Below are 72,089 nucleotides of genomic sequence, written 5' to 3' on the forward strand. Positions count from 1 at the left end.
GACCATCGCGGCAGGCCGCAGGATCGCTGGTGGGTACGGGCTCCGGGAGTGTCGGCAGCTGTGGGGGACGGTGTGCCGGGCCATGTACCGGCAGTCTCGGGTCCGGCGCACTTACAGCCAGGCCACGCACCGGTGGTCCGATATCCTGGACCGTGAACACGACCTGCTCGACCTGCTAGGCGTCGAGATCCCCGTGCTTGGTTAGTAGTAGTAGCTATTTATTCACTACTCTGTTTTCTACTGCTCTATGTTATCATATTGCAAATGTTTGTTTTTTCCAAAGACCAATAATGCTGCCGATTACATTGTAGGTAAATTATGTTTCAAAATCTTCTGTGATTGTATTGCAGGTGCACTGCTCGCCTGCTCACTGGCGGTGCTACTATGCTTACTTGTTTTCGATTTTGTGCTCATTTCATTGGACTGAGTGATTATGTATGAGTAGCGGGGATGCGCCAGTAATTGTGCACCACGCCTCCACCACCCATGGTGCACCGCATTTACAATGCGGCGCACCATGGGGTAAAAACAACACAGATGCGTCACGCATCTGTTCCGTAAAGGCGGCGCATTGCTGGAGTTGCGTCCCAAGCACGACGCAGCTCCAGCAATGGTCTGGGGTGCCCTATCTCCCCAATGCTGTATCAAGCCGTACGTCTGCTTCAAGCAGGCGCAGGGTTTTGACACAGCATTGGCCTAAAAGTGACTGAGTGAAATCTTGTAGACTTCACTCAGCCACTTTTAGGAGGCGCCCTCCCTTGTGCCGGAACGCCCCCTGATGGCGCAGGGCTTTACAACGTGATGCATCTCCCAGATGCGTCACGTTGTTAATATACCCCTCACCATGGCGCCTCTTTTGCGCTGCCGCTGCGTCACAAAAGTAACGCAACGGCGGAGCAAAAGAGCCGCAAGGGGCTTGTAAATTTGCCCATAGAGACTCAAGTCCATTCCTTCCTTTGTACTCCTGCCACTAAGAAGAGATAGTGGCGGTGGTTTGAAAGTTTGAGTATATTATGAATGTTATTTAGTAGGAAACTTTTTAGTGTTCTCACTGGTCTGCAATCACGATGGACTGTGTCTGTCACTCCGCATGCTGCGGAGTGCTGCCTGCCAGTCCTAGTCGAACCTTTTTGTAGTAGACGATCCGCGAATCCAGCAATACTAATATCCTAGTAGACCACATCAGATAGGTCAATAAATTTAGTGCAATTGTTGTCGATTTCCCCGAAATAATTTGTTATTGTTTTTTTGAAATGTTTGATTTGGTTGACAACAATCATCCATGTTTGTGTCTTTCTTTCATGTTGTACATCAGCACCCCCCACGGGCAAGGGGACACAGGAGGAGGAAGTGGCGCCGGCGGAGAAGGGACAAGATCGGGAAGGCCAGGATCGGTCCGGCGAGGGCTCCTCTGCTGGCCCCAGTATGTTTTCCTGTTATTATTAATAATTATACTTCCCTATCTTTTACAGCACCTATTTTTTCCTAACGTTCCTCTTTCTATTTTTTCTAAATTGTCTTTGATCTTCTTGTAGACTGTTTCTAAATTCTTATCCTGCCTCTACTATGACTCCCTGTGGTACTTCTAGATTATTATTAGTCTGTCTGTGTAGCTATCTAAGCTTGCACAGTTGGCAAAAGGTGTTAACCAAAACTCCCATTCTATTCAGCAATAGCTCTATGCACTGAGTGCAGTCCTCTGGGTTGTCCATAATGTCTTTGGAAGTCTTCTAAATGTTTATGCTTTGACAATTCCCAACAATAAAATGTCAATGGCCACCAAGAAAGAATAACATAGTAGATACTAGTTTACTTTTTGATTGGATAGGAGGACAATCCATACTACTACTGTTGCAGGGACTATTCTGCACAAACAGAACTATGGACACAAAATAGTGCATTGCTTATCAATTATAATAGGCGCAGTTAGACTTTCCACATACCTCAGTCATAACAGAATTTAAACCCCCAATCTCCTTACTGACTAGCTAGTGTGTCAGAGTCATTTAGCTCCCGAATGCATCGATGATTGATCCCCAATGATTATACAACCCAGGACATAAGAGTACGGAGTCAGAGTCCCGACCTCTCAGAGCCACGGCCTCATGCTTGCAAATTGCAAACCGTTTCGCTCACTGACTCATGACCAAAAACCACAGAGTCTATGTAAGTTTTAAAGCTTTATTAAAAGTAAAAATATTTATTAAAATCAAGTTCATCATACAACATAAACGGTGGATTGAAAAATGAAAAGTGCTTAGTGATTTCACACATTAATTGTGGGCGAGCCCTCACCAGGTTGGAACTTCAAGTCTTCTTTGTGGTGCTGAATCGTTGCTGACTCCGTCCAAGTGATGAGGATCTGATCTTGCTCTTCTTCTTAGAGGGGAAGCTTCTGTCTGTTATGAGAAAAATGGTGCCTGTTAAATTAGCAAGCGTTCATCAGTTGAGCCAAAAAGTGTAGCAAGACATGTTATGGGTAAGCATAACTAAAAAACACCCTTCCCTGAAAAAAGGGCAATTTGTAGTTTAGACTAGAGAGTCACAAATTATTAAATTTGTTTGTGTCGTCGTATTAAATTTTTTTCATTCCTATACAAATACTAGGGAGTTGTGTATATGGCATCTAAGAATCTGAAATGTATTTTCTAGGCGGAACATCGGCACAGCCATCCACCGGTGCTGGGGCCAGCGCTGAGGTGGGCACTCCTGGGGCAGAGGCGGTGGAACAGCCATCCAGAACTGCTGTGGGGGATGCCAGGGTAGTAGCGGGCAGTGGTAAGCTATTATATTCCTTACTTATTGAGATTGCAGACTTCAGAGTGTACTCTCTGCACGGGTGTATATGTTGTTCAGTACAAGTATACTTTACTGTTAAGAAGACTTACAAATTTAGAACTAAGTTTTTATCAACCAGGTACTAGCCTCCTCTAAATTGATTTAAACTCAGCTGTGAAAGTTTTATCGAGAAGCCAAGTCAGATCAGAGATAAACTTGATGGATGGGATGAACGAAAAGGGAAAGAAGGGTGGAAGTAAGTGTGGAAGAACGAGCGAGTTACAAGTAATGATGATTGGCAAAGAATGATACGTGTTTTTGAATGCTGCCCGAGGTGGCTGGGAATATGATGCATGGCCGGTTGAAGGATGAAGCAAGGATGGGTGGAAGGAGAAAGGGAAGAGGACTGCCTGGGTGGGTGAAACAGAAAATGTATGTGTGTGCAATATATCCTTTGGTTCAAATTAAGTCAAGCATGGGTGCATGGCTTGCGGTTTCCAAAATAAAATGAAAATGTTGTTTTTCCGTGAGAAAAACTAAGGTTAGTCCAGTTGAGACATTAAGAAGAATGATTGACACTTTCTTTGAATGGATGGATGCCTGGATCATGGTATTATCTGACTCATAGATACCATATGTGGATGTAGACAGAGTAGACGGTCACTGGATGAAGTAAGTGTTACTTTGAAGAGCATGTAACACCGCACCCGCACGTCCGTTCCAGTGTAGCAAAGGCAAGGAAAAGAAGATCTAATTTTTCCGAATCCTACCATGAATAGTAGCAGTAGTTTGTATTGCAAGCACAGCATATATCGGGCGATTACGGGGGCCACTCACTACCTCTGGTAATAATTTTAGTACTACTCTGTCATTCATGTGTGGCCTATCAGTGTTCACTCAATAAAAAACAAAGTACCTAAAGGACTCCCATATGTAAGCAAATATCCTGTGAAGGGATAAATAATCATATTATTTATCTTCGTCATTTTCCTTTTCTAGTAGTCATTGGCACTGTAGGGTGATAGTTAAATTCATTAAGCAGTAGCCCTTGTAACAGAGTATTCTCAGTGCCACCCGTAACAGAAAAGTAAGAGCTTCACCACCTGCATGTACTGGACTGGTACAGTAACGCAAGTCTGTGTCATCATGGCTTGCGTCGGTTTTTCTCTGGTGCAAGTTGACTGCGCTGGAATTATGCCGGCCTCCAGAAGTTTACCTACCAATTTCGCTAAACAAGAGAGAAGAAGAAGAAGAATAAGACTGGTGTACTGTCATAGTCAAATCTAGTGAGTCCATATAGTGCTCGTAGAATTGATTCCTGAAACTCCCACTAATGTTAGAGCAGAGGCTGACAAAGTGGGAGGTTAGATAGATACAGGCCACAAATGTTATGTACTGTGCTTGCAAGTTGCTAGTTCTACTGTGACACAACTTTCTACTGAAGTATTTTGTGTTAATCTTAAAGAGCATTGGTTACAGTATGTTTTTCTTTCTTCATATAGATGCTCCTTCCAAACTGACTCAGAAAGAGCTGGCTAGACGGGCCCGGCAAAGGAAGCTGGAGGCGATTGTCGCCGAATATCGGCGGCTGGTGGCCCAGGAGGAGGAGGACACGCAGTTGCAGTCCACAACAACATCCACCACAACAGCTGCATCCTCCTCCGCGCTCCCTGGGTCAGCCGGTCAGTGCAAGCCTCCAGTGGTACGGAGCCGTGGTACCACAGCCACCTGCCACCGCCAAGCAGCCAAAAAATCAGCTGCCCCCCACAGCAGGTGCAAGGCCCGCATCCACCGCTTAACCCTCAGGGTGTCCAACCTTGAGCAGGAGATGGAGAGAATGAAGAGCCTGCTCAAGAACCTCCGCAGGGAGCAATGGGCCAACCTGGCCAAAGGACACCGCCGGCGGCAGTAGAGGAGGAGAGACTGTCCCTTGCCCCTTTTTTAAAGACTTTTGGGGGGGTGGGAATTGGGAGTTGGGTTTTTTCTTGGACTATGGGAACTATTTCACGGACATTCTTTGGGGTTAGGGAGGGGGGTGGGTCGGGTCTTGCGGGATAGTTTATTTTTGTTATGGATTTAAATAATTATTTACTTGCAACTTAAACATTGCATACGCATTTTTACTGTTTTGCAGGGGAGCTGGGGGGTTACCTGTTTGTTTGTTTTCCTGAAACTTAACTGGCTGCTTCATTCAAATTGTCTAATTAATCGGCCAAATGTTTACACAAGTAAGTGCCACTCACAGAGTTAGTGAATTCAATTGTCCTACTAATTTAGTAGTGCTACCGTCAGTCTCTCCTCTCTCCTAATACTCCACTATTCTTCCTCCCGCCAAACGCTTATCTTACCTGTGATTCGTGTTTGAGAATAGGGCTAGGCACAGGGCTGGCTGCATGGCAACTGCGATGAAGGTTGGCAATCCTGGGCGGATGAAAGGGTATTGTTGTGGTGGTAGTAGTGGTGGTACACAGTGGCAGTACTTAGCAGCATATGAAAAAAAAGAAAATGCAACCATGAGTGGCCTGAGCGGATCATTACAACAGTACGATACATAGCATAGTACACAAGAACAGTGCCATAATTTAGCCTAACAAATGCTAGTTTCCTAAGTATACTAGTTGCGTGGAATTTGGCTTTGGCTACTACAAGAAATAGTACTGAAGGTGAAGGACACAGCAGCGTAATCATTCGCCACGTGTAGGAGGAGGATGTTCTTGATGATCAATACAGTTGATGGCGGCCATGAAAATCACATTTGATTTTCAAATAGTCCTGGGTCTGTGTAAAGCTGAGTAAGAATATCTCCTCGGATTCCCTCAACCAGATTTTCTGTTGCTTTGACCTTATCCTCCCCAGCAAGTGTGTGGAATTATTGTTGTAATTTACTCACACCTCAATGAAAACCACACAGCCCGGGGGAAGAGGTTTAGGGTTTGAAACTTGGATGGGAATGGGGTTTGTGGGGAAAGTTTTGTGGAGAGAGGAAAAAAACCCACAGCATGGACAAACAACAAATGAAGATAAACAAATATTTGGATACGAAGCTATTCATAAATCTTTTAAGGGACATAAAAGAAGTGCATGCACTACTGTATGCATGAAGTTGTTTGCTAAATGGATAGGTTACTGTAAAGTAAGTAGTACTTTCTACAATGTACTATGAAGAAACAACAATGTGACAGTACAGGGCTGCAGTAATTACGCAATTTCACTTGCCTATCTGCCCTCAGAGAGAAGAACCACTTAGTACTTTAAATTAGTTTAAAAAATAGCAAAGAAAAAAGTATACAATGGCTGGAGGGATGAATTGAAGCAGAGAGCAAACAAATGCACAGTGTCACACTCACAGAAGTTCACAGCAATAACATTACTTAAAAGACAAGTTGAAATGAAGATAGATACTGTACCTGTATGTGTTGTTGTAGTTGTCCTGTTGAATTTGGGAAGTTGCATGCATCCAGCCATTCCTCTTTCGCGGTACTCCTGCATTCCATCTGACGCCACGCCGATCAATGTTGGGGACCAGAAGACACCTTGTCCACTACCTGCCTGGCGGATGCCGAATTGCGGGTCGCTAAGCCTGAGGTCATCCTTTTTGTCATTGCACAGGGTAAAAGCCGGCCTGTTGATGGAAAAACAGAAAGTTATATTAAAACACCACGGAGAAAAAAATATAGGGTACGCTGTGTAGTGCAAACATAACACTTTCAGTTTCAGAGTCGACAGTATTACAAAACATACAAGCATCATTTCGAAAGTGCATACTCTGAGTCTCCTTTTTCAAGGATAAATAAGTGTGGGCGAAATTTTTGGATCTTTCCCCTCAAGCTATGTGTAAAGTGTAAACAGCGATTTCAGAACCCTAACCCTAACCCTAACTCTAACCCTAGGCCCTAACCCCCCTTTTTACCATGGATTTTGTCCAAACCACTTGATTCCGATATTAGACCTTCCCAGCAATGCCCCAAGAGCCACCAACCCACCCGCAAAAAGCAGAACCCCACCCCAAACAGGCAAAAATGCAAAATCTCATACTTAGCAAAATGTAGACCTAGTTCCCAAATCACTCCATGCGCGGTATGCAGCTAGGCTCTAACTCCCCTTTCCAACCATGGATTTTCGTCAAACCACTTGCAACCAACATTGGGCATGCCCAGCATTGCTCAAAGACCCCCCAACCCCCCAAACACCAGGAACCCCCCCAAACAGGCCCCCGAAAATAGGCAACTGAGCAAAAACGGAAAAACTTTTTCACCATGGATTTTGTCCAAACCACTTGATTCCGATATTAGACCTTCCCAGCAATGCCCCAAGAGTCGCCAACCCACCCGCAAAAAAGTAGAACCCCCCCAAACAGGCAAAAAGCAAAAATGTAAAATCTCATACTTAGCAAAATGTAGGCCTAGTTCCCAAATCACTCCATGCGCGGTAGGCAGCTAGGCCCTAACTCCCCTTTCCAACCATGGATTTTCTTCAAACCACTTGCAACCAAAATTGGGCATGCCCAGCATTGCTCAAAGACCCCCCAACAGCCCCCCCCAAACACCGGGAACCCCCCCAAACAGCCCCACGAAAACAGGCAAGTGAGCAAAAACGGAAAAACTTTTTCACGATGGATTTTGTCCAAACCACTTGATTCCGATATTGGACCTTCCCAGCAATGCCCCGAGACCCGCCAACCCACACGCAAAAAAGTAGAACCCCCCCCCCCCAAACAGGCAAAAGGCAAAAATGCAAAATCTCACACTTAAAATATTTTCGGCCTTCCTTCGATTCAGTCCAAACGTGGATTGCAGCTAGGCCATAACTCCCCTTTTCCAGCATGGATTTCCTTAAAAACAAATGCAATCAAAATTAGACAGTGCCAGCAGTGCTCCCAGATCCCAAAACCCACCCCCAAAAACCTAGAACCCCCCCAAACAGCCCCCCGAAAACAGGCAAGTGAGCAAAAACAGAAAAACTTTTTCACCATGGATTTTGTCCATACCACTTGATTCCGATATTAGACCTACCCAGCAATGCCCCAAGATCCGCCAACCCACCCGCAAAAAAGTAGAACCCCCCCAAACAGGCAAAAAGCAAAAATGTAAAATCTCATACTTAGCAAAATGTAGGCCTAGTTCCCAAATCACTCCATGCACGGTATGCAGCTAGGCCCTAACTCCCCTTTCCAACCATGGATTTTCGTCAAACCACTTGCAACCAAAATTGGGCATGCCCAGCATTGCTCAAAGACCCCCCAAACAACGGGAACCCCCCCAAACAGCCCCCCGAAAACAGGCAAGTGAGCAAAAACGGAAATTACTTTTTCACCATGGATTTTGTCCACACCACTTGATTCCGATATTAGACCTTCCCAGCAATGCCCCAAGAGCCGCCAACCCACCCGCAAAAAAGCAGAACCCCCCAAACAGGCCAAAAGCAAAAATGCAAAATCTCATACTTTGCAATATGTAGGCCTAGTTCCCAAATCACTCCATGCGCGCTCTGCAGCTAGGCCCTAACTCCCCTTTCCAACCATGGATTTTCTTCAAACCACTTGCCACCAAAATTAGGCATGCCCAGCATTGCTCAAAGACCCCCCCAACACCCCCCAAACACCAGGAACCCCCTAAACAGCCCCTGAAAACAGGCAAGCAAAACCGGAAAAAACTTTTTCACCATGGATTTTCTCCAAACCACTTGCGCCCGATATTAGACCTTCCCAGCAATGCCCCCAGACCCGTCAACCCACCCGCAAAAAAGTAGAACACCCCCAAACAGGCAAAAAGCTAAAATGGAAAATGTGACACTTAGAAAATTTTCGGCCTACCAGTCAACATCACTCTAAATGCACTCTGCAGCTAGGCCCTAACTCCCCTTTCCCACCATGGATTTTCTTCAAACCACTTGCAATCTAAATTAGACTATCCCAGCAGTGCTCCAAGACCCCCGACCCAGCACCGCAAATCTAGAACACCCCCAAAGAAACCCCCAAATACCTGCAATTTTGGTATATTCAAAACATGGCAAATTGCGCTGTTCACAAAAAACATAAAAAACAAACAGCAATTGGTTTCAACAGAGACAGACAGCCATTGCTGTCCACTGCATGCCATCTTCTCATTATTCATTACCTGTTCTACTTTTTGTCCGCATCTTCTTCAGAAAGTGAGGGCCCACAGGGCAGCCTCTCCTGTCAATTTCAGAAGTAAGTCTGTCAACAATCAGCAAGCATGTAGTCAGTCAGTAATTTCAGTCCCACTTGAGGGAACTCGTCTACGAAGACAAAGTTTCTTTATTTTCCATAATCCATCCATCTGCCTTGAGGGAAATGGATAGGGGGAGTCTGGAGGAGGAGGATAGAGAAGCATGATTGAGTTGTGAACTTGTGAACATCAGGAATGCAGACTGCGGCACCTTCAAATCAATAAGGAAAATAAGATGAAGACAGTGCTGATGATGGACTTGTTGTGATTAGGTGATTAGAGTTTTGTTGTGGTAAAAATTGCAAAACAAAGAAAGACACACAGGAATAAAAGTGAATAAGGACGAAAAAAAGGAAGTAATTTTCAGGCCTCGGTGTCAGGGAAGTAGAGCTCGTCCTCAAAGTCTATGAATTGAGACGGGAGTAGGTCAGGTAACAGAGAAGAACTTTAGTCGGCGTCACCTAAGTCGGTGTCCTCTTCTTCCTGCGTGCATTCACGTATTTTGTAATCGGGTGGTATAAAGTGCTGATTCACCTTGATTATTGTTAACCTCTCCACATTTTTGGGCGAGAGGCGGGTCCTTTTTGAATTTACAATGGCACCAGCAGCACCGAAAACACGTTCAGAAGACACACTTGCGAGTGGGCAAGACAAATAATTTAGAGCCAGGTTGGTGATCAGTCGCCATACAGGCCTTTTCCTATACCAATACAGCAATGGGTTCTCATTAAGACAGACCTCTGTTGGGTCATCCAGATAGGCCTGCACCATCGACTCAAGGTTCTCCAGGTTTGTTCCACTTTGCGTATTATCTGTGGCCTTTGCAGCAGTGGACCGAGCAAACCCTTGCTGAGTTAGCCAATCTGCTTCCGACAATATATTTTTTTGGCCTGGTGCAGGTGAGAATGATGACACGGTTGCTGGTGTCATTAACGGCTGTGAGGGAAAGTGACTCCCTTCGGCCACGGATTCAGAAGTGGAACTTGACGCCGGATGGCCTGCTGATTCAGTTGTACTTGTGCTGCCTCATTTTTCGAACCGAGTGGCTGACACAGCGAGCCAATGTTTGTACTTTGAAACATCAGCTTCATCAAAAGGAATAAATGCTTTGCTGGCCACTGCCTTTTTGTACTGTGGATCCAGAATAGTGGCACAAATGTAATGTTGTTCTGTATGTATGTTTGTAAGCCTTTCATTGTGAAGTAGGCGCCTTAATAACTTCTCCGCCAAATCATATGCTTCTCGCTTTTCAGCATCATCTCTGAACGTTCAAGACACCTCCTTCAGTTGGTGCTCTAGCATGACCAACAATGGGATAGCTTTGCCCAAAGAACAGTCCTCCCTGCTGACTTCACGCGTGAAGATCTCAAAAGGAGGAAGCATGTCTGTCAGGCTTGCAATTAGCTTCCATTCCTCCAACTTTAGCCTCATGTCTTCCTGAGTAGAACCCAGTTTATAGACATACTCATTTATTACCCCCCACTGCTCAGACAGACGCACAAGCATGTAAAAGGTTGAGTTCCAACGTGTTGCCACCTCCTGGATTACGTTCATGTTGAATGCTCCTCAGCTGCTTCCGGGCCCTAAAAGAATGGCTGAAATGTGTGCAGATTCTTCGGCAGATGGTCAGTAATTTTATGACGGTGTCTTCTTTTTTCAAGAATTCTTGCACCACGATGTTAATACTGTGCGCCAAACACGGTACTCTGAAATATTCACCATCAGTCATGGCCCTAACTATATTACTGCCATTATCCGTGGAAACATAACCAACTATGCTATTTCTTGGATGCAGCCATTCATTGACCTTCCTGTTAAACTCCTGCAAAAGGTTAGCTGCATTGTGAGATTTCTCCATGGCAAACATGCCTACTGTTGCATGTTTGCGAGTTGCTTGAAAAACTGTGTCCGTGTCAACACCTGCTTGTTTTAACTGTTGTTTGACCCCTGCAAAAGAGACCCAGTGTGCAGTGATGCACATGTAATCAAGGGCTTGGCAACTGGTCCACAAGCTGGTCCACATGTCTGTTGTCATGTGGATAGTGTGAACAGCACTCTTCAGAATAGCTGCGCCAATCACCTCCAGCACATCTTGATGTAGTGCTGGAACAGCAACCCTGGCAAAATAGGACCGGCTAGGAACCTTCCATTTAGGGCAGACTGTTGCCACAAATTCAAGAAAACCCACCCCTTCCACGAAAGAGAAAGGGAGAAGTTCCAGCGCTAGCATTTTAGCCAGCTTTGCGTTATACAGACGTACCGTTTGGTGGTTGCGTTCAAATGGCGCATCCAACCAAAACAGGCTGCTAATGGTGGGCTGGACCGTTTTACGTGATGATGATGGTGCAGACTTCACACCAGTTAGGCTCATTGATTTAGTTTTTTGCATTGGTGTCTGTCCCAGACTCTTAGTGTGCCTCATACATGTTGCAGGGGTAGAGGGTGTGGGCGCTACCACTGCAGTGCTGCTGCCAGGGGTACTGGGTGTACCAGAAAAAATGTCGGTCGGTTCTTGACTTCCCCCCTGCACAATCGTCAGCATCAGATGCAATGTGATTGGATACATTTGGATCAGTTCTAATTTGGACTTCCTGGATGTTACTTAGGTGCGCATACCACTGGATAGGGTGGTGTTTTTTGAGATAACCTCTCTGGCCTCCGGTACCATAGTTGGTACCAAGCTTACCCCGACTAACTGATACTTTACAAATCGAACAAACGACCATGTTTTCCGCCCTTTGGCTAACAGTAAAGAAGTCCCAAACTGGGGACTGGAAATGTCTGCTGGTGGTGGAGGTGCTACTTTGACTTTCAATGCCAGATGAAGTGGAGGATGGGTGTGGCTGAATTCGTTTCTGTTGTTCACTTACAGCACCACTACTTGAGGTAATGGAGGTCGAGCTGGATCGAGGTCCTTGCCGGCCCTTCTGACGAGAAAATATGGAAGCTGTAGGTCGTGGTGGCGTTGTAGTTTACTGCGTTGGGGGTGGTACTAGTGCCACGCCGCCCACATCCTGCTCAGCAGCCATTTGGGATAGGGTGAAAATGTCTGTCTGCTGCATGCCCGCTGGGGCTGGAGTGGCGTCTCTGATGACTGGGTCGTCGTCAGACTGTTCATCAGCAGCAGAAGACACCACTTCTTGTTTGTCGTCATCACACATAAGTCGAAGCCTTGCGGGAACCTTCCTTTAAGGCTTAGCTACCTTTGTCGGCTCATGGCGTGCCTCACTCTCAGACTGCATTTGTGGGTTCCAATCAGGATCAAGGTCATCAGAATGAAGGGGGCTTGAAGAACAACTTGTAGTAGTAGTAGCCCTCCTTGACCTTTTTCTTGCTGGGGATCTGGAAGACAATGGATCATCCTCAGTAGGAGTGGCTTCCTCGTATGATACCTCCACTTGAATATCAATTTCCTGATGTGCCCCTACTTCTGGAGGAACAAGCGTTGTAGGCATTTGTGCTGCTCCATGAACCTCTAGTTGCACCTCTCCATGCACCTCTCCATGCGCCTCTCCATGCGCCTCTCCTTGCGCCTCTCCTTGCGCCTCTCCCTGCCTATGAACTTCCGCTTGTACTAGTTGCACCTGTGGTTGTCGTTGCGGCTGTGGTTGTTGAACACTCGTCAGCTGAGTTACACCCGGTGTTGATTGGATGGTACTTTCTTGTGATGAGCCAACATCACTGGTCGATGGTGATTGAACAACCAAAGTGGCTGCCGCAGCAGCACTCATGGTCTTGGACCTAACTTGGCGTGGTGGCACTGAGCCCAATGAAGCGGAGGTGCTGCTTCCAGCTTGGTCCCCGGCGGACACCTCTGCTGCTGCAGGCGTAGTTTTTTTCCCCAAAAAAGGTGTCGGTGAGCACACCAGTCTCCTTGGTAGCTGGTGCCACTTGCTTCTTCTGCTCCTTCTTACTGGCAGTGGCACTGTCAACTTCTTTCGCTGAGGCGCTACGGCCACCTTTCTTTGGGGCCACCTTCTTCAGATGTAAGAACAGCAGGCCGCAGTTGCACGAGTTGCAGAGTTGTCTTGTCTGAGGCCACACATGACGTCACGTGACGTTGTGCTGCACACACCGCTGCAGGACTTCTTCCTGGCACTGGTGGTTCTCTTGTGCACCTAAAAGCAATCGAAGCCAGAGGAACATCAGTTAAACATCCCAAAAAGTCAAAAAACACACAAAAATTATCACAATCCAATGCCATACATGCCCTTAATGATGTTTAAATTCAAGACACCCCACAGAAAGACTAGGTCTATGCACCGCTGACTACCCCTGGGCATTATGGTTGAAAGCAAGGCAAACTGGGTGCAGGGTTGAGCACACTGCCTGGCTTCAAAATGGCCCCTTGACACCCACCACATGGCCAGGCCCTGCCTGGACCAGGCCTCAAAATGGCCCCCACCCACATTGCCAGGCCCCAACACCACCCCACAAAGTCGAAAAACACACAAAAATCACCACAATCCAATGCCATCCATGCCCTCAATTATGTTTAAATTCAAGACACCCCCCAGAAAGACTTGGTCCATGCACCACTCACTACCCCTGGGCCTAATGGAAGAAAGCAAGGCAAACTGGGTGCAGGCCTGAGCACACTGCATGGCTTCAAAATGGCCCCTTGACCCCCACCACATGGCCAGGCCCTGCCTGGACCAGGCCTCAAAATGGCCCCCACCCACATGGCCATGCCCCAACACCACCCCAAAAAGTCGAAAAACACTCAGAAATCACCACAATCCAATGCCATCCATGCTGTCAATGATGTTTAAATTAAAGACACCCCACAGAAAGACTTGGTCCATGTACCACTCACTACCCCTGGGTCTAATGGAAGAAAGCAAGGCAAACTGGGTGCAGGCCTGAGCACACTGCCTGGCTTCAAAATGGCCCCTTGACCCCCAGCCACATGGCCAGGCCCTGCCTGGACCAGGCCTCAAAATGGCCCCCACCCACATGGCCAGGCCCCAACAACACCCCAAAAAGTCACAAAACACTCAGAAAATCACCACAATCCAGTGCCATCCATGCCCTCAGTGATGTTTAAATTCAAGACACCCCACAGAAAGACTAGGTCCATGCACCGCTGACTACCCCATGGCATAATGGGTGAAAGCAAGGCAAACTGGGTGCAGGGCTGAGCACACTGCCAGGCTTCAAAATGGCCCCTTGTCTCCCAGCCACATGGCCAGGCCCTGCCTGGACCAGGCCTCAAAATGGCTCCCACCCACATGGCCAGGCCCCAACAACACCCCAAAAAGTCGAAAAACACACAAAAATCACCACAATCCATCCATGCCCTCAATGATGTTTAAATTCAAGACACCCCACAGAAAGACTTGGTCCATGCACCACTCACTACCCCTTGGCCTACTGGCTAGTGAGGCTTTACAGGCACCCCAAAATTAAAAAAAAATATCAACATATAACAGTGAGCTAAAATTCCATGACATAAATGAGAATTAAGTTAAAAAACAAATCACAGAAACAGTTGTATCATGCACTCATGACTAACCCTGGGCCTACTGGATACTGTGGCTACCCACAATATATATTGTTTTAAACTTGTGATAAAAGTTTTAAAACTGTAGTTGCGGCAACTGCAATGCCCCAAACAAACAACACCAACTTACTTGTAAAATCTCAAGTCCAAAAGTGATCCAAACTCCAAAGTCCAAAAAGTCCTCAAATACAAATATCCAGCAGCAGCCACAAAAAGTAATCCTTCCAGCTCCAGATCCAAATCAAAATGGACCAGGACATGGACAAAGCACTGGGAGGAGCCTGCTGGACAGGAACAGGAAGTTGGAGACTCTGGGGCACTTCCTTCCTCCCGCTCCCCCCCCCAAAATGGACTCCTTCCACAAAAAAGTGCAGCCAAATGTCAATCTGAGGAGTTATTCTCATCAAAATCATGATTTTCACAAGGTTTATGCTGCCTGCGGTGGATTTCTTGTGCAGAATTGCAATTTTTGCAATTTCGGGAAAGCGAGCTGTTCAAATCTCCCGGCGGATGTCAGCTGCGCGCCGCATCTCCGTGTTCGGCATTGTTTACTCCTGCGATGCGTGATCGCGGGCCCTTATGACATACTCGCATTGTCAAACTCTCGCTGTGCAAGATGTCAAACAGCGATGATGTAATTATGGTCGAAAAACTCATGCGCGATCACGCAGCAAGATCCAAAATGGCGCAGCACACGCAAACCGGGAGAAAAACAAATCGGCGGACTCAGAATCACGGTAAGTCAACGCCACACGCGCGATATTGTATTTTTCAAGCGCGACCAAGCAAAAAAATCCGCAGCTTGCGAGTTTGCGGATTTTGGGGCGAATTTGCGCGATTCGTGGATCGCAAATTTGCTAAAAATCCGCAAATTTCGTGAACAAAACGGATTTTACGCCCATAATTAGTTTTTTCAGAACCCTTGTCCTCAGTTATATGACAAGGCATGTGTGCTCGCAAACAGCAGCTGTATTCTCTTGATATGTCAAGGATCTAGCGTTTGACCAGAGAGAATAACAAGTGGCATTACTGTTTGAGCTTTTCTAGTACTTTCAGACTAAATCCTAGAAAAGGAATAAAACACAAAATCATGTGCAAGTTCTTTGTGAAAATTCAACGTTGCACAATAACAAGCGTGCTATGTAGTAAAGTGTGCAAAATAAAAGTAGCCTATAGCATGCCCAATTAGGCTAACATAGGAAACACGGCAATGGGCCATGCATGAAACACACATCGTCTCTTTTGTTAGGATAATAGCACGAGAGAAAGCGCTAAAATATATGAAAATAATTATAAGATAAACAAACTGAAAGCCTAACTATTAAATATACTGTTCTGAAGCTCAAAAAGAAGTGTCTGTTTGGAAATAATCTAATCATGGTGCTTTGGAGGAATCTATTGTGCCATTCGCCAATTCAAAGGCTAATGACTCCATAGAGGAGTCTGATTCAGCAAAATATGATTGATCAACAGCCCAAGTCACAAGTTCCAAGGAACAGACATGATCCTCGCTTCCTGCCGATGCTGAAATAATTACCGGTCAACCTGCATACGTGCTTTTATAGCTTGTATTCTGTGATTCTTGTGCCAATGCACATATTTCTTTTAGGTGAGTGGTTCAAGCCTTGCAATGCATAGAAGTACAAACCCAAGGGACAGTCCTGAAAATGGGTCGCTAAAGGATTCATTAGCAGTTAAATGTCTAAGGCAGCGAGTGTCTGTGAGGCCAGGCAAATATCCAGTTCCCATTAAAAGGGGCACCGGATACAGGGCAAAATGGGTTATAAGCAGGTAAACCAAGTAGGCAGGAATGCTACAATTCTTGCAGTAGAAATATCCCCAGAATCTGAGGCATACGCTCATGATAGTGTTGGAGCGGTTGTTGTTCTAGATGTCCCGCAAAAGGTACATCCATTGCGGGGAAGCAGAAATAGGATGAGAACACAGCAAATCCTCCTAATACACAAAAAAAATGGAATTCCTAAAAGTCAGTATTATTCCAAAGATAGTTTAGAATGAACTGTTGAGGAGGTCAAGGCCAACAACTTTACTAGAGGTACTAGAGGCATTAAAAATGTGACGTACTAATTCACTGAAATGCAGGAGAAGGTTGGTATTTAACCCCTTCCATGCGCATGACGAGCTGAGCTCGTCATGAGTTGCACCGCTCGCATGCTCATGACGAGGTCATGTAACGCGGCTTTTCGCAAAAAGCCACACAGCGCGAAAATAGCGGCACGCGCATGCGGTTAACAATGATGGTATTTCACTAGAAGTTCTACCCACCTGCAATTTGAAGGTTTCGCAAGTAGATGTGAGAGCTACCTCATGTTGAAACAATAATGCTTTGAGTCTGCTTGGCGTGTTGAAGTCTGCCTTCAAAGTTGTAATGTAAGGCCACAACGAGGTATCTTCAATCCTATGCAGAGGGAAACAAGACATTGCTGCAACAAGTTGTGAAACAGACAAAATATAAGCGACTCCAGCTCGCATTCTGCAGCAATCTTGATTGCTAAGCATTAAATGAGTCATATTCTAAAGAAATGCAATGAAGGGAAGAATTGTGGGGAGGGGAATTCCTTTTAAAGGGCTGACCACACTACGCACTGAGGTATTACATGCGCTGTGGATTTTAGTATGTTTGCAAACAAGTGAATGTCCGACAGAAGAGTCGCAGTCTTCACCAGTAAAAGCAACTTCCTTACTGGCCCATTCACAACGATTTATAGATGGAAGTGACCATATTTTGTGAATCTACCGACAGCAAAATGTTTCATGCTAGGGGCGAACTGAAATGTTGAGATAGGCAAAGAAATAAATCTGTATTACCCACACAGCCAATGGTGTTTCAGCTAGTAAATCGAAGTTGTTCTATTTTTTCCAAATGCAGCATTGTGTATGTAGCATCTTTCATTCCCAACAGTTGTTGTTTGTGAGTCAAATTAAAGGGCAGGAATACATTACTGCAGTTCAATTAGTGCCATGGTACGCGCCCATTTTTAAGAGCTTGTCCTGTACAGCTAAACTGCATAATATTTCTAAGTAGACTTTGCCTATGACACAATGTTGACATGTCACTTTGCATGATATCAATAAACAATGATACAATGTTATTTAAATTGTAAATACAAGAAGATAACATATTAAAACTATTATCAACAACAGCAAGTACCGTCTCCAAATTATCTTGGTCAATTTGTCTTAAATGTGCAGCAGCTTCCATCTAGGATAATTTCCAAATTTCATTATAGGTAGCTTAAATAAATCTTTTAGAATGTGGAGATTTAGGACCTAATAGAAAATCTGATAAATTCATGTCTTCGGACAGGAGAGAAAGGTGTAGTGTCACTGCAGACAGTGTGGAATATTCCAACCATTGTTGGCACAACTTTCCCACCAAATAGGTGGTAATAATAAGAGAATATTATGATTGAGGGTATCTGGATCGGGTGTGTTTGATTTGAACCCAGGTATGGAATTAAGAAAACGAGCATGACAATCATTAGTGTCTACTGCCACAATAGCCACCGTTAGGTCCTAAAAGTATGGAATTGAATGTCCCATTCTGCACCATGCTAGTTAGTTGTTCTTCCGTGTAATTGTTCAGACTTTGCCAATTATCAAAGCTACCAATAGAGGGAATTGTTGGTGCGTTCATTTCTTTCATTTTTTCCAATCCTAAACAAGTTATCTGCTGGATTGTTTCTTTCAAGAAAATCATTTGTGTGGAAATTAAACAGGCTTGAAATTGGTTCCCCAAATCGATTTTAAATCAATTTTATTGTTCCAGTATTCATAGCCTTTAAGGGCTAACTGGTTAACAAACGAAGCTGTATATATGAGCTTGGTCTGTGTAAGCATATATTTTTTGGTGGGGATGAAACTGAGAGGCAGAACAATAGATGACAAATGATAAACATGCTTGTGCTGTAGAAATCCTTGTATTTCCAAATAAGTGTCAAAGACAAAACCTACATCAACAGCTGTCAAGGAGGTTGCCCATTGGATCCATCTAGGATGAAGGGCTCTAGCATTAGAAATGTTAGCTTTGGTGACAGCCTCTAAGGCTGGCACTAGAGTAATGACAATAATGTATTTCCCTTGAGCAAGGGGCCTTTCTTTAAGGATGGCCATTTGGGTGGCAGTCAGTATTTTTTTTAGTGGATGCAAAACATATTTGCCTTCCCGAATATAAATGCGATCTGTATGCTATGGGCACTGTTTCACCTTTGTTAAAGGTGAAGTTTGTAAATCCAATTGTATCCTATAAAATATATATAACCAGGTTTGTGGCATTGACACGTGTATGCAAGTGTCATGTTTTAAGCAAATCAGATTGTAAAGATCTGAGTGTATCTGTGTGTTCTGATATCCAGCACAAAGTGGAGAAATCAAGGCATATTAATGAATAAAAAGGTTTTATGCATTGTGCATATTCAGGTATGTATGTTCTGACAAAATTAAAAAAACCTAGCTAGGACTGCAACTTGCAATTGTGCACATTTCTCCAAACAATGAGGGGAAGACTCTTTCCTTCATTGGTAAGTTCACATCCCAAGAAAAAGACACTAAAAACACTATGTTGGATTTTTTTTTAAGTTTAACTTTTAGCCAAGTTCAGCCAATTGCAACATTATGCAATCTACTCATGCCAAGTGGAGGCTTAATTTATCGTCCGTCTGGTAGATGTCATCTACGTAGGACAGAGCATCAGAATTTCTGTATGTAATGTAGAATTGACACAATTGGTGCTGCAAAAACTCCTGGGCTGTTCGTATAGCCCATAGGAAGTAGTGCATGGAGCATTTGAAAACCTAGGGTGCTAAAGGCGGACCAGTATTGGCTCTCAGGAGCCAAATCGTGACTGAAGAAACCAAATGTCTACAGTGTTTTTGTATTTTTTACAGAGAACATTTTTAATGAGTGCCATACTGTGTGTGATTTTCAGTGCAAATGTGAGTGCATGACTATTCAAATGTCTGTAGTCTAAGACAATACAATAGAAATGATCCTGTATTAAAACAGGAAAAATTGGCTTATTGATTTGAGAGACACAGGGTTCAATTACTCCCTGGCACTGCAATTGGGGGAGAATTTCTTTAACGGGCTCGTTGGCGTCCCGTTTAATAGAATATTGTGGTTGTGCCTTTGGATTGGACTGTATAGGAAATACATGATAAGGGGAGTCTGTTAGGAATGGGGGTTTGAAGTTGCCAGGTTGTTAACCTATCCAAGAAGGGACCCTTTTCCTTAGTGAGGATAAGGGAGATACACTACTGAAATAACCCCTGCTCACCCCCTTGGTTGCTTGGCTCGAGCAGTCAGACTTATCTCAGAGGCAATGTGTAAAACATGTGCATACAGTAATGCAGTGAAAACACTATAAAAGGACATCACACAAGTTTAGAAAAATATCCAATATTTATCTATGTAAAACAAGACCAAAACAATAAACATCCACCATGCAATAATCAAAATATGCACTTTGCAAGAATAACTGAAAAAATGCAGTTCCTTGAGGTCAGTAGCTCCGTCTGGTGCTGCCGTAGTGCTGAAAACAACCAAACTCGATCGATGTCAGAAGACTTGTAAACAGTATCATTTTGTTCCAGCCGACTGCGGCAGTGTGGGCTGTCAGCGGAGGTCGTCGAGGCTGGTGTGTGAAGTGGAGCAGTGTGGCGTGCGGTGCCCTAAGGTCCCTGTGAAGGCAGCGGCTTGGTGACAGTTGTCCAGTAGGCATTGTGAGACCAGGGCTGCGGTGCACAGCAGGCGATGCTCGTCGCCGTGCTGATAGTCACGGTGCATGCTGCAATGTCCATTGAAGAGCAGCGGTCGGTTGTTCTGGCGTCGCTGGGCTGCGGCTGCAGTGTGGGGTGGGGTGGGGAGGTGCTTTGTGTAGCTTATGGGCAGTGCCCCCTGACCAAAATGCAGACCATGGCAGTGATGTCAGCTGATATTGGCGTCATTGGCGAGACCAGGGTGGTGGAGTGCGGAGTGCGGTGCCCATAGGTTGCGTTGCAACAGTGGCTTGGTGGCGGCAGTGGTCGTCATTGTCGGTAAGACCAGGGTTGCAGTGCGAAGTGTCATGGTGCCTTCTGCTGTGCTTTCAGGTCAACGGACCACCAGTGGTCTTGGTAGGGGCGTTGGGTTGCAGTTTCCCTCTGTGGCAACTGAGACCCAGGGGCGGTACCCTGAAGAAGGTGAAGTCTTTGCTGTTCCTGAGAATACGTGAACCTAGGGCAAGCACTACCTCAAGCCCTTGGAGAAACTCAAACAAAGAAGAATCAGAAAGTTCAGTACAGTCCTTTCTCTGCCCAAGACAGAAGCAGCCACTGCAGGCCAACAAAGCAAATCGCAAATTAGTAGTTCCTCCTCACAGCTTTTTCAGCTCTTTATTTTGGCAGGTTTCTGAGTCCAAAAGAGTTCTAAAGTTCTGTGATCTGGGATTCAATATTTATACCACATTTCCTTTGTTCTCTTGTGGCAGAGAGTCTCTGTGCTTAGCCTAAACCAGTTCTGTCCTCTCTGGTCCAGCTTCCTAGCACGAGGTGGAGACAGCATTGTGTAAGGCAGACCAGGCCTATTCCCATGCCTTGAAATTTCCACCCACGACTCTAATTGCAGCCCAGGTCTATTCAGCCCAGCCCTGAATCATCCAGGAAAGGCTACAGTTTAAAGTGAATGCACATCCCCAGCCCCAGTCACTCTAAAGTCAGACAGTCAATCCACAACCCAGCAGAGGCACACAGGATGGTTAAGCAAGAAAATGCCTACTTTCTAAAGATGCAGAAAATTTGGGAGCAGAACTCTGCCCCCATCCAGGAGCACAGCCTTCATGCATAATAAAATGCCGCAAACTTTACATGTTTTCCCAATTGTTTATTTGTATAATTGTAATCCAAAGTTTATCATTATTTCGAATTTTATCCATGTCACAAAAAAGACGCTTATGCCTTCATTTCATTCTTAATGGAACAGGAATGCCAATCCAGGCCTTCTCCTGCAACATGACGATGTGCATAGATTAATTCATGAGCGTCACTTTTCATTTCCCAATGCATTTCGAGCCTTCACTCTGGCTCTTCGTCAGGGGTTTAAGTGTCTATAAATGAAAACACATCTGTTAAACTCTATATCTGACCCTGTAATATTCATTAATAGTTACACATGCGGTTATTGCTCTTTACCCAAATCAACATTTTCCCGCTAAATGATGCAACCTTCTGTTGCCATTTTTAATGAGTATCCCTGCTTCTTGAACTTTCTCCCCTTCTTCTCTCTAACCGATACCCGTTATCTCCATTTTACTGCCCCACCTCCTTATCAACCCCCCTGTTTTTATGACAAAAGCATAATAACCATCCTTAGAAATAATCCTCCTTAAAAATCCGTACCTTTCAAACAAACAGTGCAAACGTCCTCCCCACGTCTTCATTCCCCGAAGGGATTCAACCTACTTCTCTGAATCTCTGATTTTAACCTTTTTTCATCACTTGTCTCCTCCCCTCCCATTCACCTGTTCCACATTGAAACTCTCTCACTGATTGCCCTGTAGTTATTCTCCTTTCTTTCCGGGTTGCTACCTACAAATCCCACAATGCATTTAATGTAACCCTCCGTTCCTCACAGTAAGCGTGAAAACAGGTACTCTCCTGAAAGCGTCTCCCTTCCCCCTGACCCTCCCAAAGCACTTAAAATACTCAATAATGCTCCGCCCGCCGACAGTTCTCATCTCCAATGTTAATTGCGTAATGTTACGATCTTTCCAATAACAGCTTATTCAGCAAAGCAATAGAATACTGCGCAACAATAAAATAAACATCAGTGAGTTATTAAAAATGAGTCCTTAGATACAGCAACTGTCCAACTTCAAATGCACTTCATATATATTTTACGTTAGATTTCGCTCTTGAAAAAGTTCTTCCAATTGTCTCTTTTGTGACAGTTCGCAGTTTCCTCAAATCTTTCATGCTCTGATGGGTGCTACTCGTCAAACGGGCCGAAAGTAATAATTCAATTTAGACAGGACGACGATGTGCACACCTTCTTCAATCAGTTTTAAGTTCATTCCCTTTTCTCTGTTGATGTTTTGTTTCGCGTGCTTCCCGAGATACGTGGTCAGCCCTTTGCCACGCAGAGTACTAATGCAGAAAATTTGGGAGCAGAACTCTGCCCCCATCCAGGAGCACAGCCTTCATGCATAATAAAATGCCGCAAACTTTACATGTTTTCCCAATTGTTTATTTGTATAATTGTAATCCAAAGTTTATCATTATTTCGAATTTTATCCATGTCACAAAAAAGACGCTTATGCCTTCATTTCATTCTTAATGGAACAGGAATGCCAATCCAGGCCTTCTCCTGCAACATGACGATGTGCATAGATTAATTCATGAGCGTCACTTTTCATTTCCCAATGCATTTCGAGCCTTCACTCTGGCTCTTCGTCAGGGGTTTAAGTGTCTATAAATGAAAACACATCTGTTAAACTCTATATCTGACCCTGTAATATTCATTAATAGTTACACATGCGGTTATTGCTCTTTACCCAAATCAACATTTTCCCGCTAAATGATGCAACCTTCTGTTGCCATTTTTAATGAGTATCCCTGCTTCTTGAACTTTCTCCCCTTCTTCTCTCTAACCGATACCCGTTATCTCCATTTTACTGCCCCACCTCCTTATCAACCCCCCTGTTTTTATGACAAAAGCATAATAACCATCCTTAGAAATAATCCTCCTTAAAAATCCGTACCTTTCAAACAAACAGTGCAAACGTCCTCCCCACGTCTTCATTCCCCGAAGGGATTCAACCTACTTCTCTGAATCTCTGATTTTAACCTTTTTTCATCACTTGTCTCCTCCCCTCCCATTCACCTGTTCCACATTGAAACTCTCTCACTGATTGCCCTGTAGTTATTCTCCTTTCTTTCCGGGTTGCTACCTACAAATCCCACAATGCATTTAATGTAACCCTCCGTTCCTCACAGTAAGCGTGAAAACAGGTACTCTCCTGAATGCGTCTCCCTTCCCCCTGACCCTCCCAAAGCACTTAAAATACTCAATAATGCTCCGCCCGCCGACAGTTCTCATCTCCAATGTTAATTGCGTAATGTTACGATCTTTCCAATAACAGCTTATTCAGCAAAGCAATAGAATACTGCGCAACAATAAAATAAACATCAGTGAGTTATTAAAAATGAGTCCTTAGATACAGCAACTGTCCAACTTCAAATGCACTTCATATATATTTTACGTTAGATTTCGCTCTTGAAAAAGTTCTTCCAATTGTCTCTTTTGTGACAGTTCGCAGTTTCCTCAAATCTTTCATGCTCTGATGGGTGCTACTCGTCAAACGGGCCGAAACTAATAATTCAATTTAGACAGGACGACGATGTGCACACCTTCTTCAATCAGTTTTAAGTTCATTCCCTTTTCTCTGTTGATGTTTTGTTTCGCGTGCTTCCCGAGATACGTGGTCAGCCCTTTGCCACGCAGAGTACTAATGCAGAAAATTTGGGAGCAGAACTCTGCCCCCATCCAGGAGCACAGCCTTCATGCATAATAAAATGCCGCAAACTTTACATGTTTTCCCAATTGTTTATTTGTATAATTGTAATCCAAAGTTTATCATTATTTCGAATTTTATCCATGTCACAAAAAAGACGCTTATGCCTTCATTTCATTCTTAATGGAACAGGAATGCCAATCCAGGCCTTCTCCTGCAACATGACGATGTGCATAGATTAATTCATGAGCGTCACTTTTCATTTCCCAATGCATTTCGAGCCTTCACTCTGGCTCTTCGTCAGGGGTTTAAGTGTCTATAAATGAAAACACATCTGTTAAACTCTATATCTGACCCTGTAATATTCATTTATAGACACTTAAACCCCTGACGAAGAGCCAGAGTGAAGGCTCGAAATGCATTGGGAAATGAAAAGTGACGCTCATGAATTAATCTATGCACATCGTCATGTTGCAGGAGAAGGCCTGGATTGGCATTCCTGTTCCATTAAGAATGAAATGAAGGCATAAGCGTCTTTTTTGTGACATGGATAAAATTCGAAATAATGATAAACTTTGGATTACAATTATACAAATAAACAATTGGGAAAACATGTAAAGTTTGCGGCATTTTATTATGCATGAAGGCTGTGCTCCTGGATGGGGGCAGAGTTCTGCTCCCAAATTTTCTGCATTAGTACTCTGCGTGGCAAAGGGCTGACCACGTATCTCGGGAAGCACGCGAAACAAAACATCAACAGAGAAAAGGGAATGAACTTAAAACTGATTGAAGAAGGTGTGCACATCGTCGTCCTGTCTAAATTGAATTATTACTTTCGGCCCGTTTGACGAGTAGCACCCATCAGAGCATGAAAGATTTGAGGAAACTGCGAACTGTCACAAAAGAGACAATTGGAAGAACTTTTTCAAGAGCGAAATCTAACGTAAAATATATATGAAGTGCATTTGAAGTTAGACAGTTGCTGTATCTAAGGACTCATTTTTAATAACTCACTGATGTTTATTTTATTGTTGCGCAGTATTCTATTGCTTTGCTGAATAAGCTGTTATTGGAAAGATCGTAACATTACGCAATTAACATTGGAGATGAGAACTGTCGGCGGGCGGAGCATTATTGAGTATTTTAAGTGCTTTGGGAGGGTCAGGGGGAAGGGAGACGCATTCAGGAGAGTACCTGTTTTCACGCTTACTGTGAGGAACGGAGGGTTACATTAAATGCATTGTGGGATTTGTAGGTAGCAACCCGGAAAGAAAGGAGAATAACTACAGGGCAATCAGTGAGAGAGTTTCAATGTGGAACAGGTGAATGGGAGGGGAGGAGACAAGTGATGAAAAAAGGTTAAAATCAGAGATTCAGAGAAGTAGGTTGAATCCCTTCGGGGAATGAAGACGTGGGGAGGACGTTTGCACTGTTTGTTTGAAAGGTACGGATTTTTAAGGAGGATTATTTCTAAGGATGGTTATTATGCTTTTGTCATAAAAACAGGGGGGTTGATAAGGAGGTGGGGCAGTAAAATGGAGATAACGGGTATCGGTTAGAGAGAAGAAGGGGAGAAAGTTCAAGAAGCAGGGATACTCATTAAAAATGGCAACAGAAGGTTGCATCATTTAGCGGGAAAATGTTGATTTGGGTAAAGAGCAATAACCGCATGTGTAACTATTAATGAATATTACAGGGTCAGATATAGAGTTTAACAGATGTGTTTTCATTTATAGACACTTAAACCCCTGACGAAGAGCCAGAGTGAAGGCTCGAAATGCATTGGGAAATGAAAAGTGACGCTCATGAATTAATCTATGCACATCGTCATGTTGCAGGAGAAGGCCTGGATTGGCATTCCTGTTCCATTAAGAATGAAATGAAGGCATAAGCGTCTTTTTTGTGACATGGATAAAATTCGAAATAATGATAAACTTTGGATTACAATTATACAAATAAACAATTGGGAAAACATGTAAAGTTTGCGGCATTTTATTATGCATGAAGGCTGTGCTCCTGGATGGGGGCAGAGTTCTGCTCCCAAATTTTCTGCATTAGTACTCTGCGTGGCAAAGGGCTGACCACGTATCTCGGGAAGCACGCGAAACAAAACATCAACAGAGAAAAGGGAATGAACTTAAAACTGATTGAAGAAGGTGTGCACATCGTCGTCCTGTCTAAATTGAATTATTACTTTCGGCCCGTTTGACGAGTAGCACCCATCAGAGCATGAAAGATTTGAGGAAACTGCGAACTGTCACAAAAGAGACAATTGGAAGAACTTTTTCAAGAGCGAAATCTAACGTAAAATATATATGAAGTGCATTTGAAGTTGGACAGTTGCTGTATCTAAGGACTCATTTTTAATAACTCACTGATGTTTATTTTATTGTTGCGCAGTATTCTATTGCTTTGCTGAATAAGCTGTTATTGGAAAGATCGTAACATTACGCAATTAACATTGGAGATGAGAACTGTCGGCGGGCGGAGCATTATTGAGTATTTTAAGTGCTTTGGGAGGGTCAGGGGGAAGGGAGACGCATTCAGGAGAGTACCTGTTTTCACGCTTACTGTGAGGAACGGAGGGTTACATTAAATGCATTGTGGGATTTGTAGGTAGCAACCCGGAAAGAAAGGAGAATAACTACAGGGCAATCAGTGAGAGAGTTTCAATGTGGAACAGGTGAATGGGAGGGGAGGAGACAAGTGATGAAAAAAGGTTAAAATCAGAGATTCAGAGAAGTAGGTTGAATCCCTTCGGGGAATGAAGACGTGGGGAGGACGTTTGCACTGTTTGTTTGAAAGGTACGGATTTTTAAGGAGGATTATTTCTAAGGATGGTTATTATGCTTTTGTCATAAAAACAGGGGGGTTGATAAGGAGGTGGGACAGTAAAATGGAGATAACGGGTATCGGTTAGAGAGAAGAAGGGGAGAAAGTTCAAGAAGCAGGGATACTCATTAAAAATGGCAACAGAAGGTTGCATCATTTAGTGGGAAAATGTTGATTTGGGTAAAGAGCAATAACCGCATGTGTAACTATTAATGAATATTACAGGGTCAGATATAGAGTTTAACAGATGTGTTTTCATTTATAGACACTTAAACCCCTGACGAAGAGCCAGAGTGAAGGCTCGAAATGCATTGGGAAATGAAAAGTGACGCTCATGAATTAATCTATGCACATCGTCATGTTGCAGGAGAAGGCCTGGATTGGCATTCCTGTTCCATTAAGAATGAAATGAAGGCATAAGCGTCTTTTTTGTGACATGGATAAAATTCGAAATAATGATAAACTTTGGATTACAATTATACAAATAAACAATTGGGAAAACATGTAAAGTTTGCGGCATTTTATTATGCATGAAGGCTGTGCTCCTGGATGGGGGCAGAGTTCTGCTCCCAAATTTTCTGCATTAGTACTCTGCGTGGCAAAGGGCTGACCACGTATCTCGGGAAGCACGCGAAACAAAACATCAACAGAGAAAAGGGAATGAACTTAAAACTGATTGAAGAAGGTGTGCACATCGTCGTCCTGTCTAAATTGAATTATTACTTTCTAAAGATGGCATTTTCAAACATACAATTTATTCAACATCTTTACTAAAACATCTATTTCTAAATTCTGAGTTCAGGCATACTGAACGCCATTCTCCTTTCTTGTCCCAATGGAAAGTTATACCTGTAAGATGTTACAAAGTATCTCCCATTCTTTCCTATGGGACAGATAGCCTTTCAATAGTGAAAAATGAAATACACTGTATTGCACTATCAGGCCATGTCATACACACCAGTGCATGTCCTACCTTTCACACAGTGGCGGCTCGCCGAGAGAGTGCTGTGGGGCACTAAAACTATTTACCTTGCGCGCTGCATCGCCGAGTTGGCGATGCAGCACGTGCGAGGTAAATCCCGGAAACCTATATTTGGTCATAATAATAAAATATTAACTTTATCTAGACAATGCAACTTTTTGAGAAATGATTAAAGAACAGTTAAGAACCCCTAGTTATCCATTCTAATTTAGCATCTGCTGAGGCCACAGGGCAGACATTAGTCGTTTAAGAGTTAATGATTAATAACACTGATAATGCAATTCCATATATATGGTAAAATCCCTGATGATGCAATTCCATTTGTATGGTAAAATTCCTGCATACAGTAATTTAAGTGTTTGAGGGACACTCAAGAAAGCAAAATGACCCATATGCAAAAGGCCGTAGTCAGCTGCTGTTGAGTGGCACGGAGGAATGTGGAAATCAGGTGTTGCAGTGTCCAGCAGTGGAGACTAGTCCGGTGGGTAAGCACATAGTTAAATTCTGTACTTATCTTGTGGTCCAGTAAGGGGAAACACAACTTCAAGTTGATTGATTTTTTTGGGGAAATCCAAAATTGAATATCCTCACGATTAGTGGGTCATATGACCATAACTGAATAAAAAAATTACAGGACTAATATCAGGCACTGCAGGCAACAGGGCTTAAACTCGCAGGCCAAGTCTAGCTGGACTAGCTAAAAGCATACGCAAAATAGATTGTGTTAGATGTCTATAAAAGATGACAAGGGCATTGTACAAACCTTGGGTTTGCCCAAGATTTAAATTAGGTAAATCAAGATATGGTATATACCCAGCTAATTCCAGCGGAGTAGCCCCCTCATCATTAAGAGTACCCATATAAACTAGTGGAGGAACTGTCAATTGTCACCTGCTATTTCAGCAGTAGCAATATAAAAAACACAATGCCAGGTCCCAACGTCCCCACACAAGGTAATTTCTATATGTTTCCCGTGTGTAAAAAAAAAATAAAACAGTATCAGTAGTAGTATGGCCATCTTTTGCTTGGATTGAACAACAGTTATAGTAATGTACAGGGTCTGTAATTGTTAGCTACCTTTGTAACTTCCCTTGTCTGAAATCAAGTAAATAACTGCAATCTTTGGATACAAAAAGAAAAGAGGGCATCTATACTTAGGGTTTATCAGGATAGTGACATTTCTATAAACTTGAATATAGGTCTTTAAAAAAACACCTTAAAACATTATTTGTCATGCTCTAACAAGCCCCCAAAAAAATATTTGCTCCTTCACGGCTGGAAACAAAATACTCTCAAATAAAAAAGCCACAAAAAAGATATGTAGGGCTAGAATCCTGAATACCAAGGCTTCACTAGTGTTGTTTAGTTCCCACTAATCCGTAGGATCTGCCTGTTTGTTGGATAACATAAACTTTGGGTGAGGTGCTTATACTGATTCCGGGTACCCCCTGCAGAATATGTTAGCCCAGAGACCAGCTAGCTCACAATGCCACCATAACCCCCTTTAAACCTATCAGGGAGCATGCATAGATGGATGTTCTACATCTCAGTTGACGCAGCACTCTCGCCTCATGTCTTTTGCTCAGTGTGTTTTTTCAGAACCCTTGTCCTCTGTTGTAGGACAAGACATGCTTGCTCACAAACAGCAGCTACATTCTGTTGTTATGTCTTATATTTAGTGTCTGACCAGAGAGTATAACAAGGGGCATTGTTGTTTGACCTTGTCTAGTGTGTTCAGACAAAATCCCAGGAAAGGATGAAAACACAAAAACATGTGCAGGTGTACAATGTGGCACAATAACAATCACGCTGTGTTGTAACCTGTTCAATATAAAAGCGGGCTAGGACGTGCACAATTAGGCTAACATAGGAAAAACGACAATCGACTATGCAAGAAACACACAACTGCTGGATGTATTTTGTGTTGTGAGACTGTGCTTACCCTACACCTACCTTAGACTGTTGACCCGCATTATCACGGAGAGTCAATTGCTGAAGGGATACTTGGACCAGTGGCTAAGAGCCCCTAGTAGGTGGGCTCTAGGACATCAGGGGTGAAAGGCCTCAACCACAACAGTTGGCCCCGTAATTCTTGCTTGCCCTAATGGCCCTCTGAAAGGGGTTCTGACAGTAGGTAAATTCTCTAAAGATTCATGATGTAGCACAATGTGACAGGAAGGCTCTCTTCCTTCAAGATATTCTAGATGTGTACTCTGTGTCATCTTATAAAACCATGGGCAACCTGGCTCTATTTAGATGCATCCTATTCAACCCTAGATCATGCATTCAATCACAAAAAATAAATTGCTTTCTAAGCACAGGAGACAGATCAGAGAGAACAGAAGTGAAAGATGCACCTGAAATGTTAACAGCTCTGAAACATGCTTCACTGCTAGAAGAATCAACCAGGAATACTGTGTGTGATCATGGCATCAAAGTGACCATGAAAGGACTATGGAAGGATATGAGGTAGTAATGATGGTAGATATGTAGGTTTTGGTATTTTTTGAAGTTAGAGGTCTCATACAACATAAGTAGAACATTGAAATGCAATAAAATCACTTCAGACTTTGCATTGCAGAATCAGGAGGTGCTTTGCAGCTAGCACTCAGTATTGAAGATTGGGACTCATATCTGAATGTGAAACTGAACACTTGAAGCTATAACTATACCTCGGCAGGTTGCACTGGACACTAGTGGCTCAGGTCATATATATCTAGAGGTGTTGGCAGTGGAAGTTGGGCGTGTGCATTCCAATGCTCTGCTCCATATATCATTAGCTTTCATCATTCTACCAGGGTCTATTTAGCATGTGATAACTTTACATGGTCTAATTACCAATCATTGTATAATTAAATAAGTTTTATGCAGTATAATTTCCGATTTTGTTGGATCCCGAAGATAGCACATTTAGGTAAGCATGGGACACAGATTTAAATGCTCAGGCAATAGATGTACTATCAATTTACTACTTTTAGAAAAATCTAGTATGGGCAAGATAGAAATGTTGCTAAATGTTTATACCTACAATATTTGTGCCCGTGCTTTTGAGTCAGTAATTATATATGACCCTCTGTATTATATGATTGTTGTACCTAGAAGTGTGATATTTGTGCCCTTGATGACATCATAATTAAACTATAGGTAGTAACTAAAATTGTAATTTCGTTATTTTTAAAACATGTGTCTTTTTATCAATCTTCCACAACTTGCATGGTTTTCAACTACAGTGATGTCAATTATTGTGATGCATACAAAAAGTAATGGATGGAATGCTTGAATTAATCACAGGCACTGGTAAATGCCAGGGGCCACATCCCAATTCATTGTTATTTTGCACACAATGCCACCTCTTTGGACCCAGCTATATGGAAATGAGTCTTGACCCTGCTCCAGTGGGAACAGTCCAGCCCGGAATGCCAAGCCAGGTCCTCCCTGTACTGGAACACAAGCAACCTAGGACCAGTTTCACCCTTGTTATAGACTCATCAGCTGGGTATAGCTTGGTTCCATTAAAACAGTGTGCAAGGGACCCACCTCTGTGTATACACATTCCACTTAGGGCCACATACTAAAGTATACAAAAAGAAATGGATGGAATGCTTGAAATAATCTAATAGCATTTTATAATGGTGTTTAGTTCTGGTTTGAAAGTGCAACTACTTTAGTACCAAGTGTTATCTATTCTTTAAAATATACATTGAAAGGGATATGGTTCTGCCCAGAGAAGTATTAATTGTTTACATCATGGTGTAGACTGTTTGGTATATCATTCCCTATTCCAGGAAGAACTTCAATTGGAAAGAATGAGGGACTGTTTTACTTCTGAAAAGTACATTGTCATCACACTGTTTGTTTAATTCAGTTCGTTAACTCCTTTATGCTGTATATACATGAAACAAACGTTTTTTCTACTTTTTACCAGTCTTGGTAAAGCAAACAGGTCCAGCGTAACAGCATTTGTGAATGCAGCAAATGCAGCAAATGTGAAAACTATTTGAGTCTCTGAGTGCATGTGCTAGCACTTTAAAGCAAAACCTACCGGCTTTGCCCATGTTGTTTTATATAATATTTTAGGTGTTCTCAAATTTCATCACTTCGAAATTTGTTTACAACCTTAGAACTCGGGCCTCAGATGAACTGAATTATTGTCTGTCAGACACTAGTAAGTAAATGTTAATCTGACGTTTTACACTTCTTTAATGTAAAAACTTAACCCAACCTAAAAACAAGTTAACGGTGTTTTACACCTGGCATGTACTGCGTCCTGGTTTGCGCTAAAGAAAAATAGATGCCTACATCGGTCTAAATGATTTGCCTACATGGGCTACCAGCTGCGATACAACAGAAGCACAGTGAATCACACGTGCTTTCATCCATCCCCAGAGCACTCTGATCTTTAATTGGCAATCGGTAGCAACATGTAAAACCTGTAAAGATTTACAGAATACTATGATTGGACATTAGGGCCGAGAACATACCCTATTTATTAATTGCAGGGCTCTTTTAATTAAATTACGAGTTATCCTCTAATCAAACGTGGCCACGGGCGTTTTCTTTTAATGCTTTTCTCACTAAACACTTACCTTTCTGTCTATCGCGCCTTTTTCTGTCCGTCTTTCTTGCTCAAAGGTAGTCTTCTTGGCTTAATTGCTTTAAATTGACGCCCCCTTTATGATTCATATTTTCACTGTCGCTCTGTCAGTCAACATTATACGTCCCTTGATCTCTCTTCTCTTTTTTTTTTTACCTCTTCATTGCTCCATTTTACTCCCTCGTTCTCTTTTCCCCTCTTCCCTGAATCTCTCATCTCCTTTTCTATCTCTCTCTTCCTGGGCACCCCTGGTAGAAAACTGACTTTTGTTTAATTCATTGCCCGTGGTCAGGCCCGTGTAATATATCTTGTTCTCAGACAGACCTGGGCTTCTTTTTCCCGCTGCTTCCTACCTTCGCCTCTGACTGTGAGTGCATCCCAGACAGTGCTCTATAAAAAAAAACACTATCTTATTAGCACAGAAGAGCTACAGGTGCTCACAGTTCGTTACAGGTAGAAATAGAGAGACGTGGAGGCGTGGCCTGCTTGGTCCACGCGCGCTCTCTGCTCTTGTCTTGATCGCATTTATTGTGCAGGTTTTCTTTTCCCGCGTGGCATCTCCTTTGCCTTACAGGTAATTGTTTATGGCACACTGGTGGTGCAGAAGGGAGACTAGTATTCCTCTGAACTTTCTACTTACCTATCCCATCCTCAGTGGCAGCGCAGGGTGGGAGGGGTGCAGTCCTTCAGAGGTCCACCATTCAGCCCAAGGCCAATTGATATCTGTGAAATATGGAGACTCAGGGCCCCTCACATTCTGCAATAATTTTGTGTAACGCTAATACCCATCCTACGTGAGGCATGGTGCTGTTCTAGTAGGTAAGGGGTATCAGTGCTGTCCCCCAAGTGTGCAGAAAGCAGTGCTTAATTTGAGCCAGTGGTTTCTGGTGCTCAGCACCACACTTAATTGGTTTCCGGTGCTCAGCACTGGCACTTAATGGTCAACACCACCCTTAGGACAGTCTACCCCACGGTGGCTGGCGATGCTCATCTAATGTAGAGGTGAGCAGAACAAGGGTTGTTTATGAATACAATATACATTACAAATTGATAATACCTGCCTTCCGAGCTGTTCCTTTAGCTTTGGGGACCTGGAATAATCTGAACTGTTGTACTTGCAGGTGAGAGGGATGATGATTAGTAGTTTGTCAGCGATGACAGGGGTGGTCAGTGGTGCAAGCTGCAGTGGCCTCCTGGTCAGGACCCTGGCACTTATTATTTGACAAATGAAGGACTGGCAGAAAGCCAGTGATTTCCTCTCTGAACATGGGCTGCCTACCTTTCCTTGGAGGAAGGCACAGCAGCACACTGCATTGCTGCAGGCACAGTTGTGCAGGGTCACAGTGGTAAATAATTTAGCTCTGCTGGATTGAAGACTGCAGCCCCTGTCCCTACGCATCCTGTGTAACCTGATGGCATGGGGGATCCTGGACATGGCTGGCTGCTGAAATGTCGTATGTTAGAAATGGGCACAAACAGGCAGATAGAGGTTCTGGCATGGGTTAAAATACAACACCATGATTGCTGATGGCACAGAAATCTCAAAGGAGCTATCCCATGTCCAGCTAAATGGTGATCAGTCAATGGGAAGTGACATGGTTAGGGATGTTGACGCTGTGGGCCCAGTCTCACTGTGAGCGTGTCTGACTCAAATACATTGAATCCCTCGACAGGCAGTTGCATTTCCTGCCAGTAGAGGGAATTCATATCTGTGAATCTTCTTAATTCCCCAGAAATGAGTACAAGACTCACCACCTCTTTGTGCCTAAGTGTGGTGCACTCAGCTGCGTTGTCTTGTCATCAGACTATTTGAATATCAGGTCCCAGTTTCTAGAGGTGTGATAGATATCAGATCTTGCATTGTACACCTACAGTGTGATTGGCTGTGCAGGGATGAGTTGGTGTCTGCAGGGATGAGTTGGTGTTTTCATTGCTAATCACAGTGAAACACAGACCTTGCCAACCCCTGGGTAGCATGACATGCAAATGAGCAGCTGAGGCTCACCTTAGGAAACATGCTGGCGCTCGGCTGAGCTATGCTTACACATGTGGGACTGATTATCAAGTTGATATTTTTGTGAACTAATAATGACTTATAGTATGCAATTTTACTCATGATCCTACATACGTACACTGAATTAATATAGCTGCAATTGAAACAAATTTCATATGATGTATTGCAATGAAGTTATATGGGCGGGATACCCGTCACCCCCTCCCAACACAATCCCCAAGAATGGGAAGACGGAAACGGTTCTTGAGCTTTTGGAAGGCGGTGAGGGAGTCACCGGCCGTATTTATTAAAATATGAAACAAAAATTAAAACATTAAATTAACAGTTTCATATCATGTACAATTTTATTTACACATTACGATGCATTTTCTCAAAATCAAATTGTACATCCTAGCATTACGGGCCAACGGCAAGGTCGTAACCGGTGTCAGATCCCTAATACCATACTTCCCCCCTCACTTGTGAGGGGCGGGTGCACAGAGGACTGTACCTCTGTGCCAACTTCCAATTTCCCTTGTCTTAACGGGGGCCCCATATTTACTCGGCGCCATCTTGGTGGTCGTCCGAGGACTCGTGTGAGGTGTCTAGAAGGTAGCGTAGACCCCCCTCCCACCCCACACTGTTTACCACATCCGCCGTCGCGGATGTCCTGGCCCCGGGAAATTCCCAGGAGGGGCCCGTAGCCCCTCCTCCCCAGGGAGGGGCCGATGACCGCCTTCCCTTTCGGCGTCCCCATCCTTAGAGGGTACCGCCTCCCCGTGTGAGGGGCCAATGGCCGCCTCACCCCGGGCGCTCCCATCCATAATGGGTGGCGCCCCACCTCTAGGGATCTTCCAATTACTGCTCACCGATCATGACCTTACCGCCCGACCAGAAAATAAATACGACAGTTTTTAAACTAAAGAGAATAACATTTATACTGGGCATTTTAAAACATCAACCACCAATTATGCCATAACAGTTTTTTCACTTAACTGTGATACCTCCAAAAAGAACAACCATTTTATTGTCATATCACGATCATCCCAACTTTTCGAAACAACCTGAGAAGAGATAATATCCGTGTCAATTGACTTTATTGCAATACAAATCGCTTTCATCAGGGGCTGGTGGGTGGGTCAAAATTGGCTCCTTGTTCCGTCTCGGGCTCACTAGCAACGAGGAGGTGCAGCTTCCAAGCACAGGAACAAGAGGATGCTTCCTTGGCAAGATGCTCCTTTTATCCTTCTTCGGGAGGGCGTGGACCTTCCCCAACACGCCTTCGGGGCGGTTCGAACGGTGCAGGTGTCTAGGACAACCCCTCTTGGGCGGGGAGAAGGCGCGCCCCAGCTACGGCAATACGGGCATACCAGCCAAGTCACGCCTCCCCGCCCAAAACGGTTTCCCGGGGGGATCGGGGTACTCCACCATACGTTCGGGGGGACCGAGTGGTCGCCCCTTTCCATATGGGCGGGATACCCGTCACCCCCTCCCAACACAATCCCCAAGAATGGGAAGACGGAAACGGTTCTTGAGCTTTTGGAAGGCGGTGAGGGAGTTACCCTCACCAGCCGTATTTATTAAAATATGAAACAAAAATTAAAACATTAAATTAACAGTTTCATATCATGTACAATTTTATTTACACATTACGATGCATTTTCTCAAAATCAAATTGTACATCCTAGCATTACGGGCCAACGGCAAAGTCGTAACCGGTGTCAGATCCCTAATACCATACTTCCCCCCTCACTTGTGAGGGGCGGGTGCACAGAGGACTGTACCTCTGTGCCAACTTCCAATTTCCCTTGTCTTAACGGGGGCCCCATATTTACTCGGCACCATCTTGGTGGTCGTCCGAGGACTCGTGTGAGGTGTCTAGAAGGTAGCGTAGACCCCCCTCCCACCCCACACTGTTTACCACATCCGCCGTCGCGGATGTCCTGGCCCCGGGAAATTCCCAGGAGGGGCCCGTAGCCCCTCCTCCCCAGGGAGGGGCCGATGACCGCCTTCCCTTTCGGCGTCCCCATCCTTAGAGGGTACCGCCTCCCCGTGTGAGGGGCCAATGGCCGCCTCACCCCGGGCGCTCCCATCCATAATGGGTGGCGCCCCACCTCTAGGGATCTTCCAATTACTGCTCACCGATCATGACCTTACCGCCACAGGCCGGATAGTTGACCGGCTATCCGGACCCCCCAAAAAACTCCTACTATAGGTCATGGCTATTCAAACTTTTTAACCAAGCTAGGAAGTCCCCTATGAGTAAGACATTTCCTTCCCGGGTCAAATGGACCCCATCCTCCAGATACATATGATCCCCCCGAATACATCCATGTGGTACACAATGCAATTTTCCTGTGCGAAACAGTCTACCTAATTTGCTATTAACCTTCTTTACCGAGTGATTCAAAGCTGACACAGAGAGGGCCCCCCACCACACCTTCCGAGGAATCATGTGTGACCATGCGATCGTGCACCCCGGAACCCTCCTTGCCAACCAGCTTACCGAGGCCAAGATCACCTCAAGAAGTACTCGTCGACCAATGGTCACCAAATCATTGCCCCCAAGATGCACTATGATTACAGATGGCGGTGACCTTGTCCGCCCTAACAAACCCTCCATAAAACCTTGAAACTGGTCAATACAGAGCCCGCCCCTTCCGTGGAAGGTCACCCTGTACCCGTATTCCCCCGCAACGTGAATCATGTCACCTGCTTTGAATACATCCGCGGCGCGCCTCACGTATGAGTGGCCAACGACCCACACCACCCTTTCTTCAGTCGGTGAACTTTGACCGCTGGTCCCCAGGTGTCGGGTCAACAGCACTGACCGCCCCACCAGGCCTGCTCGTGCAACTGAAAATCAAACAGAAACAAGAAGCGTGAGTGCATGACATAGGCTTCACAACATGTGCAACCGCACATACCTCTTATAGCAATTCGAGGACCAACGCCCCAATTGTTTCACTTTTTCAACACTCAGACCCCTGGCTGTAGCCTCCGTAGCAGCCCCTATCCGGAAGGAATGGGTCCCAAAATCGCTCGGGTCCAAGCCCGCTGACGCGATTGCCATTGATACCACCCGCTGAAACTGAAACCTCGTCAGTGGGGTGGCATCGGTGTGTCTCAACAAATTCCCCCCCCATGCTGCCGCCCTCTGCGCTAAATAGTCCTCCACGCATTTTACCGGGCACATGGGAGACTCCGGGATCCGCTGGACTACCACACAGTCCCCGATGGCTTCCTGATCGGTCTTGGAACTGGCTAGTGTGACCACCATTGTGTCACCCTTGATCTGAATGTGGTCTCGACACAGACCTCCCCCCGTATCCCACTTATTCCTTGCTACCAGCTCGCTCACCTGCATTGCCCCATGGAATGCTAATGCAAAAGCGGCCCGGAACAGCACCGTCTCTGATTGAGATGAACAAGTCGCAGGGAGTACGGACATTAACAGGGACAACCTAGCCAGATCTATCGGGTGCCTTCCATCCACTCTCCGACCCTCAAGGCGTTGCCACCCACGCAACGCTCTTTTCACGAGAAAGGACGATGTGGGGTCCTGGATGCCATGCGCCTGTGCCATGAAGGCAATGGCGGCCCTGTGCCTGTTGGCTGTTGCCAGTGATCGGCTTGCCTGATGTAGTGCTACCAGAAATTGCAGAACAGACTCCTCCTGTCCCCAATGCTCCCCCCCGTTGGACCCAAAAATGACCAATATGAACGGAACGCTCCTTCATATGCCTTCCTTGTCCTGGGTGCTAAACTCTCTCCCACGAGGTTTTGTAATCCGGGGCACCGAGAGACCAGAGAGCTTCGGGAAATGGTGCCGCCACCAAGTCCGCTGAGGGCAGAAAACCCCTGAAGGCCTGCATATGGGAACGAGAGAGTGCATCAGCTGCCTGGTTTAGTACCCCCGGCACGTGTCTTGCCCTAAAGTGGACATTTAATCTCATACATAGTAGGACAATTTCCTTCAGCAATCTCAAAATCCATTTGCAGCGTGCTGCCTGATTATTGATACATTCAACAACAGTCATATTATCAGACCAGAACACCACAGCACAATCATGCAGCCCCTCTGGCCATGTTTTCAAGGCCACCAGAATGGGGAACAGCTCGAGGAACCCGATGTTACCTGTGAGCCCACTATCGTGCCACCACGCCGGCCATGTTTGTGCCGACCATTTCTCACCAAATATGGTGCCAAAACCCACACTCCCTGCCGAGTCTGTCCACAACCCCAGCTCCTCGGAGGAAACTGCTGGCTTGCTCCACACGACACGACCGTTGAAATCCACCAGAAATGCCAACCAAATGCGCATGTCCTGGCGAACCTCGGCTGACAGTCTTGTGCGGTGGTGTCCTTCTTTGAGACCCACCATGGCTTGTGCGATAGAGCGGGAAAAGGGGCGGGCCATCGGTATTACTCTGAGGGCAAAGTTAAGCTGACCCACAACCTGTTGCAGTTGATGGAGAGTTACTTTTCTCTCGCCAATGCATACTTCCAGTGCGGCCTTAAACTTCATTACCTTCTCCCTGGGCAGACGGAAGCACCCCTCTACTGAATCAAGCTCAATTCCCAGAAACTCGATTAACGTAGATGGCCCCACTGTTTTGCCCGGTGCCAATGGCACACCAAAACTTTTCATGAGATTACAGAATTCCATCAAAGCCTGTTCACATTCCGTGCCCCCGGCTGCCCCCAGAAACAGAAAATCATCAAGGTAGTGCATTACCTGTGTGAGGCCCGTGGCTCTAGTGAACGCCCATTGCAAAAAGGTACTGAACTTCTCAAAATATGCACAAGAAATGGAGCAACCCATCGGCATACATTTATCCATGTAATAACGTCCTTGGAACACAAAACCTAAGAGGCGCTGATCCTGTGGGTGTACCGGGAGCAACCGGAACGCTGACTCAATATCTGTTTTAGCCATCAGCGCTCCGGGCCCTAGGCGATTCAACATGGCGACGGCCTCATCAAAGGACGCGTACCGCACCGAACACAGTCCCGGGTCAATCGCATCGTTCACCGAAAGACCCCTAGGAGCAGACAAATTATGGATCAACCGAAACTCACCTGGGTCCTTCTTGGGGACTACTCCCAATGGTGAACATACAAAATTAACAACAGGCGGGTGCACATACGGCCCCGCAACCCGACCTCGGGTCACCTCTTTTGCAATCTTTGCCTGCACCACCGTCGTGTTTCGTTGCACAGATAGTTGATTTTTACACTGTGCTTTCCCCCGTAAACCCCCCGCCGGGATGCGGAAACCATATGAAAAACCGTCTCGCAACACCCCAGCGGAGACATGGTCCGGGTATTGATTCAGCCACGGGATCAAAACCATGATGTCAACAGGAGTGGGTAACTGTGCCCCTCGGGCGATGTTAGACCTGTTTGGCCCCCCCTCTACCTCCCGTCTCACTATTCTTCGCTCTGCACGAACTCTCGGGGTGTGAGGACTGTCCACACCCTACACACTCATGCCTGAACTTGCATGTTCCTTGTGGCCTAGTGCACTTGCCTCTGTTAAAGCTCCAACACACCCCTTTTTTACCTGAGTTCCCATTATTCTTGTTGTGCTGATCCCCATTGGCGCCTGCCCGAAAGGGCGCCGCCAAGTACTGGCGGGGTGGCTCTGCGCCATTCCCGCCAAAAGAAGACGACCTCGCCGTGTTCGGCATAACTTGCTTCTGCCAGGAAATGGAGTCGAAACAATCCCACGTCAGGGATGAGTCGTGCTCCTTGGCCTTACGAAATTTGTTATCATAACCCATCCATTTATTACCTTCATATGCTTCAAAAAATTCCATAATACGTGTCTGATAACAGGCCAATTCTGATAATACTTCCGGCCTACGTTCCCCCATGATTGCAGTAAACATGCCGAACGCCCTGGCCCAATTAGCGATTGTTTCCTCCACCCTGAAACCCGCCATTTTTGCACGCCATACACTCGGATGCAACAACTCCTTCTGATTTTTAACGTGTTCTATCTCATAGTGATCAGTCAACAACGAAAACATGTTCACATATTTATCGGCCCAAATCCTCTCTTTCACATCCATCGGGATATGCTGAACAATTTTTTCCCTCCTAGAGGGTAACGATCCCTCCCCTGCTATCGGCAACGGCTGCTTACCAGAACCATGAGCCGTATCTGTTGCAGCTGTTGTTCCAACGACCGTGCCGGTTTATCCGAGGGAACCTGCGGGAAAACAAGAGGACAAGGTGCCTTCGCAGCATCTCTCGATTGCCGCAACTGCTTCATTATCAACCTGGCCTCAGCCGCCGTGTCTCTTGGTGCCGGAGCACTCTCATTGTTTTTGCCCAACCATGCCGCCAACTGAGCGGCCAGTTCGGGGGGCATATCCCCCTCACTCACGGGCGTAACTACCACAGGGATCGGCTGTCCCGCGTTCGGGATCGGAACTGGGGCCCCCACTGGACCGACCGGGCTCGCCGGTGGTGACTCAAGAACCGGGGCCTCCCCACCTGCCGCCCTACTCCTGACCCTTTTACCTCTCCCGGCAGGGACTATTCCCGGCAATGCTGGCCCGATGGTCTTCTTCGGTCTACCATTCATTGCCGCCATCTGCTTCTTCATGTCCGCCATATCTTTTACCAGCGTGCGAAGCAGTTGTTCAGTCCCAACTTTCTTTCTGACCCTCTTGCCAGGCATCGTATCGCGGGATTCAAACGAGGTCCTGGATCCAAAGCTTCGGACTCACTGAAAGAGAAACACAAAAAATTACAAGTTCTCAAAATTGGCTCCTTGTTCCGTCTCGGGCTCACTAGCAACGAGGAGGTGCAGCTTCCAAGCACAGGAACAAGAGGATGTTTCCTTGGCAAGATGCTCTTTTTATCCTTCTTCGGGAGGGCGTGGACCTTCCCCAACACGCCTTCGGGGCGGTTCAAACGGTGCAGGTGTCTAGGACAACCCCTCTTGGGCGGGGAGAAGGCGCGCCCCGGCTACGCCACTACGGGCATACCAGCCAAGTCACGCCTCCCCGCCCAAAACGGTTTCCCGGGGGGATCGGGGTACTCCACCATACGTTCGGGGGGACCGAGTGGTCGCCCCTTTCCATTAATGTGTTTTTGTTAGGCCACCTGTCTGTATAAATCTCCATATCGAACAAGATGGATGCCATCTAAGTCAGTCATTCCTGGTGTCCCGCCCAACACACATCCTCGTCCCTCAGTCTTTGCAGAACATAGTGCTACCCGCCGAAAAAGCGCTTCGACGCCTCGTCAGGGGTAGTAAGCGCTATATAAATGCAATTACAATACAATACAATACAATGACCTATTGGTTTTTCCCACTGCAGTAGTTGCTTTTATCATGTTGTACTTGCTGTGTAGCAGATGTAAGTTTGCAACAAGTATCTATCTCGTTTGGATATTTACTTGGTTCATTCAATGTAAAAAAGTATTTTTTTCTATAAATGTTTCCTATTTGTCCAAATATCACCAGTTGACATTAGCATAGAGGGTGCTGAAGAAGTTTTTTTGAATTGGGATGGTGCTTATGTGTAGGGGTGGGCCGAACTCGTGGAATTTCACTTTGAGGAATTCCTCTGACTTACATGAAAACTCCACGAGATTCTGCAGAGTTCCGTGAATGGGCAGAATCAGGCAGGTCGTGCTGCTTGCACTGATGTGTAGATCCGGGAGCTTGTTCCCCACTGAAAAATCAACACAAACTGCACCATGTAGCAAGCCAGAGAGTTCTGGTTCTTGAGTTAATTGTGCTGCTGCTCGAATAGATTTTCTACTATAGCGGCAGCTTTCTAACCGCAAACAGTCGCGACCACCAGCGGCTGCCCATGTAGGGGAAATCTCACCAGGTGGCCTGCTAGCGACCAAAAATCACGATGAATTTGACCTGAACTCTGTGGCATGTAACACGGTGTGGCCAAAACTCTGGCAATTCTGCCCGTTCGGAGTGGAATTTATTGGCCACCCCAACTTATGTGTTAAGGTAATGATGTGTATTCTTCTTAGGTTCTGATTTGTCAAGAAATCATACTTTTTTTGCTCACTCCACAATAATTTTGCAGTTTCTCTAATTCACAATGCACAAATTGTGTATAAGAACCCCTTCATTTTGGGGATGAGCTAGACATTTCCTGAACTTTTTTATGCTGCCAGGCATGCTGCAATCAATCAATCAATCAATCATGCTATTTGTATAGCGCACTACTCACCCGGGAGGGTCTCAAGGCGCTTGGGGGGAGGTGTATGCTACTGCTCGAACAGCCAGGTCTTGAGTTGTTTCCTGAAGGCGAGATGGTCCTGGGTCAGCCGACGGTGGATGGGGAGGGAGTTCCAAGTCTTGGCAGCCAGGTAAGAGAAGGATCTTCCTCCGGCGGTGGCTCTTCGGATGCGTGGTACGGCTGCGAGGGCGAGGCTGGTGGACCGTAGCTGGCGGGTGGGCGTGTAGAAGGTCAGGCGGTCGTTGAGGTACTTGGGGCCCAGGTCGTGGAGAGACTTGTGTGCGTGGGTGAGGAGCCGGAACGTGATCCTCTTGTCGACGGGGAGCCAGTGCAGGTTCCTCAGGTGGCTGGAGCTGCGTCGGGGGACATCCAGGATGAGTCGGGCGGAGGCGTTCTGGATGCGCTGGAGTCTTTTCTGTAGCTTGGCTGTGGTTCCGGCGTAGAGGGCGTTTCCGTAGTCCAGTGGGCTGGTGACGAGTGCCTGGGTGACAGTCTTCCTGGTCTCGGTCGGGATCCAGCGGAAGATCTTGCGAAGCATACGCAGGGTGTTGAAGCGATTTTCTTATGATGTTGCTGCCCATTGAGACTCTGGTATTTACATACTCTGTATAACTTTACATCTGAGAGCTTTCATGGCATTGACTTTGTACCCCATATTTTGAACATTTTCTGTAATAAAACCCTTTATCTTTTCATTAGTCTAGAACTCAATTATTAAGGGTCTCCATTATGTGATGAACTGTTTTCACACTGTGAATTGATGTTTGGGGAGGTGCGTTAACGCAGGACACAGCGCCTCATGAAATTGAGGTTTAACACCGTCTCCGATACAGTAAACAGAGAACTGGTTACTGTAAATTTTGGGGTGTCTAAATGTTGGGGTACGATTTTTCTTCCACTCTTTAAATGTCGTTGGAACCTGCATTGCTGCCAGTGCCACTGAGCCTGCCCTCCAGCCCATATGAGTACCAGTGGTTTCTGTGGCCAAGGAGAAGTTCTACTACTCAAATGCAAAGTGCTGGTACCCAGTACTGGTGTCTACTGGCCATACGCAAGCGTTCACTGTTTAATGGGAGGGTAGGAGATGTACTGAGGGACTGGACTCGTTTATGATGGCATTCCATCATTGGGCCATTATTGTATACTATTATGTAGCACTGAATTTAGATACATCTATTTCGAGGAGTTTTAATAACATGTCCCGATACGAAGTTAATTACAAAAATGAAGGTCTGCTGTTTGCTTTTGAAGCCAGAATGTGTGAGAATTGACTAACAGGAGAAAGAACGATTTTCATCTCCAATATTTTAGACAAAAAATTAACATTAATAATGCAATGCTTCAATAAACTCGCCTAAAGCTCTACCCTTCACAAGTTATTTGCAAGGAAGTCAGGATGTCATCATTACTTTGCTTAACATGAAACTTAATCAGAGGAGTAGTGACACGAAGGGAAAAGCGCTTTAGATTTTGTCTCTAATCACTGGCTGCCATCTGAAGATGATTGGAGAGCTGGTACACATTGTACTTGCTTTAAAACAATTACGCTCCTGATCTTTTCCAAGTTTCTTGCTTTTCAAGCCCCTCACCCAACTTGGAAGCAGGAGACACTTTAGTCGAATACAAGCATACTGGATAACGTTATTTCGGTAAACACAGACAGGGCTGGGCAGGCCCTACCAGGCATCGGGCATTTCCCCGGTAGGCTTAAAAGGTGGGGGTGGTTTTGCAGCAGTGGGGGAAGGTTTTGCACTAGTGCTGTAACATCGATCCCAGTAACAAAAGGAGCCAGCATTCTAGCCTCCCGGGGCCAGGCAGCGCTTCACCAGTTTCTGGTACAGGAAAATTGCCCGGGCTGCTTTGGGTTCCCAGTCCGGCACTGAACACAGAGGTCATTATTTACGTCTGCAAGGGCTGCACTGCTGACTAGGGACATGTGTGGGCTCGGTCACATTTGAAGGTACGGACATCGCACTGAAAGGAAATACGCGTTGAACTCATCATTGTGCTATGCTTCCTCTTGTATGGACCACCGGCTGGTCTCTAAAGATGTTGATGTAACTGTACATGTGCTGGCAAGAAAATAACTGAGTACCCTAAAACAGCTCTGCCCTTTTCACATGAACAAGAGCCTTCAGATTCAAGATAAACAAAAGTTGAATCAAGATAAACAAAAGTTGAAGAAAGACATCCAGAGCCAGGATCAGACAGGAAACCAAAATGAATCCTGACAACAATGTTCAAACCAGACCCATGCTGCAACTAGAGTGGCACCATGGGGCTTTTTATGGTTGAGATCATGTTCTAAAAGTAGCCCCCTAGCCTGCAGCCGCCCGGGCAAATGCCAGAGTGGCAGCATGGCAAGTTTAACCCTGGCCGCAACCCAACTGAAGAATCAAGGAAGCGTCCTGTTAGGTCAGGACACAAAGTGATCCAGTAGCTAATGACCCAAAGGAAAGGTAATAACAAACAATCCCTGGCTCAAATAGCAGGTACTATTGGCCTCTCAAAATCTAGCACTCAAATCTGCTACGTTGCTGAACAAACTTCGTAGATACCAACTCCAAATCATTATTCAGGTCTTCAAGCAAGGAAGTCCAAACTCCATTAGCCAATCTGCTTAGGCTTTAGGCCTTAAAAGTGGAAAAAGAGATTAACTCTGAAGTCAACAGTGATGGAAACTCATATAATAACCCAGCTAAAAAGTAGGTTTATGGGAGAAAAACTAAATTCAAAAAAAGTCATTTTAATAAGGACTATGGAATCCTGAAATCTAGACTGACTAAAAATAATTTGAAGTCTTTTTTGACCTTCACCCTAACCCAGAAATATTTCCATATGTTGGACGGGATTGGTGTGATTCACCAGGGCAGATCTTGCTCACCTAGCAGATAAGAGGCCTCCCTACACACTAGTTACGACTCTAGCTGGAGAGTATGGTCACCTTTTATCTGTCAGGCGAGCAAGACATTCCCCATGTTGAATCATATGAATCCTGTCCAACATGTGAGAATGACCCATCCACTCTAGGTTTCTGGTGGACTGCCACTTCATAGCATCAGTTGTGGGAGGCAGGGCTTGCAAGACATGCTCATTGTTGTAATATTGAGAGATGTACAAACCCAATGAGGATTTTTAGAGCAAGCCATTATTTTTATGGTAATTCATTGCATTACGTTCCCCCTACTTCCTACACACTAGTAGGAGCATAATGAAAGCGCCTATCGAACAAAGCAGCATCGCTGTATAAACCATTCAAGAACTTCTGAAATGTTTCATTTATTGCCAAGAGGTACTTACAGTCGTCTTTGCTTTTTCTAATTAACCAACGTGTCTGACACCATTGTGAATTCTTTGCACATGAAGCATTACATTTAACATCCACCTCACATCCTCCTTGGCTACAGCCATTTAATAACAAGGAGCAGCAGCGCCATCTAATTGGCCCAATTAAGCTCGACTTTGCCAAAGGTGAAAGCTTTTAAATGTGAACAATTTAAAAGTATAGAGTAGTAATTCTTTACTTTCAAAACATAGGGCCACATGTATCAATATTAGGAATAGCAATTACCTAATTGCGATTTTCTGAGAATCGCAATTAGGTAATCACTATTCCTAATTTATGAAACTCCATGAGTTTCCTTTAGCAATTCCTAGGAGGTCGCAAGTCGACCTACCTCGTTAATACCTAATGGGTCGCATTAAAACCTAATGGGTCGCAATTTGTGACCCATTAGGAACCGCTAAAATCACAGGGATGGTGGCCTGCTGGGGTCAGCAGACCACCATGGCCCTGATTGCTTTTAAATAAAGCAATATTATTATTATTATTATTTTAATGCTGCCTGTTTTTATGAAAGAAAAATGGGTTGCATTTAAAAGAAAAAAAATGTAAGTTTAATTTACATTTTTTAAGTGCACTCAGCTAGATTAATGAAAGGGCCGTTTTGCGAGTCTTTGTTAGCGATTCATAAGGAATCGCTATTAAGGACTTGCAAAACGGGATTCATGTAGGAATTGCTAAATAAATTGCGATTCCTACACATTCCTTATTTGCGACCCCATAGGAATGAATGGGGAGTTATTCCTTATTTGCGATTAGCAATTTGCTAATCGCAAATAAGGATGCGATTTCAAGGGTGCAGGGGTGTCCAAAGGACACCCTGTAGCACCCCTGAAATGTGATTTTACACTGATGTGCACACACATGTCCAAAGGACATGTGTATGTGTAACATGCAACTTAGAAAAATGCATTTAAATGCATTTTTCTAAGTTTTAGCTATTTACCACGAGGTTTGACTTCGTGGTAAATAGCAGTCCTAAATTGCGATTTCGCAATTTCAAAATGGTTCATGAATTGCATTTAAGGAATCTCAAATAGAGATTCCTTAAATGCAATTCCTCGCAAATGTGCGAATTCTTTATTAGAGAATTTTGCATTTGGGATGATGAATCCCAAATGCAAAAATTGCACTCGCAAAGGGCCAGATTCTCAGAATTCTCAGAATCTGGCCCTTTGCGAGCGCAATTAAGCTTGATGAATCTGGCTGATTGCCTGTTCTTGAAAAACGTTTTACCACCATTCAACAAGGCGAAGGAGTCCCCATCAGTTTGAATCTGATGGTAAACTGCGAATGTTTTGCGACCGGTATTTGGTCACAAAACATTCATACATACCACTGTGATTCGATATTAGAAAGGGACCACCCTAAATACGCCCCTTCCAAATACCGAACTGCAACCCATTTTGCGACTCGGTAACAGGTGACTGCATCGCAAAATCGATGTTGGTACATTGGAAAAGCCTTTTTGCATTTGCAAAAGGGCCGATTCTGCAAATCGGCCAGTTAGCTTGATACATGTGGCTCACATTTATTCCAAAACATTGCACAAGAAAAGATGGGAACTTGATGGTTTCTCTAATTTTATGTCACTGGAAGTATGCATAGGTGCTATAGGCTCCACGAGCAATAGATGATTCATTGCGCACACTTATTGGTTATTATGCTCCAGTGATTGGCAACAACGTTTGTTATGATACCCTGGCAATTTTTGTGCAGCATCTGCAGTGCCATCTAAGAATATTTTTGGGGAAAAGCAGATGTATTGATCCATCTCAGTGCAAAAAATATATTTTGTTCGGATTCTCAGACTCCATGCCCTGCAGTTATTAATGTGCCAAGCGTTCCACTTGTGAAACCCTCCAAATGCTAGCCAGTGCAGGGATGGAAGCCTGTGAGGCACAGCAAGCATTCATTCGTGTACAATTACAGGAGGTGACATTGTAGCCCACGCCCTTTAAAGAGATTGTAATCAACTATCATAATCTAACTCAGCTATTCAGTCTCCATGAGGCATTTAGAAGCTTTGGTGCTGGTAGTTCAATGAGCCTATGTGCATCATTCTAGGTCCATGGAAAACTGCAGCATGGCACAACGACAGTGGGTGGGGATGGGGCATCCATGTGCTGTTGAACACAGCAGACACAGCAGTGTACCACATCAGGGTTTGCACACTGAACCATGAACCACCTCATTCAAGTAGCCAGTAGTCAACTGCAACTAATCACTAGACTTAGATGTACGAAGCCCTTCAGTATTTCCTAATGGGCCAAATCTCTGTTTAAGCCCGTTATGAAATGCTAAATGGACTTTTCAGATGTACAAAGGACCAAAACTGGTTGCAATTTTCTATTTCTTCACCGAAGAAATCGCAAATTGCGACAGTGATTTAGGAATTGCAAATAGGGATTACTGATTTGTGATTCCTAAAGCACATGTAGAAAGTATTACCTAAGTGTGAATTGAGCCTTTAGGAAATGCAATTACCATAGACTTCAAGTCGATAGTAACCATGTGCAGTGTAAGAAAATGCATTAAAATTCATTTTTTTATTTTGTGACATGATGCACATATATGCCACTAGGGCATATGTGCACTTACATGCACACTAGAAAATTCAGGGTGCTTCCGGGAGTGCCTTAAGCCCAGAGACACCTTGGCTTTCCATTTCTTAAATTGCAATTTCCTATTAGGAAATCACAATTTAGGAAATGCAACCCATTTCCTATTTTGCCCATAGGCGAGAATGCAATGACGTTTCGTATCTGCGATTCCCTAATAGCAATAGCTATTCCTAATCTGTAAGCATCACTATAAGTGAATAGCTAACTTTTAACAAATCCTTTTGCATTTCTGAAATAGAGATTCCCAGCATAATGCAGCGCACATAGAAGTAACATTTACACCATTTTTCATTGTTTATGTGCAGGAAAAGACACCTTCTTGCACACAAACAATCATTCCCTGCAATGGTGCACAGCAGCTTGCGTTAACGCTAGACAGCTATTTTTAGCTCCATCACTAGGGAAAACACAGGGGTGCGCCATATTGTTGTAAATACGGCACATCCATGTGTTTTGGAAATAGCGGAGGTGGTACTGCCAAATTTGGCGCAGCTCTGTGTGCCATCATTTCCTTGTAAATATTCCCCGAAGTGTCTTCTGCCTTCTTGTGAACTGATGTAACTTATCAAGTTACTAAGATTTACCTGTACGAAGCATTTTTGTGGTCAGAAACGGCCAATTGGGCCATTTCCAACAGCAAAAATACTTTTACATATGTACAAAACAAAAATTGTGATTTGGTAAGACGTTCCTGAATCGCAACTTGTGTTGGCGATTTGGTATTTACAAGGGGTGTGTTTAGGCGGCCCTTCAAAATACCAAGTCTAAATGAGATTTCTGAATGTTTTGAGACCAAATTACGGTCGCAAAACATTATTTTTACTGACTCCTTGAAACAGGTGGTACACCATTCACCGTTTGAGAATGGAGAACAAATATTTTCTTTAAGTATGTAGTGGTCCTGCGGACCACTGCCTACTCTTAAAAATGAAACTGCAAAGTTACATTTTTTTCTTTTTAAGTGCATCCCATTTTCAAATAAGGAAAAGGGGCTTCATTTAAAAAAATAAAGGTTGCTTCATGAAAAAGAAATTATAGACATGGTGGCCTGCTGACCTCAGCAGGCCACCATCCCTGTGATGGCTGCGACTACTAATAGGTCACAAACTGCAACCTGCCTCATTGATATGTATGAGGTAGGTCTATTTGCAACCTGTTAGGAATCTCTAATGAAACTCAAAAGAGTTTTGAACTAACGTAATTTTGGCTCCACCCTCACACATCATAAATACACAATATATATATGCACCTAGCACTGCATATATGTGTCCAAATGTTATTAATGTAAAGTGTTGCACTTAAAGTCAGAACTGAAGTGCATTCACTGTAGAACTAGGAATTTAGGATGTGGCATAATGAATATAGCGGTCAACCTTGAAGATGGGAAGCCATGTTCAAATCTCGGCAGAGACGTTCAACATCCTGTGATTTTGGGAAAATCACTTAATCTCCCTCGGTTTAAAAAAATGAATTTATCCATCTGTAATGTATCTGGTGCTATAAAAAAACTCTGCAAAAATAAAATAAAAAATCATATACACTGTGCGCCTTAACCTTATTAAATTGAAATATTCTCTTTAGAGATTTTATAAACCATTTGCACACTATTGAAATGTATTTTCTCTAGAAACTAGAGAGATTTATGTAAACATGGGCACACATTTTCACATTTGCATTCATAATGTAGTTCTTGGTTACACTTGTATATATGTATTCAAAGTTACAATACATTTACTGAAACTGCAACGTGAATCTAATGCTGAATTTATGTACACGTATTAATGTGCACCATTGACTAAGATGCTTAAATTGACTCAGGTAGGCCTGCATTTCTTTCAACATAAATATGGTTTTCCTTTTCTTCTTGCATGTTGTTTTCCTTGCAGGTACATTCACATAGTTTTGTTAGTTTGAGAATACATGTAACTCTGTACTAGTGATAGAGTACCGGAGATGAAGTCCTTGACAAAGAACATGGAGAGCCAGAGCGTTAACTGTAGTAATGTATCAAAGTGTTGCAGGTGAACAAGGAACATGTCGGTCTCAGGACTGGCCTGGGAGAATCCGCTAATGTTGCAGCTCACAACATAAGAATTGATGGACAATGGAGACCCTGATGGTGTGAACAAGGGTTTTACTCAGACCATTCTTGTGGTATTAACTAATATTCTCACAGGCTGATGTTGGCCACTTTTCTTTTGGACTTTGAGAGGTACAGACCTCAATGCTTACCCATTTAGTTATTTGTGGATTGTGGCTTAGGCTAACACTTATTTCCCTATGCCTAGAGCATCTACCTATAGCAGAAAATCAATTTCCAACTGGTTCACAAATGCCTGTTGCTTTTAACTCCTTCATATCTCCCTTCAAGTGAGTGGTATTTTTGATAAACTAATTCAAGTCCTCACTTTTGTCAGTTATGTAAGTGCAACATTGTTAAACGTTTAACATTCGGCAGACTCTTCACTCCTTTGCAAGAATGATGTCTAACGCAAGGCGGTTCTGTAAAACCCTGGATTGCACAGCTACCATTTCAGTATCTACAACTAACAAAGCACCTGCTGTACTGTTGGACAACTTATCTACAAATGTGGGCAATTTTCAAATTTTTGTAGGTATTCAAAATCACAGCCATAAATGGAAGCATTGCACCACAGCTATCTCCTGCTACTTCTCCAACATTAGTTCCTTGTTTGGGTCTAGACCTCTGTTCCCACACAGTGTCATCAAAATGTTCCACATGATCAATCTATTTTTTTTAAATTACATTTATTGCCATGAAATAACATACTTAAATACAGGAAAAAACAAATCCGTTAGATTGGAACAACAGGTTTGACATCTTTGATATATTACAGATATTATGAATATTGATATTGAGGACTGACAGCAATACATACACAAGAATAGTCTGTGCCAACCAAGGGGAATAAAACTGATAAGATATTAAAAGCAATTTCATTCAGCATTCATATGGTTGAGTATAGCTCCCCAAACCCTTAAACCTAACTTCCGTCTACAAGGTCCTTTAAAGGAATATAAACTGTGCTCAAGATTAAAAATAGCATACAATCTATCTCTCCACATCTCAAAGGAAGGGGGTTCTTTTTGGAGCCATGAGGAAGCTATACACAGCCGGGCCACAACAGTTACCATAAATATCAAGTAGCCAACTTCCGATATTGCCGGACTGGAGACCGATCCACTTGACAACCCCAATAACATAGTCATAGGCATAACCGGAATTTCTATACCAGTTGCACTTGTTAAGACCTCTATCCCTAAAAGAAGTTGATTCAATTTTGTGCATGTAAAAAACATATGGAGGATTTCAGCCGAGTCAACCCAACACCGGAAGCATTGGCCATCACCCTGAACCAAAATGATATTCCATTTCCTGTTTTGGACATATAAATCATCCTCCTGCATTTCCAAGAAACATACAGAGAGGCTATTGATATTATCTCTATGATTAACTACTTCAATGAGAGCATTTTTGCCTAATACCACCTCTTGCAACTTTTTCTGGAGATAGCCCTGAGTCTGTAGAAACTGAAAAAATTCGGTGTTAGGCAGACAGAATTTCTCAGGAAATGCAGATATGTATACAAATAATCTCTCTCAATAAAATCCCCAATGATTGAGATCCCCTTAAGTTTCCACCTAGCCATGGCAGTTTCCCAGAAGATAGGGGGCAATAACTGTGTTGCTGAGCTAGGACTGTAATAGCTTATTCTACCAATTTCCAGATTTCTATGGACCAATTTCCAGACTTTGAAAGAAGCCCTGAGAATCTTAAAATGGGTCAGCTTGGTTCAACTATCCTAAATAGGTATCTTTCTGCTTCTGAACCGAGCATCATTTGGTAGATAGAAGGAGCGTCTTCTACATTGCTACTCGCTTCTCCAGTTAATAAAAAATCCTCATATTCTGAAGAAGGCATGCATACTAATAAAATGTAATATTAGGGACCGCCCAGCTTCCCCGATTTCTGGGTAATGGCACAAACTTTATAGCTTCAAGGGATTGTTTCAGACTCCAGAGGAACCTACCACATATTGCTTGCAGTTTCTGTAGCTAGGTTCTGCTGAGCTCTACGGGTACAGACCTAAAATAGTACAGCACTTTAGGTAATGTGTTCATTTTTAAAACATTACACCTGCCAACTAACAAGAAACAAGAGGTGTAGACACTTGATCCTATCCAACTCTTTTTTTATTCTTCACAGCATGGGGCCCCAGTTTACAGCTACTAATCCATCCAAAAAGGCTCTGATTTTAACACCTAAATAGACTGCCTCTTCAGTAACTCTTGGGTCATCAAAGCAGACCTGGCTTGTACATCTAATCTGGGTTTTAGCGTTGTTTAATTTATACCCAGATAATTGGACAAAAAGAGCAGCCAATCACTCTAGTTCAGGCATTGCTATAGCTGGTGCTGTCATGACAATGGCCACAACATCCGCATAGACCAACACCTTGTATTCTTCCCGCTGAATTTGTACAGAATGAAGGATCATGCTATGCTCCACTTTGATCAAAAAGGGGTAAATACGCAAAGCAAACAGTAGAGGAGAGCACAAGCATCACTGTCTTATCCCTCTAGAGATAATGACTGGCTCGGATTCTAAGCCCATCACACAGATGCGGGATGCAGGAGACCTATACATAGCTTTCACCGAATTGATTAAGCCCATCCCGAAACCCGAGCAGTGAAGTATCATCCATAAAAACTCATAGAAGACACGGTTGAAAGGCTTTTTGACATCAAGGAGTATCAGCCCCAATTGGGGCTGCTGAACACTAGTAAGATCAAATAAGTTTACAAAATCTAGTAATGTGATTGACCGTGCCTCTGCCCAGGATACAACCATGCTGACAGATTGAACCAGGGGAGTAATTACCCTGGCAAGATTAGTCGCCAGGATCTTAGCATAGATTTTATCATCACAGTTCAACAGAGAAATAGGTCCATATGATTCGAGCACTGTTGGTGATTTGTCCCATTTTTAAAAGATAACAGTATTAGCAACATCCCAGGATAGAAGCGCCTGCCCCTGCTGAGCCGCCTGACAGGTTAGCAGAATATCTGTTTAAAATTCCTGGAAGAGGATTTAAGAGAATCCAAGAGGTAATTTATTAGGACCAGATGCCTTACCTATCGCTGGTGAATTGATAGCATATTCGATCTCTTCCAGCGAAATTTGTATATCTAGGTGTGTGAAATCTTCAGAGCTAAGAATCTGACTGAACAGATCTTGTGATAAGTACCCAGACAGGGGACTCCCTGCTCTTAAGTCTTCTGTATACAGGTCCTAATAAAAGGATCTAGGTAAGCGCTGTTAAAATCTCAGAGGGTGTACTGACTAGTCTCCTGTAGCATCCTCCATGGAAGCTATTCCTCGCTCGACCTCCTGCCCTTACCCTTCCCGAATTCAAAACATTCTCTCCTGTATAATTGATATCTGCAGGCAATCGCTTTAGACCATGGGAAGTTAATCCTGGCCCTACAACGAGCAACTTCTGTTTGTGCCATGGTGCTTGACCCATTATCTACCATACAATGTATTAAGTTACATTCAGCCCTTATAAGGTCATCATACAAACCCTGCATCAAAAGATTATGCTGTCTCTGCTAATGGATACCAAAGCTCAGAATCTCTCTCCTAATCCCTGCCTTTAAGGCATCTCAAACCACGGGGTGAGCAGCTGTATTCCTATTGATTTCTAAAAACTATACAATACAACAATTAATATGATTGACAAATATATCATCTGCTAAAAGCTTCCTATCGAAAGAAAGGACTCTCTGGAGCAGAAAAGGGCCGTAAACAGGGCTATGATCGGATGTAAGTCTAGGGTATAGCTTGATTTTATCCTCTGCTGCCATTGCCCTGGAGATAAAAAAATAATCCAATGAACTCACTTACTATATGGGCAGAAGAAGTATGTGAAGCCAACATCAGGATATCTTTTTTTGTACCACAATTCTATTAAACCATGCTCAGACAGAAGCTGCTGCAGAGCCCTAAAAACCCTAAGGGGCAGATTTACAATTACTGGCGCATCCCTGCATTTCGACAAGGATGCGCCAGTAATTGTGCGCCGCAGCTCCGCCACCCATGATGCGCCGCATTTACAATGCGTCACACCATGGGGCAAAAACGGCACAGATGCGTCACGCATCTGTGCCGTAAAAGCGGCGCATTGCTGGAGTTGCGTCACAAGCGCGATGCAGCTCCAGCAATGATCAGGGGGGCCCTATGTGTACAATGCTGTGTCAATCCTTACGCCTGTTTCAAGCAGGCGCAGGGTTTTGACGCAGCATGGGCACCAAAAGTGACTGAGTGAAATCTTGTAGATTTCACTCAGCCACTTTTGGGAGGCGTTCCTGCGCAGGAACGCTTCCCCCTGCGATGGTACACCTCTTCTGGCGCAGGGCTTTACAACGTGACGCATCTGGGAGATGCGTCACGTTGTAAATACCCCGCACCATGGTGCATCTTTTGCGCCGCCGTTGCGTCACAAAAGTGACTCAACGGCGGCGTAAAAGCAGCGCAAGGGCCTTGTAAATCTGCCCCTAGGTTTCTGCCCAGTGTAGCATCTATTGCAGGGTTGTAGCTGTGGACCATATAAATGTATATTAAGGTCACCACAAAGTACCAAAGGGGTTGGCAAGGAGGCTAGCTCTATATTAAGGAAATCCAAAATCCGTTCCTTGTCCATTTTTTACCCATACACAGAGCATATAACAAATATACTAGCCCCGGTAGCACACTCAGCAATCACCCAGCGCCCATATTTTTCTGCAGTTGCCCTACCAACCAGGCGTACACTTGGTTTGGTTAAGCTGGCCAACCCTCGAGTTGTGGAGCCATGCTGTGTACAAGATAATACTGTGTACCCCAGTTCTGCCATTACCCCTTGTTTCTCCCAAGGAATATGTGTTTCTTGTAGGCACACCACATCAGGGCGTGTAACTCTCAGCACCATCGCTACCCTCTGTCTCTTAGCCCTATCATTCAAGCTAGACACATTAAACAAACAGATTCGCAGCTTCCCGGCTATCAGCCCATTCCCCCATATATATATATGAATACCTCCACACCTGACTTTATTATGATGATTTTATGTGAATCTGCAAATAAAAAACTTGCTCTAACCTTAGCCACCATGACATTTTATTTTCCCTCCCTCCCCATCCCCCCTCATGCCTCAGCCATCCCTCCAACCCCTCCCAGTGACCCCACCAACCAAACCTGACCTACCAACCCCCTGCCACCTGTGACCCACCCTCCCCGGGAGACCCCACCCCACCACCCACTTAGTGAGGCAAAAGGACCCAAGGGTCAAATGTGATGGGAAGCTGGCCTTACTCCCCCAATCTTTCCCCTCCCACAGTAAATGTCACCTTCAATATGCATTGACATTTACCACACTCCTGACACCACCCATAGATGTTCACAGAGTTTCCAGCTCCAAGCCTCCATATCTTGATCTAAATTAATATCTTATGCTTGGGCCTCAGAAGAAAGCGTCTGGCCTGTACTTACTTCAATTTTGCAGGGTTGAGTAAAAGACCTGGGCACCCTTAGCCTGGAACAGTGGGATTAGCTGCTGCAGTTGCCAACGCTTCTCCACTGTCGCATGACAAAAATCAGGTCTAACAAAAAACCAATTTCCCTTCCCTACCCTTCCTTTCTCTGGCCATGCAAGATCATAAATAGCTTCTCGGGCTAGGAAATTATTTAAAAAGATTAAAATAGCCCTTGGTTTGGATGCTGACTGTCCTGAGTGTTTGTGCTGTTTACAGGGAAATCGGTGGGCCCGCTGAATGTCCAGGTCCCAAGTCCATTGTGTAAGCTTGGGGAATGCTTCCATAAACAGGTCTTCAATGTATTTTCAGACATCTGATCCCTTCACTCCTTCAGGTATACCAAGAACTCTACGGTTATTCCTCCTGAGGTGATTTTTCAGGTCTGCCATATTCCACTGCGTATAATCCATCTGTGTTTTTAGAGAGTCTGTGAAGGATCTTTGGGCAACCAACACGTCATCAAGCAGTGAAATTCAGCAGCAGCGCAAGGCTGAGGAAAGATGGCGGCCGCTCAGTCGGCCGAGGAAGCTGGCTCCCCCTCTCCCGATATAAACCCCCTCCTTCTGAATGGATTATTCCCCTCCCGTGTTCTTGTAAGACGGGCTAAGAGGCCCGATGGTAGCATGATCTGGATGGCGTATATGGCTTGCGTGCAGTGTCGGATATTACTGGCGCTGCAATGTACCTAGACTCTTTCGCATAACGCCTGGTCAGTGCTCTCCCTTTTTCAGTGTGCCCTGCCTCTCTCTGCTGCTCTGATGCCTCCAAGGCCCGCAAGAGGCACAAAGGCTCGTGGGCGGGCCATAGCTCCAGGTTCGATGAAGGGCACTGCAGGAGTGCAGCGCTCAGTGGGAGGTGCTTCTCTCAATATTGGAGACATCCCCCAGAAGCCCGGCTCCTCCACTTGTGGCAAGAAAACTGTGCCGGCACTCTTCCAGGCAGCTCAAGCATCTAAAGGGAAAAATGCACTCTGCAGAGATTGAGAGTGAAGTGGCAGTGGCTGAGGCTGGCTCAGACGTTCAATCGGATATCCAGCTGAATCAGCAAGCGGCACCTCGACTACCTGCACAGGACTCACTCTGAAGCGATGAGGTGAGCGATGGAAGTGGAAGCGGGTATGGTTCAGACAAGATCAGGGGTGCCCCCTAATTCTGAAATGTGCCTGGACAATGGCGGGGAGGGCTTGGTTGGAGAGGCGGTAGGGGGAACTTTGCTTCCAGACTCGTCGTGTATAGATTCAGATAGAGAGCATTTAGGAGCACTCCATGTCAAAATTGGGCACCTATGAGATCATTGGGAGGGGAAAACATGTTTGAAAAATCCAAAAAGCCTGAGGGCAGAACTAACCTGCACCTTGGATAACCCTTATGCTTTGAAGGAGGTTAATTCTGGCAATAAATATGTCTCCTTATGGGACCCCTCTACTCTTCTGATGACGAGAGCCTAGGAGCTGGAAAGGGTTCGCCAGGTGCAGAATTGTCTCACAACGACGGGAGTGACACAAGTAGCGTACACCTCGAAGATGTGAATACTGGAGACATGGAGATTAATCCGCCTACTGTGCTGAAGCAGAGAGAGCCACCTGGAACTGAGTCTAAGGGAGCTGCAGGTTTATTAGCATGGGATTACTCTTTTTCTCCTGGCCTTATGGGCCACAGAGATACTGCCGACTTATATGCAGCCTTGAGGGAATCAGGAGGTTCTGAGGTAATCTTGCTCTCTGTCATCTAACAGAGTATCATGGCAAAAAGAGAGGGGACACGAACAAAGAGCCAAAGAAACCAAGGGGTAGTTGCAAGTTGCAGAATTCTATCAGTTGAATTGCCAAGTCCTGCTGTGGATTTGTAGAGAGGATAGGTGAAGCAGGCCCACATGATACATCTTTGTAAAAACTATGCCTAAGTAACATGTGCCATAGCATCCTGTTGGCAATCTAAAATATGCATGTGCTCTACAAACATAATAAACTTCCTTCTAAAAATGACTCTCAGTGTCCTTTAGTTTCAATTGTGTGTTACACTTGCTCTTTCCCACAAATGTTGTGCCAGTTGTGGATGTTCCTCTAAATATACATAATCAAGTTTTTCAAGTTTAAGTACTTTATTCGACAGCATTGTCATAAAAGCATATTTCCCTAAACTAAACAGAATAAATACTACGCTAGGCTTTTAGAAACAAATTAAAATACATATTAAATTCCATCAATTTATAGAGTGCTGGCAAAAATTTCATTTTATAAAATTCATATCTCATATCTTATAAAATCCAAGTCACAGCACAAAGCCTTGGCCGATTACATTTTAAAATTAAATTCCTCATGATTAATTACAGTTTTAAGGCGCGCATGCGTATTATCCAGGCCCACCCCATGTATTTGGCTACAGCGATTGCAAGATTGGGGGCACAGTTTGTTCTTAGTATCCTTAGTGCCTCTAGATATTTCCTTGTCCCCAAGTTCCTGCAAACCGGAATTAGCCATCTGCTTCTTGGGGCAGCATATAATGGGCAAACAAACAGAAAATGTGGGATGTCCTCTGCGTGTGCTTTACAGTAAGGGCAAGTATTTACATAACCAGAGGACCAATTAGCGGTATGGGCATTGAGGGGTAGGGAGCCAATTCTAAACTGGAAATACAGCTTCCTGTCTAGGGGTTTAGAAATCACGTCCCAGTACTGTTCACATTTAGGGGTAATTTTAAAATCCAAGAACTGGTATGTCAAGATAGATGATTGGTTGGAAATCAAAACAGTATTTTGTATCATATCATCATATCCCAGTACATTTTTTTCAATAATCCCCTAGATGGAAAGACATGAGGGTCTGCTGCAGTCCACAAATGATCTAGGTGCAATTTTTGTAGCAGGTTCCTAAGTTCCTTAAGCCATGATATTTTATGAAACCGGTCAGAGCTAACAACATCCATGAGGGCAGCTGCATAATGTCCCAGTTCAGGAGTAGTTTTTATACGCCTCCAATATAGGAGGGAACGCAATCTAGCCATATCCTCGATCTTTTTCCTCCCAAGATCCTAGTGGAGCGGGATCGAAGGGGTGCTCTGGGTAACACCTATCGTTCGGCGAAGAAATTTATTTTCTGCTACAGCTAGTGTACTCAAATTGCTGAAGCCCCATAGCTCTGATCCGTAGAGGCAAGCGCCCAAGACTTTCATGCTGTAAATCTCCATTATTGGCTGAATTGGTTTTGTAAATGAAGATTTATGTTTTTGTGCTATTGCCCCTGCTATTTGGTTAAACTTTAACACCACAGTGTCCATATGGGATTTCCAGTTCATGTTGGCCTGTAAAGAGATACCTAAATAGGTGAAGGCATTCACTTCCTCCAGTGTGGATCCATTAAAATGCATTTTCCCCTTGAATTTTTTTGCGGGATTCAGATTCATAAACTTAGTCTTTGTTGTATTCAGTTCCAAGCCCCGAATCCGACAGAAGTCACCAAAAGCGTTAATCGTCTTTTGTAGGCCGCTAGGGGTCCGCGAGACCAGCAAAGTGTCATCAGCAAACATTAATACCGGAACCCGCTCCCCATCTAGTATCGGAGCATCTGTCGGGAATTGCTTCAAAAAATCAACTATGCCATTGATATAGAGGGAGAATAGAGTGGGGGCCAGGACACAGCCCTGCCTTACCCCTCGCTCCACAGGGAAGGATTCGGTGACATCTCCCTGGGCACCCCACCTAATTCGGGCATAGTTGTTTTCATGCATCCTCACAAGCAAAGTCAACAGTTCGGGGCTTATTCCGAGATCTCGCAAAACAATCCAAAGTTTTTGTCGGGGGACCAAATCAAACGCCGACATCAGGTCGACGAAAACAGCATATAAGGGGCCATTTGACAGAGTTCCATTTTTCCAATACATAGTTAAGAAGTGGAATACCTGGTCAACAGAACTAGTTAAGGGGCGGAAACCAGCTTGGTACGGGGAAAGGATATCCTTATCGTCTATCCAGGCTTGTATTTTGTTTTGTATCATCCTGCCCATCAGTTTTTGTGCACAGTCGATAAGGCTGATGGGCCTATAGTTACTTGGTAAAGCCTTATCCCCTTTTTTAAAGACTGGTATTATCTCTGCACCCTTCCATGTAACTGGGATCATTGCTCCTTGTGCGATGGCATTACCAAGCCATACAAAATATTTGCACCAGTTAGCCCTGTCAGATAGAAACACATCCGCCGGTATTCCATCAATTCCTGGCGCCCTTCCTCTGGTTACTCCATCCATTGCCTCATTTACGTCTTTTAATGAGAATATTCCATGGGTATAAAATACCCTTACTGGAGGGGTTTCAATTAAAGGAGGTACATTGTCTGCGTATTGTGGTTTAAAAAGATCCACCCATGCCTCCTTTGCTACGTGATTTTTCGGGCAATCTGCTATACCCCTACTGCCCCACTTCAAAATGGCCCAAAACTCTTTCTGTTGTCTGGCTGCACATGCTTTCTTCAGATCTAACCATAAATTCTCATCCCATAGTTTTTTTGCCATTATTTGTGCTTTCCTGTAATCATCCCTGGCTTTTAATACTCCTACTTTTGTCCTCAGAGCTATCATGAGATTCTGTCGAGCCTTTCTGCAGGTGTGGTCATACCACCCACTATTTATCGGCGGTCTAGGACCCTTTCTCTGCTGTGTTTTTTTAAGAAAAAACTTTTGTAAGTTAGAAAAAAACATTGGCTGAGACTCTTCAATCAATTGATTAAAATTTAATTCATTAGTATGAAGCTGTAGTCTGGTTACCTCTTCGGTAACTATCGCCCCTAAGGCCTGCATATCTCCGGGTTTATCTACCAAGGTTGCCCATTTAATATGGCGAAGATTATTGGTTGAAACAACATCTAGTGTCATAACACCCCTATTCTGGTCGGTTGAATTTTCACCTTGTTCCAGATTAAAGAGTAGGCACAACGGATTGTGATCACTCTCCAATCTCTGTGTCACTTGCATATCTACCACTTTATGCCAGTCTCTAACGTCTATTAGAATATAATCTATCCTGCTACTTGACCTCAAGTTATCAAAGGTATGCTTTCCCTGTCGGTCAGAAACGGTACGGCCATTTAATGCCCTCAATCCCCTGGACAAGCATAGGCTTTTAACCTGTATTGCCACTTCTGTCCACTTCTTTACCAGTGGGAGATCCAATTGGGGAATTCCCCATTTGGTATCTTCCTCCTGGGCCAGTTCAATATCCTCAATTCCTAGTGGTTCAAATGTTATGTTCAGGTCTCCCCCTACTAGGATAGTGTACTGTGAGGGTAAAGTCTCTAGATCATTATCTAGTGCACCAATCACATCAGAGGCTATGCCCCCTTGAGTTCCCCTGGCGTAAATATTATATATGGCCAAGTTATGGCCATCAGCCCCGGTGAGCACTAATGGAAGTAGGTCACAATTGCTGGTGGGTCTCCGCTTGATGGAGCAATGTAAAGATTGTCGTATCCAAGTAATTAGACCCCCTGAGGGCCGCCCTTTGGTATTCTTTTTCGCAGGTACATAGAAATTTAAAAAGCCCTCTCGAAAAACTGGTGCCACTGCCCAGGTTTCCTGTAGCATAATAACATCGTGACGGTCAATAAACTCACCCCATTCAGGGGTTTCTATTTTGTGGTGGATTCCCGCTACATTCCAAGAAATAAATTTAATGCTACCTTTCAACTGAATAGACCGCTCTTGTGGTGAATGACCCTGATTAAAGAGGGTCATGGGGAATCAGGGACTACTTTCCACGTTGCTTACAGTGGTGTGGGTGTTTATTTTGGTGTGTTCTGCTAGACTGGGGGTGTATTCCCCGGAGTAAGATATATTACCCTTACTACAGTTTGTTTCTAGATGCTTTGTAATGCCATCTTTTCTGCTATCATGGAGCTCTATAGTTTTAGCCTTTCCTAAGCTCATCCATTCTTTCAGTCAGTCGCATTCACTTAATCCAGAAAGGGCCGAAAACCTATTTTCCATCGGAATTTCCCAGTTATTTCTATTATCAAGAGTTTTGGCTTTTTTTTGTACGGGGTTCCATTTAGTTTTCAACATTGTTGGATTTACAGTATTGCCTTTTTTTGAATAGAAGAAATCCATCGTTAGTGGCACTATTTCAGTTGATCTACGCTGGGGGGGATATATGTTAGCTAGAATGTTTGGCAGAACTTCTGGGTCAGAAAGATGTAGCACCACACAATCCCCCTCAAATTTTTTGGTACTACCCCCTATCCATTCAACTCTTCTAGCTTTAACTACTTCATGTGCCAGCTGATCCCTGCCCCCCGGATTAAAAGCCATGTTTCTTGATAACCAATGGAGTGATTTATTTACCAGGGAAGGAATGTTCTCTACTTGCCCTGAATCCAACTGGGGGACGTTTGCTAGGACCAATATTAATGGAGAAGCCTCTACAATTAGTTCTACGGGCCCCTTCTCTAGGTTAGCATCTTCTTTTCTGCCTCTAGGTCTCGACCCTGCAAAGTCCCCTTTATTAACAACTGGATCTGAGTCTCTCAGGCCCCCCCCTCTCTGGATCTACTCTCTCCATGGTGGTCAAAGGAGTATTTGCAAATGGATCTGCCCTGGGTGCAGTTTGGGTGAATTTTGATTCGACTGTAAGTGTTTTTGGGAATGGAGTTTTAGCTTTTTCTTCTAATGATTTTTGCAGAAGACCCCCCAGCCTATTCACCTCTTCTGTAAGCTGATCTATTTTACTTAGGAGCGGTTTGGTTATGGTTTTAATTTTGTTATCTATAGCATTTAGCAACTTCTTAAATTGATCTTCATCCAGATGTACCTTCCCTCTTATAGTACCCCTAGTATCATCACCACTATGTTCCTGTGGGGATGCTTCGGGACGCTTTTTACGTGAACGGAGGCCAACCCGTTTGGGTATATTCTTCTCCCCCCCCTTCGTTACTCTCGGTGCTGGGACCGGTGCAGGGGCCTCCTCTTCTAGAAGAATAATTTCTTTGTCCTGTGTGCTCTCAGGAGCTGGTTCGTCAATGGCTACCAGGAGCTGGGTCAATGAATTGTTCTCCGAGGTCTGAAATACCTCATTACTAATATCGAGAGTCGAATGGGGAATTCCCCATTTGGTATCTTCCTCCTGGGCCAGTTCAATATCCTCAATTCCTAGTGGTTCAAATGTTATGTTCAGGTCTCCCCCTACTAGGATAGTGTACTGTGAGGGTAAAGTCTCTAGATCATTATCTAGTGCACCAATCACATCAGAGGCTATGCCCCCTTGAGTTCCCCTGGCGTAAATATTATATATGGCCAAGTTATGGCCATCAGCCCCGGTGAGCACTAATGGAAGTAGGTCACAATTGCTGGTGGGTCTCCGCTTGATGGAGCAATGTAAAGATTGTCGTATCCAAGTAATTAGACCCCCTGAGGGCCGCCCTTTGGTATTCTTTTTCGCAGGTACATAGAAATTTAAAAAGCCCTCTCGAAAAACTGGTGCCACTGCCCAGGTTTCCTGTAGCATAATAACATCGTGACGGTCAATAAACTCACCCCATTCAGGGGTTTCTATTTTGTGGTGGATTCCCGCTACATTCCAAGAAATAAATTTAATGCTACCTTTCAACTGAATAGACCGCTCTTGTGGTGAATGACCCTGATTAAAGAGGGTCATGGGGAATGAGGGACTACTTTCCACGTTGCTTACAGTGGTGTGGGTGTTTATTTTGGTGTGTTCTGCTAGACTGGGGGTGTATTCCCCGGAGTAAGATATATTACCCTTACTACAGTTTGTTTCTAGATGCTTTGTAATGCCATCTTTTCTGCTATCATGGAGCTCTATAGTTTTAGCCTTTCCTAAGCTCATCCATTCTTTCAGTCAGTCGCATTCACTTAATCCAGAAAGGGCCGAAAACCTATTTTCCATCGGAATTTCCCAGTTATTTCTATTATCAAGAGTTTTGGCTTTTTTTTGTACGGGGTTCCATTTAGTTTTCAACATTGTTGGATTTACAGTATTGCCTTTTTTTGAATAGAAGAAATCCATCGTTAGTGGCACTATTTCAGTTGATCTACGCTGGGGGGGATATATGTTAGCTAGAATGTTTGGCAGAACTTCTGGGTCAGAAAGATGTAGCACCACACAATCCCCCTCAAATTTTTTGGTACTACCCCCTATCCATTCAACTCTTCTAGCTTTAACTACTTCATGTGCCAGCTGATCCCTGCCCCCCGGATTAAAAGCCATGTTTCTTGATAACCAATGGAGTGATTTATTTACCAGGGAAGGAATGTTCTCTACTTGCCCTGAATCCAACTGGGGGACGTTTGCTAGGACCAATATTAATGGAGAAGCCTCTACAATTAGTTCTACGGGCCCCTTCTCTAGGTTAGCATCTTCTTTTCTGCCTCTAGGTCTCGACCCTGCAAAGTCCCCTTTATTAACAACTGGATCTGAGTCTCTCAGGCCCCCCCTCTCTGGATCTACTCTCTCCATGGTGGTCAAAGGAGTATTTGCAAATTGATCTGCCCTGGGGGCAGTTTGGGTGAATTTTGATTCGACTGTAAGTGTTTTTGGGAATGGAGTTTTAGCTTTTTCTTCTAATGATTTTTGCAGAAGACCCCCCAGCCTATTCACCTCTTCTGTAAGCTGATCTATTTTACTTAGGAGCGGTTTGGTTATGGTTTTAATTTTGTTATCTATAGCATTTAGCAACTTCTTAAATTGATCTTCATCCAGATGTACCTTCCCTCTTATAGTACCCCTAGTATCATCACCACTATTTTCCTGTGCGGATGCTTCGGGACGCTTTTTACTTGAACGGAGGCCAACCCGTTTGGGTATATTCTTCTCCCCCCCCTTCGTTACTCTCGGTGCTGGGACCGGTGCAGGGGCCTCCTCTTCTAGAAGAATAATTTCTTTGTCCTGTGTGCTCTCAGGAGCTGGTTCCTCAATGGCTACCAGGAGCTGGGTCAATGAATTGTTCTCCGAGGTCTGAAATACCTCATTACTAATATCGAGAGTCGAATGGGGAATTCCCCATTTGGTATCTTCCTCCTGGGCCAGTTCAATATCCTCAATTCCTAGTGGTTCAAATGTTATGTTCAGGTCTCCCCCTACTAGGATAGTGTACTGTGAGGGTAAAGTCTCTAGATCATTATCTAGTGCACCAATCACATCAGAGGCTATGCCCCCTTGAGTTCCCCATGCGTAAATATTATATATGGCCAAGTTATGGCCATCAGCCCCGGTGAGCACTAATGGAAGTAGGTCACAATTGCTGGTGGGTCTCCGCTTGATGGAGCAATGTAAAGATTGTCGTATCCAAGTAATTAGACCCCCTGAGGGCCGCCCTTTGGTATTCTTTTTCGCAGGTACATATAAATTTAAAAAGCCCTCTCGAAAAACTGGTGCCACTGCCCAGGTTTCCTGTAGCATAATAACATCGTGACGGTCAATAAACTCACCCCATTCAGGGGTTTCTATTTTGTGGTGGATTCCCGCTACATTCCAATAAATAAATGTAATGCTACCTTTCAACTGAATAGACCGCTCTTGTGGTGAATGACCCTGATTAAAGAGGGTCATGGGGAATGAGGGACTACTTTCCACGTTGCTTACAGTGGTGTGGGTGTTTATTTTGGTGTGTTCTGCTAGACTGGGGGTGTATTCCCCGGAGTAAGATATATTACCCTTACTACAGTTTGTTTCTAGATGCTTTGTAATGCCATCTTTTCTGCTATCATGGAGCTCTATAGTTTTAGCCTTTCCTAAGCTCATCCATTCTTTCAGTCAGTCGCATTCACTTAATCCAGAAAGGGCCGAAAACCTATTTTCCATCGGAATTTCCCAGTTATTTCTATTATCAAGAGTTTTGGCTTTTTTTTGTACGGGGTTCAATTTAGTGTTCAACATTGTCAAAGGAGTATTTGCAAATGGATCTGCCCTGGGGGCAGTTTGGGTGAATTTTGATTCGACTGTAAGTGTTTTTGGGAATGGAGTTTTAGCTTTTTCTTCTAATGATTTTTGCAGAAGACCCCCCAGCCTATTCACCTCTTCTGTAAGCTGATCTATTTTACTTAGGAGCGGTTTGGTTATGGTTTTAATTTTGTTATCTATAGCATTTAGCAACTTCTTAAATTGATCTTCATCCAGATGTACCTTCCCTCTTATAGTACCCCTAGTATCATCACCACTATTTTCCTGTGGGGATGCTTCGGGACGCTTTTTACTTGAACGGAGGCCAACCCGTTTGGGTATATTCTTCTCCCCCCCCCTTCGTTACTCTCGGTGCTGGGACCGGTGCAGGGACCTCCTCTTCTAGAAGAATAATTTCTTTGTCCTGTGTGCTCTCAGGAGCTGGTTCGTCAATGGCTACCAGGAGCTGGGTCAATGAATTGTTCTCCGAGGTCTGAAATACCTCATTACTAATATCGAGAGCCATGAAGTGTAGTTCCTGTCTTCCCAATAGGCTCTGCGCATTGGAATAATACCTACAGCAGTAAAGGCCTAGGCCAGACGTTAACTAGGTCTACTACTGTCGATACTAGACTTAATTTTTGGGTTTGCCAGCGTAGCTCAGAGTTCGCTAGAAACTTTCTCGAATGTTCTAGGAGGAATTAACTTCCCTGATTAGACAAGAAGGGATTTAGTTTCTGACAACCATAGAACATGACAACTTTGCTCTCCCCTAATCAAGAGTGTATCTCCAGAGTCGTGTGAGCACAAGGCAATTATTTTACTCAGTCAGTACGTGCGTTCTTAGTCTCATCAGAATGTAGAGAAAAGGAAGAGACGGGCGTGTTCAATAAAAAGGTGTTATTTATTGATCAGTCTCTTTTCTCATACATGAGAAATGGATCGATATTATTGCAATACTTATAGCTAAGTAAAGTGCATACATTAAAAGCAATAGTATAAAGTAATACTGTAAAAACATTGATATGGTTTCTAAGCCATAAGATGTTTAAAATGAATAAAATATATTTACATACACATATACATTTGACTAAACGTACTCAACTGGTGTTTCTAAATACGCCTACCCCGTGTACCTGACCTAAGCCTAATACGTGGGCGGGAATAGAAAGTTACAGTTTAAGTTAAGTTTGTTTTTGCCAAGTGAATAACTAAAGAATTCTCTGCGAGGGGTTATTCAGTTCTGTACATGGAAGTTAGGATGAATGAGGAATGGTATCTCTTTCTCTGGTCTCGATATTCCAGGCTGCCTGCGAGGGCTACCCGGAAGCGCCGGTGCTGGGTCTCTCGGCAGGAGATAGCAGCGCGTCTCTCAGCGCGTCAGGAAGGCGGGGCTGTTGCCAGCGGGGTCTGCTCTGCTCTTGGCTTCGGCAAGTATGGCTGCTCCGTCTTGTCACCACGCGTGTAGGTAAAGGTGTACTATCAATAAGCAATTCTGGTGAATAGCTCAATCCCAAAGATGATCTCCTGTCAGTATTAATTTTGGCAACTTTCTGAACCATATAAATGTCTATGGTATTTAGTAGGGCTACCGATTGTGATTTAGACATTTTGAATAGGAACTTTTGCCAAATATCGTCTATACAGAATAATGAGGTGTTAGACAAAGATGATATCGCAGACTCTTACAGTTAATTTTTGGGAGACTATGACTTACTTGGGAAATTTGGGCAGAGGTCAGAGCCCTGTCCCTGTCTCTTCCTGCCGATGAGGGCCGTAGAGGGCCCGCCCTTTGCCGGGGCTTAGCCCAGGGTGTCCCGCTCGCGTCCCGCGACGCTGAGGGCTCGCTGATTTTGTAGCCCCTCCTGGCGCTTCTGGCGCGTCAGGGAACGCGCCGCCGCAAAGGCTGCCGGGATTTGGAGTCCCGGAGCGGCGGCGGCGTGCCTGGTGGCGGCGGTCGCTGTTGGTGGAGTCAGCTGGCGTGGCGTGGATCTACAAGACTCCTCTTGTGCCTCGATTCTGGCGTGTGCTTGGCAAGTAAGAAAATGAGTACATAATTTTCTTTCGTGTTTCCTATCTAGAATTAATGGAACTTAATTCCCTGGTACTTGCTTCTAAATTTCTTCTCTAGTCCACTGACATCCGATTTTAACTTTCTTTGATTTAGATTCCATCCCTCTCCTTCTGACCTCAAATGAATTTACAAAGCTGGACTCTACATAGGTTAAGATATTACTCATGTTTTAAGAGAGAAGATCGAAGGCCCCCCTCCAAGATTCAAATTCTGCTGTTTATTCTTTGCATTGCTTTTACTGAACTTCTTGTTTGTCTCATTCCGATGTACCTGAATGTTCTTTAGAACGTTTGGTTATCCAGTTGATATTCTGTACCTTTACGTTGTGGTATTTAGTGTCATTTACATGAACCTAACTGCTAACTTGTAATAAAACTTTTTAACTTTAGTTACTGATTCCTGTTCCTTATTGTGTAGCCAAATAGGTTACACTGTTAATTATTTGTGTTTGACCAAGTGTTTAGTCCCTTCACCTTTGGAATTAGAATTAGTTTTATACCTAGCTCCTCAGTCTCCTTTCCTTGAGATTGTTGGTTTCTTATACTGCTGCTTATGTGATTTTCAATTGCAGTCACCTTTTCATCATTTTAATCACTCAGGTTGCTGTGCCATTCTTGACTGTTTATGAAGAGAACAAAGTCTGTGCCACACAGTTTCACTCTACCTTCATCATCATCTCATTTGGAGGATTATAATCCATTCAAAATTTTTCAAATAGACATGAAGGATATGGACTGCAATACCTTTCCTTCTTCAGTAGAGACCACAGCATCAACATCTAATATTCTGCTGCCAACTACCAAGCATGTTTCCAAATTAGCGGTTTTCTCTATACTCTCATCTGGCAAACGTATTAAAAAGGATCCACCATTGGCTGTTACCACTCCTCCACCTGCCTCTTTGGACTTACTTCTTGAGGAAATTCGAGCTCTTCAGCCTTCCATGGAGGTAACTAATAAACGGCTTCAAACCATAGATGATTAATGGTCTTGCATGGAGAATAAAGTTGTGGAAATGGAACATTGTGTTGACTCTTTTCAAGCTGTGGATAATCAAGTCCCCTCTATGCAATTGGAAATAACCTTTCTTAAAAAAAACACATTGACAATCTTGAAAATCGCAACAGATGTAATACCTTGGGTATATATGGTTTGGCAGAGGGCTCGGAAGGTTCAGATGCCATTTCATTTTTCAAGTCATTTCTTCCGAAAGTACTTGACATTCCAGGTACTCCAATTCTCAACATTCAACAAACACATTGCTTGGGTCATGGTCCACGTTTCACATCACTGTCTAATAAACCAACAGGTGTTAACATTCAATTCTTGGAATATACTGACCAATTGGAAGTTCTGCAAGCAACTAAGCTTAAGGGGTGAGTCTCTTGACAAGGATCTAATCTTTTCTTCTTTTGGGACTATGCTAAGGATACAACAGATAGGAGAAATACGTTTTGGGACATGAGAACATCACCTTTTAGTCTCAATGCTAAATTTGGCCACTTTCATTCATATCTATTTAAAGTAACATATACAAATAAAACTATGAACTATGAGAACCCTGCTTTATTACAGCGTTTTTTGGACAATTGTAGAGAAGATATGGATGTTACTAGGCTTTGTAATATTTGAAAAGTTGTTATATGTTTTAATTGGTTTTCTCCTAGTTGGTTATTATAATTGCGATCTCTGGCTGGGGATAATTATGTGCCATTCACTTTTTCATGTTTCTTCTTATGTTAGGTATGGTTTTCGTGTTGACCCTTGTGATTCTTGGTCCATTTAGATGGAATGTCCTTCCCTCCCAATCTGCCCGGAGTTGTCTGGTCAGTTGTGTCATCTTCCTTATGTGGCTTCATCACCCTCATGTTTGCCATGTCTTTTTTGATATGTTAGTCTGTGTTTTATATGTATGATTTTTTTTACTTTTCTTTGCTCATCCTTTTCATTCTTCTTATTTTATTGCCTTTCCTTTTTCTAACAATCATTTTCCTTTACTTTATAGCTGTCTTTTCTATATTTGTTCCTATTCATATCTAGTTTTGGATTGGCTTTACACTTTCTCTTCTTTCATGCTTATCTATTTCGTTCTATACCCTAATCAATTTTTGCTAGTATACTTACATTTGCTCTTTGAAATTTTCATCACTTATATGATATTTTTTATACTTAATTGCTGTTAATGTATATTTCTACCTTTTACACTTTTTATTCCACTATAGATGGCTTTAAGAATTCTGTCCTGGAATGGTAAAGGTCTAGGTTCTCCTATAAGAAGTCATAGAGTACTGACTCACATCTCTAATTTAAAATTCAATAGTGCTTTATTGAAGGAAATTCATATTTGGATAAAGAAATATCTTAACTTAAACAAAAATGGGTTGGCCATGTTTTTGCTTTTCCAGGTACTGGGAAATGTAATGGGTAGCCATTTTATGTGACAAACGTTTAGATATACAGTTACTTGCACAAGATACAGATCAAATAGGTAGATGGGTCTCTGTTTCTTTACTGGATAATAAAATCCCTATGACTCTTTTTAATCTTTGTGCACCTACTTCTTCTGACAACTCTTTTTGACCCGAAATACTAACTAAATTGATGACTTATAAAAATGATCATGTATCTGTAGGTGGTGATTGTAACATGGGTTTTGACCCTATTATTGATTGTAATTCTACATTTTAATGTATTCCTTCCCCGACGCACTCTCAGTTTATATCTACTATTCAACAACGGACTTCAGTGGATGCTTGGAGACTATGTTATCCTACGCTTTTAGACTATACCTCTTTGTTCCCTGTACAGTCTTCTCAATTACTATTAGTTTACCTGATTCTTTCTAAACCACTTGCACAAAATATATTACTCATTCAGAAGTGGGTTTCATATTAATCTCTGACCATGCCCCAGTTACTTTGGATTTAGACCTCCTTCCCCCTACTCAAGGTACTAGAAGTTAGTGATTCAATAATTCCCTTCTTTTAGATCACAATTTGATTCAAGGTTTTGAATCCTTGGCTACCTTCTTTCAGGAAAATGAACGTCTGCACAATTCTCCACAAATTATGTGGGATTCCTTTGAAGCTGCTTCCAGAGATTTCATTATTTCATTTGTATCTCGCAAAAAGAAAGCCTCTTTAAATACTTTGAAGTCCCTTACAGCACATAATGAACATTTAGAACATTCTTATTATCACACACATTCTAATACCTAGCTAAAGGAACTTAATACATCTAAGTTTACTTTTAATAAATTACCACAGAGAATGCCAATTCCTTTTTTGCTTAAAGTATCGGCTAAATATTATGGAGGTCAAAATACATCTGGGAAACTTTTAGCCAATTATCTTAAGATAAAAAAAGAACATACCAAAATCAATTCTTTCCTCATTTCTTCTAATTGTATATTGTATAAAAATGAAGACATATTATCAGAATGTACTAATTTCTTCCAGAAGCTTGATACACTGGAATCCCTACCCTTCAAGAAGATATTATTTAGTATTTATCCTCTGTTAACTCTCCTTCTCACCTTAATCTAGATTTTTTAATACCAGATTAGGAGATCCGAATTCAGGATATTCTTAATGCTTTACATACTATCAAATGTGGTAAAGCCCCAGGTCCCGATGTTTTTTCTATTGCGTAGTACTCTAATTTTTCTCAATTTCTGCTTCCTAAGTTACATCAATTATTTTTCTTCTTTATATATTCTCACTCATCTAGTGGTTCTTTTCAAGATGCCTTAATATGTCTTATTTATTTTATTTTATTTTGAATATTTTATATAGCGCTAGCTCCACCCGAGGGCATCAGAGCGCTTTACATCAGCAATGAAAGTACATAATAAAAACAATCATGGCAGTTGAACCAAAACGGGTTATACAGGCGCTCAAACCAATAAAAAATACAGGGGGTAATTTATGGAACATAGTGATTAGAGGTACATATAGACGGAGATAGA

This window comes from Lissotriton helveticus, chromosome 4_1 (assembly GCF_964261635.1).
Source record: "Lissotriton helveticus chromosome 4_1, aLisHel1.1, whole genome shotgun sequence".
In the NCBI taxonomy this organism is placed as follows: Eukaryota; Metazoa; Chordata; class Amphibia; order Caudata; family Salamandridae; genus Lissotriton; species Lissotriton helveticus.